Source organism: Delphinapterus leucas, chromosome 1 (genome assembly GCF_059928025.1).
Source record: "Delphinapterus leucas isolate spDelLeu-1000000601 "Yukka" chromosome 1, BTC_Dleu_Yukka2, whole genome shotgun sequence".
In the NCBI taxonomy this organism is placed as follows: domain Eukaryota; kingdom Metazoa; phylum Chordata; class Mammalia; order Artiodactyla; family Monodontidae; genus Delphinapterus; species Delphinapterus leucas.
This window is the reverse complement of record NC_143129.1, coordinates 25719053-25790758: the sequence shown is the minus strand read 5'-3', so window position 1 is coordinate 25790758 and position 71706 is coordinate 25719053. Positions and strand designations below refer to the sequence as shown.

General features: G+C 42.9%; 2 protein-coding genes across 6 annotated transcripts; one reads left to right on the top strand and one right to left on the bottom strand.

Annotated features, from left to right (window-relative positions):
• Window positions 1-15004: 15004 nt before the first annotated feature.
• LOC149750421 (uncharacterized) lies at window positions 15005-18817 on the bottom strand. Of its 2 annotated transcripts, XM_089907049.1 has the most exons (3): window positions 16820-18817; window positions 16619-16724; window positions 15005-15434 (listed from the first exon to the last, which is right to left on the bottom strand). In XM_089907049.1, the coding sequence occupies exon 1, from the start codon at window positions 18177-18179 to the stop codon at window positions 17763-17765; it is 417 nt and encodes a 138-aa protein (XP_089763175.1). In that variant the 5' UTR covers window positions 18180-18817; the 3' UTR covers window positions 15005-15434; window positions 16619-16724; window positions 16820-17762. The 2 variants fall into 2 exon arrangements, with proteins under 2 accessions (XP_089763175.1, XP_089763180.1); XM_089907054.1 differs by lacking the exon at window positions 16619-16724.
• DUSP10 (dual specificity phosphatase 10) lies at window positions 17701-58384 on the top strand. Of its 4 annotated transcripts, none has more exons than XM_089907031.1 (4): window positions 17701-17776; window positions 21280-22133; window positions 53199-53570; window positions 57122-58384. In XM_089907031.1, exons 2-4 carry the CDS (start codon window positions 21323-21325, stop codon window positions 57385-57387), a joined length of 1449 nt encoding a protein of 482 aa, XP_089763157.1. In that variant the 5' UTR covers window positions 17701-17776; window positions 21280-21322; the 3' UTR covers window positions 57388-58384. The 4 variants fall into 4 exon arrangements, with proteins under 4 accessions (XP_089763157.1, XP_089763165.1, XP_022434972.1 ...); XM_089907039.1 differs by lacking the exon at window positions 17701-17776 and adding an exon at window positions 18249-18544; XM_022579264.3 differs by lacking the exon at window positions 17701-17776 and adding an exon at window positions 18962-19114.
• The last annotated feature ends 13322 nt before the right edge of the window (window positions 58385-71706 follow it).

Sequence of the window (71706 nt, the reverse complement as noted above, 5' to 3'; positions counted from 1 at the left end):
TGTTAACCCTTCTCCCTGTGGGACCCAACTTTATCAACTAGAGTACGGTACTTATGTACAGTTTCTTTGGCCTTGAGTCTTACAGATTCTACTCATTTCTAGTACTTAGGTCGGCACTCCTCCTGCACCCCCATCCCTTTCAGTAAGGGTGTTTCACAAATTAGTGATACAGTTAGAATATTCTGTCATATTCTGCATTCCATCCTAAGATCTCCTGACCTCTTCAATGATTTTTTAAAATTTGTTCACATTAAAGTTCATTCTTCTTTTTTTTTTTTTTAAGTGAGAGCTTTCCTTATCTGCTGGTGCCTGACTTACGTCCTCCCCTATGTGACAGAGGATGTCACAAGCCTTCATCTGACATTAATTAATTTATTTATTTTTGCTGTGTTCGGTCTTCGTTTCTGTGCGAGGGCTTTCTCTAGTTGTGGCAAGCGGGAGCCACTTACTATCATGGCCTTTCTTGTTGCACAGCACAGGTTCCAGACGCGCAGGCTCAGTAGTTGTGGCTCACGGGCCTAGTTGCTCTGCGGCATGTGGAATCCTCCCAGACCAGGGCTCAAACCCGTGTCCCCTGCATTGGCAGGCAGATTCTCAACCACTGCGCCGCCAGGGAAGCCCCTAAAGTTCATTCTTAATGAATACTCCACATCTTCAGTGAATTACCAGTTGCCTACCCTTATATAGTGCTTGTTATGTGCCAGGCCCATAACAAACTTATGGTTACCAGGGGATAAGGAGGGCGAGGGATAAATTGGGAGATTGGGGCTGACATATACACACTACTATATGTAAAATAGATAACTAATAAGGACCAGCTGTATAGCACAGGGAATTCTACTCAGTACTTTGTAATGGCTTATATGAGAAAACACTTAAAAAAAAAAAAAAGAAGAGTGTCTATATGTATATGTATAACTGATCCACTTTGCTGTACACCTGAAACTAACACAACATTGTAAATCAACTATACTCCAATAAAATTTTTTTAAATAAAGTTCACTCTTTGTGCTGCAAAATGCCTAGTGTCTGGGATCCATAATCGCAGGAAATTTGCTTTTTCCTAATGATAGTTTAGAGAAGTTTCTTTCAGGTGTGTTACTTATTCTTAGCAATGTCAAATGCATTTTTAGGATTGTTATCAGAGTTGGAAAAACTCTACTGAAGTTTCATGAACGAGCTGTAAGTTTTGGAAGAACTTTCCATAGACTACTGTCTGATGCTGGGCAGGTAAAGCCTTGTTTCTCCTCCACATTCACATACTTCTGATGCCATAGCCATGCGCCTTTGTGCCGCAACATCAAGTGAACCCTCCCAGGGGACGGTGGAAGTATTCCTGGAAACCAGTCTTGCTTTGGAATAGCCAGTAGTGACTTAACTATACATGGAAATATAGTTAAGTATGCTGACTTAACTATACATGGAATTAAACACCCCTACAGATCAAATATCTTATTTTTGCAAATTTTTCAAAAATATACAACCATGTGGACACAAGCCTATGTCTGCTAGAAAATGAGGGCCCATGAGGATTAAATTTATTGGCTTTGTGGTAAATCTGCCTCTGAGTCAGACCATTCATTCATTCATTCATTCAACAAACATTTATTGAACACCTAGTACGTAAAGGGTTGTGTGTTCAATGAAAAATGAGACAAAGACCCTGACCTCATGCCCTCATCAAAAACCCTTTCAGTAGAAAGAAACAGTACAGATTATTGACAAGTAAACAAGTAAGTTCAAAGTTTTATTTGCCTTGAAGGAAATAAACAGGGTGCTATGATACAGAATAAGAGGAAGACATGATTTTTAAAAAATCGCAAGTGAGTTGATATTTAAGCTCAGGCTAGAAGGAAGAAAAGGAGTTAGGTATACAAAGAGCTGGGGAAGAGCCTTCTGGGAATGAAACGGCACGCTGACATATGCTCAGGCTGGAAAGAGGTCAGCCTCCTCCAGGATCTGATGGGCTGGAGTTTGGTGAGAGAAGGAAAAAGGGATTGATTGAGGCTGCACAGTGAGGTGGAGGCTGGATCCTACAGGGCCTTCCCCGCAGACCCAGGAAAGAAGGAGTTTTATTCCAAAGGCAGAGAAAGCACTATTTTTAACAAGGGAGTGACTGATGGAGACTTTCCTCTTTCAAAGAAGACTTCTTCTGTAAGGGGAATAGATTGGGAGGGGATGTAATAAAAGCAGCTGGGAGACCAGTTATCTGGGTGGAGAGCTGGTTTTGCCCTTTCCAGACTGGGTGGCCTTGGGTAAGTTATGTAAGCTCTCTTAGCCTCAGCTAAGAATTGGGGGTGGGGAGAGAAGCTGGACCCTGGGCCTGCCCTTGGTCAGCCCATGGAGTGCCCTGCTGAGACACAGACCGCCTATAAGGCAGAAGAGTGGTGGAAATTTCTGGAACGCTTGAGGGTCTGTCTCGGCCCTGACTAGTGTCATCGAGGAAGGCACAGTATTGAGTGGACAAACGAACAGGAGGCTACCACTGGAAGTGAACTGAAGTTAAGGAGAATAAATTGAACTTTCATTCATTTTGTTGTTCTTGTGTTCATGGCAAGAGTAGCAAGAAAAGGGATTAACTCCTTGAACCTCTTCAATAATCATTTTTAAGTCAGTCATTTGAACCTCAAGCTTTGTGAGAAGGTAGGAAGAGCCCCAGGCTGCATTATATCTGGCAGGTATCTGCCCGGATATGGGTGGGTGGGAGATTCTGCCAGACCTGGGGGATCCACCAATCAGAGCTGCTCCTGTCACTGGTAGAAAATGATAAAATTACAAAATAAGAGGAAGGCTGTACGTTTTCACAGTCTAGGGGCCATACCTTTGTCTGGGGATGAAGAGAGCTGGTCAGGAAATTTGCTTAAAACATCCAGACTCTTCCCCCAAACTCTCTTTCCTGGGAAGTCTAGAATATTAGAACATGCCTCCTCTTACTCTTGCATCATCTCCTCCTCTTTCTTCACTTCTTCATTGTCCCGCCCTCCAAACCTGCTCCAACTCTCCCTGTCTTCCCTTGGCCTAATCTCCTCTAGTCCAACCCTCTCCTTCATCTTTCCCCAGAGCTTCTTTGCTTCTCCCATGGCATATCTCACTCTCTCGCGACTTCTCCAATTTGCATCACCATCCTCTGAAAATAGCTCATCATCTATTTTTTTCCACTCTCATACACATAAAAATTTAGTGAGCATTTAGAATATGTACCACGCATTGAGCAACTTTTCACATTTAAGTTTCACTTCTACCCTACGAGCTAGGTTCTGGTATTTTCCGGATTTTACAAATAAGAAAACGGAAGGGTAGGGAAATTAAGTAACTTGCCCAAGGTTACACAGGAAGTAGAAGTTGCCAGACTTGACCATGGGTCGGTTGATTCCCAAGGCCATGCTCTTAACTATTATGCCATCTTGTCACCAAGTGATAGCGAAACACCCTGTAACCTCTGGATGACCTTCACACAAGGAGAGAGGCATGTCCAAGGTAACAGGGGTCACAGGAAACTGAGCTACTACTCCGCATAAAGAGGGCAGTTCTGTTCCCTGGAGGGTGGGACAGGGCCAGCGGGACTGCCATCCACTGTGGAAGTGGCACTTGGACTCAGCATTGGATGGAAATGTTCTCCCCAAGATGAGGGATAGAGAGAGCTCCCCCATCCATTAGGACTGGCCTAAGCAGGGTGGCTTACAGGCAGGAAGAAGAAAACACTCCAAGGAGACCTGGAAGATGGTCTCAGGAGCTGGTATGGAACATAGAAGGCAGGGATCAGACCCACTGGGCTGGTGGGCTGGTGGCAGCATCCAGGAGAAGGAAGTGGCAAAGCCAGGCTGTCTTAGGTGCCAGGGGGGCAGGAACACAGCCTCAGACAGGAGGGACATCTGAAAGTAGACATCATGACAGAGGTGAGCCAAGGATTTCCCTTTTGAAAATAGATTCATTTATTTAGTCATCAAATACTTGGTGTGCACCTCTTGTGTTCCCGGCCCAAGTCTCAGGACTGGGCACTCAGGACTGAACAAAATTGACCAGCACCTCTGCCCCGTGGATGTTTAATTTGTGCAAGTCTTGTAGCAACGTGGCCAAAATGCACCAGATGATGATGGTGATATGAGTATGCCAGACCTGAAGATACAAAGAGTTAGAGCTGTCAGAAGAATGAGTCACCCAGGATGCGGGGTGCGGTGAGGGTGGGTGAGGACATGGACAACTGTTGGGCAGCTACAGGGGGTGCTGGGAACCCCTAGAAGTTCCGCAAAGAATTTGCGGCTGACTGAGGGAATGAGCTTCTTCTATTGAGCTGGGCTCAGGACAAGCTTTGACAGGGATGGTGCAGCCTCTTCAGCTTATGAATATCTGGGGCTGTGCCCCAGGTCAAGGTCAATGATCCCTTTTCCTTGGGCCTCCAAGCTAGTGGGGTAGCCTGGCCAAAGGGCCAGGGACTCTGCCTCAGGAGTCTTGGAGTTGAGGGCTGGAGAGAGGGCTGCAGTTCTTGCCCAGGGGAATTAAAGGCCAGGAGCTCCAGTGGATTTTTAAATTTTTATTGAAAACAAAAAGAATTAATCAGGCAGCAAATATTTACTGTCACAAGCTTCTTTGCTTCACAGAAAAAGTTTACTCTGGCGCCCTTTCAAGTATATGCCAGAGAGAGATCCCTGAATATATACAAAATGGAATCTGAATAATCAAAAGTGTATTTACGCCCAACTGTTCAGAAATTCACCTCAGATAGAGAACAGGATGTCCTAGTGAGCAGTTACTAATAAGGTGGCCTAATTTCTGTGTCTGACACTACAATACCAGGTGGAGTTACTTAGTTCCACAAGTCGTGTGATAGTAAAGCTGTTCCAAACACTGAAATGAACAAATGCTTAGTAGCAACAACCAAAAAATTAGAGTCTCTAATATTAATTGTGTAACTAACCTCTCTTGTGACCTTGAACAAGTCATTTCACTTTTGTAAATTTCATGCTCTTTTCCTGGAAAAAGAGAGAGTGCCTTAAACCATTCCTAAGTTCCCTTCCTATTCTGACATGGTATTTCTGCAAGGTTCCATGAAGGTAATCTTTCCAGGGGATTAGTATGAATGGAACATGGCTAAGATGCATGCCAGATGCAGAAGAGAAGACATCAAATCAGCCAGAGAGTCCCAGCTCTGAGAGCCTGGATCTAGGCATCCTCTTATATCAGGAGCACTGGACAAATGATGATACAGACTGTAGGCATCGCTCACTTGGGAGGTATTTTGTTTCCCTCCCTGTGGCTTAAAGACGTGTTGTTGTGACTATGTTTATAAAGACTTGAGGTGCTTTAAGAGTAGCAGCATTTGTAGGTGGCTCCTTGGAGAATGAGATGCTCTGTATGAGTGAATTCCCAAAAAACCCCGAGCTTATTTCTGTGGGCATCAACCCTTCTTTCACTAGGTCTAACCTACTTATCTCAGGGTGAGGAACACCCACTATTGTTCTGTGCTATGGTGATAGGATGCAGCTACTCTTTATCTTTAAAGGTTTTGTTTGTTTGCTTCCTCGCTCTTTGTTTGTTTCTGTTCTTGCCTCTGCAATCCACACTCTCATTGCCCTAGCTTTTTTTGTTTTGATTTGCAGTTGTTTGTTTCACACACAACTGCCTAGCAGAGGGCCTGAGGGGGACGGGATGATTCCCCTGTGTATCTTGCCTGAGGTTCCTGACATCTCCTTTCTCAGAATGAGGCTTTTGTAACTTTCTATTGGGATGACAGAGCTACAAGTCTGATCTTCATTAGTTACCTGGGTATGAAAACCTGTCTTTAGAAATCAAGAATTAATTCATGAAATAAACAATTATTTGCTTTCATTAATCTCCTGTTTTAAATAGGGAGGGTATGGGCATTGTGGAAAAATCAGATGCTGTTCAGTCAGGACAGGGTTTTGCTCTATGAAATGCGAAAGACCACTTCCTGCTGAACTTCATGCTCTCTTATTTGCAAAATGAGAATAGGCACAACACGCGCCGCAGAGCTCTTGTGAAGTTCAAATGTGATAAAGTGTATGAAAAGGACAGCGTGTTGTAAAGGACAACGTGGAATACAGTGGTAACAATTATTTGGACACAGCATTGCACTGTAGTTATTTGTGGGCCTATCTTATCCTCTAAACTGTAAGCTATTTTAGGACAGAACGTTTGCCTTTTATCCAAGGGTGACATTCAAAATATTTAACAACTGGCAGGGCATCAGCCAATCAGGTTGGACACTGGCCTAATCAAAGAAGATGCTGCCTATAAACAGCCAGAATGCTTAAGCCAGCTCTCAGGTCAGCCCTGCTGACACTCATGGGAATCTCCCAAAGGAACTAGTACAGTGCCTTGCACACAAGGGATGCTCAGCAATTGCGTTGAAAACATTATCTGCTTTGTAAAACCTTACTCACAAAATTTTTAGAGGAAATTTCAGTGTAAATAAATGAACTCCATCTCTCTCTTTTTACTTCCCCAGGATGTCTTAGGGGCATGTGATCTATCCCTGCCCTACTTGACTTCCCCACAGAATATCTTTTTCCAAGTTCAGTTCTAGGTACTAATCCCTGAACACCTCAAGCCTCTTTTCTTTTACCTGAGTTATGGAGTCATTAACCCAGACTTTTTAGAAATGTTATTATTAGAACTTTAATCACCCATGTCCTCCTTTTAAGTTCTTTCTAAAATTACTTTCTGGCAATAATAATTATGTCAACCAGGGGCCAGCCAAATAGAACTGTGGCCCTTGAGCCAAACCAAGGCGGGAGTTTCCAGCCATAATCTATTATTTGGCTCCAAAGGGTTGTGCTAGTTTTCCTCTACCCCCAGCCCACCCCCAAACTTCCTTCTCTGTCCTACCTGTCATTCTTTGGCATAAAGTGACAACGTAGCAAATGGACTCCTAAAGACCAGGGTAGAATGTCAGAATTGGGTCTGTCTTACCATCTATTGCTATGTTGGAGTCTGGGGCCAGACTCTGCAAGTCATATCTTAAAGGAATGTGAAGGCAAAAATGAGATGGTAAGTAGTAAGGTCTAAGTCAAGGGCAGAAGCCAAAACAGTAGTGGTGCTGGCAGGGGGATTGTTGGGAGAATAATGATATTCAGTTGAAAGAGAGACAAACCAGGGACGTCTAGACATGAAGAGTAGCTGACAAAGTGCACAAGTGGTAGAACTCTCATTTTGAAAGGTGATCTCAGCCACGGCTGCTTTTGATGTGATCCAGGAGAGCTGTTGCCAATGTACCAGATGCAGAGAGAGAAGCCACAGCCAGTGGAAACATGTCAGCAGTGGCCCACCTGACTTCTAGCCTCTAGAGCCTTCCACATCTGTGGCTAGAGTTCTGTGCAGTCCAGTCTCCGAGAACACCTTAGCCATAGTCAGGCAGCATTTCATGACCATTTCATCACTTCTGCTCAGTATGAGGTCAACTAAGTTATCCCTTTCGGTCTTGACTTCAAATGATTGATCAAGGAAGATGCAAGAGGTGTAGGATAAACTGCCCTTCCCCATGTTTCTGGCTTGGAAACCTGGTGGGTAGAGGAAGCAACTCCCTGAGGAAGACAATACAGAGCAGGACTTGGTTTAGGAGGTGAGGTGATGAGTTCAGTTTGGTGAGAGAAGTCTATGGGGTGATTGAGGCAGAACTGTCAGTAGGAGATGGTACGTATCAGTGTTACCCAAAAGTACCTGCTCTGTAAGCCGTGATGAGAAAGGGAGCCTGGCCAGAAGGTTAATGAATACTCTGCTACTTTCAAAGAGGAGGAAAAAATTCAGCTGCACTGAACAGTGTGCTTAGTAATTTTTTTGTGCTTTCTGACACAAGCTGCTTCTCTGAATTTAAACCAGCAACAAGCAGCACGTGGTCCCGCACTGGTCCACGGACCACACTGAGAAGGCTGGGTCGGGAGGGTCTGGGCTGGACGCACAGGTAGAACGTCAGCATGTGATGCCCTCCTCACTCCCTAGATTGCCCTGCCTCTTTGTTCACTTCTTAAACTGTCCTGGTCTCCCCTCAATGCTTAACTGAATGTTTACTCACATTTCCTTTTCATATCCAAAGGGAAGTTTCCCCCTGGCTAACAACTGTCTCTGTCCTGCTGACCCATTCATCTATCCTCCCTCCTCCGGGGCTTCTTGCTGACAACTGCCCTCTTCCTCTGTTGGACCTTCTGCCTCTCATGTCAACCAGCAACTCAACTCAGCCTGCAAGCACCCAGATCCTCCTTTCTGAAACAACGTCCCCTGGGGCTTCCCCTTCCTCCATCCAGCTTTTGAACTCCTACCCTTCCTTAATCACAGCACTTCCTGAAAGGGTGTCCTTGACACTGTCACCTCCACTGTCACCTGGCTCCCACCTCCCTGCCTCTTTGCAGCCTGGTGCCAATTGTCATGCCCAAGTGTCTTCTCTGACCTCAACCTATTAAAATTCCCTACAACATCAGACACTTTGAAATCCTCTTTTCTTGAAATTCCTTTCTAAGCTCCTCTGTCCCCTGGTCTTCCCTCATTTCTCTGACTGCTTTTTCACAAATTCTTTTCCTTCCACAAATGCCTAGCAGATAGGACCAGTGTATTCTTTTCTGGAACTATTATTGAAAGTGTATTCCTGGCTAAGTCACTTCCATGCTGGCTACTACTTTTTTCTGCAAATGAGGAGCGTTGTACCAGGACACTTGCAATGTCCATTTCAGGTATAGTTTGATTCAAAAAACATTTATTGAATACTTCTTATGTGCAAAGAATCAATTTGGGAAATGTACTCAGGAAGTTTGAGTGGCATCAGGAGTCAAAGTTCGCTTACAATCTGCAGTGTGACAATGGCCTAACCAGCTACTGCAAACAGTTTGTGGAATGAGGCAGGGTTAGTCAGGGTTCTCCAGAAAAACAGAACCAACAGGATGTGTATAGATATATATATAAGAGGAGATCTGTTATTTGAATTGGCTCATGCAGTTATGGAGGCCCCAAAGCTCTACAGACTGCAAACTAGAGAACCAGGAGAGCCAGTAATTCAGTCTGAGTCCAAAGGCCTGGGAACCAGAGGAGCTGATGTTGTAACTCCTGGTTCAAGGCCAAAGTTCTAAGGCATAAGTCCCAGAGTCTGAAGCCCAGAGAACTAGGAACTTCTATGTCCAAAGGGCAGGAGAGGAGAAAGAGAATTTTCCCTGCTTTCACCTTTTTGTTCTTTTGGGCCTTCAAGGGATTGGGTCATGGTCACTCCCATGCACATTTGTGAGGTTGTCTTCCTCACTGTGATGATTCAGATGCTAATCTCACCAGAAACACCCTCATAGACCTCACCCAGAAATAATGCTTTACCAGCTGTTTCCTTAACACAGAAACAGGCAGCATAGAAATAAGCAAACAAATAAATATGATCAGCTCACTTTTATTTAGCCAGCCAGCAACTGTTCATTGAGCACCTACTCTGTGCCAGACATTATGCTAGCTATATAAATACAATCACTATTTCTAACCCTCACAAAGCCTTGGAAGCAGTGTTATTGCTCCCATTCCAAAAATTAAACTGAGGCTCAGAAAGGGAAAGGAATATTCGCAGAAGTAAAAAAAAGAGAAGTTGGAATGGTATTTTGTAATCTGTTTCTTTGTGCCGTTTCTGGTTTAATGTGTATTTTCTCTTCTAAACTGTAAGTTCTTTAGGGCAGAGAATGTGTTAATTTTGTTCACCCCTGAATCCCTGGCATCTAAAAGAGAGGCACAGAGTAGGCTCTTGGATTAACTAATAAACTGATCAAATTAAACTCCAGGGTCTCTTGATTCTAAAACCCATGCCCTTTTTGCTAAGAGACTTGGTCCTTTATGAATGTTACGTAAGTGTCACAAACTTTTTTGGGAACACCAAAGAGAGCCCCATTAATGAATTTTTGGAGGGTTTCCATGTCATTTTTGGCTAGGGCTTGCTAGAGAGCATACACTCTGACAGACAGGATCTAAGATGGCCAAGCAGTGCTGGGGGTGACTTTAGAATGGGTGGGCAGGGGGTGAGAAAAAGTTCTAAGGAGCCAAGGAGATGGATTCGGTGCCTGGCGAGAAGTGGTTAAAGGAACAGGAAATTCACTCTCTCTTGCAAATGCCTCTAGGGCCAGCTCTGTTGATCTGGAACAGCATTATCCAATAGAAATATAAGCAAGTCACACATGCAAACAATAGATGTAATTTTAAATTTTCTAGTAACTCCATATAAAAATGTAACAAACACGTGGAAGACTTTGTAATATGTTTTATTTAATCACATATTTCTAAAATGCTATTCCAACATGTAATCTATGTGAAATTATTAATGAGATGTTTTGTCTTTTTTTCTATGGAATCTTCTAAATCTGACATGAATTTTGTACTTACAGTAGAGGTTTATTCAGACTAGCCATAATTCAAGTGCTCAGATAGCCATGTGTGGCTAGCGGCTGCCGTATTAGACGGTGTGGGTCTAGATAGGCAAAGTGTGGTTTCTGGACCAGCTGCAACAGTCTCCAGAAAGCATGTTAGGCAATGAAGAGTCTCCAGTCCCACCCCTGACCTAATGAATCAGAATCAACATTTTAACAATATACCCTGGGGGTTTGTGTATACTTGGAGCTAGAGAAGCTCTGGTTTAGAGAAGGGGCAGGGAACTTCCAGTCTGCTAGAAACCAGGGAGGATGAAGCAGGCAGTTGTATATTCATGGTCAAGCACTTCACACATTCCTGATAAAGAGCCAGGGAAACCGAAAACATTAGGCAGCTGCAAAAATACAGTACATTTTTGTGTCCAATGTGGTTTTGTGAACTGTGACCTCTTCATTTTGCCAAATCCACTCCTTAGGCCCTTATGCTGAGATCTTATAATAATTCAACTGTAGGTCAATTAACTTGGGAAAGCAAAACAAGGAATAAATAACTGCAACAAGATGTCAACCTTAATTCTGGGATTTAAAATGGCTTTCTTAATACATGATAGAAAACTGGGAAAGCAATCTGTACCAAATGTGGAAGCTCCTGGTGGGCTCAAAATTCAAGATGTTTAGATAAATATTAAATATGCATTTGGGGGAAAAGCAATAATATTCATCTTTCTTCCTTCAGGCTAGATGGACACAAATGAGAGGCTCAGAAACTTAGGTTAATTTTATCTTTCCAATCTCTAGATTGCTTTAGAATTCTAAAGCCGGAAGCCTCACTGCATTTTTCTACTTTCTCCTAATAAATTATAGTGGGGGTAGGGAGGGGGACTTTGTTTTCCTTCTTTATCAATAATCATTGCTTATATTTTTTAATTAATTTTTTTCTATCCTAGATTTATTAAATGTGTAGTCATCACCCTTTCAGAGTGGTTTTAAACTCTTGGAAATGAAGGCACTCAAAGATGAAGATGCAGTCAATTCAGCATGTCTTTAGTTAATGCAGGACAGAAATGGAGCTGTGTTGACACTTGATACAGTGCACATCTCCCAGGCTTGGCTTTGCTCTGTCCACAAAGGGGAAGAAGGATGTACTAGTGTATTAGTCAGGGTTCTCCAGAGAAAAAGAACCAATAGGATGTATACATATACTAGGAAAGAGAGTGAGAGAGAGAGAGATTTTTTAAAGAAAATTGCTCATGGGATTATAGAGGCTGGCAAGTCCAAAACCTGTAGGATGGGATGGCAGGCTGGAGACCTAAGAAGAGCTAATGTTGCAGTTGAAGTTCAAAGGCCATCTGTTGGTAGAATTCTTTCTTGTTTGGGGGAGATTAGTCTTTGTTCTACCGAGGCCTTCAATGATTGGATGAGGACATCCAAGCAGATTATGGAGGACAATCTGCTTTATGCAAAGTCCACTGATTTAAACATCGGTTTCACCCTCACAGAAACATCCAGAATCATGTTTGATCAACTCTCTGGGCACCGTGGCCCAGCCAAGTTGACACATGAAATTACCCATCACAGATGAAGATCACAGCAGCTTAAAAACACAGGAGGAGAGCTCTGCATCCTCACGAGAGAACGAGGCACAATCTGTTCCTCATACTATGGGATCAGAGAAACTTGTCTTTGGGGTTCTAGGCTTGAACAGAGTGTCTCTGGGCATGCATTTGAACTCACCTAGCTTCCCCAAGGGCTGGTACTAGCTTTTTTCATACTTAAAGCCCCCTGGCCTGGCATAAAAACAGTCAGATGGTGTCTGGGTCAGAGCTGCCCCTCACAGAGATGCACCAAGATGAGCAGCCTGACTGCTTCCCTCCCATCCCAGGAGTGCAGGTCCAGCATCTACTGGGGACAGCCATACTGAGCCTCAGTACTACCTCATTTTTTGACTGCAAAGATTTCGACAACTCCGTTCTGTGGCCAGATTCTGTTCTAGTCTCTTTAGCTCATGAAAACAAAATGTCTGGAATTGGCAACATTTCCTCTACTTGACCAGTCCTTGCCCACTCTCTGCCCAAACATACCTTTCCCAGCCCTGTAATCAAAACTTCAAGGAAATAATTTATGAACAAAATGAAATTACTCCTGGGATATATCCAGAGAAAATGCTAATTTGAAAAGATACATGTACCCCAATGTTCATTGCAGCATAATTTACAATAGCCAAGACATGAAAGTAACCTAAAAGTCTATTGACAGATGATCGGATAAAGAATGGATTGGATGCAATGTAATGCAATGGATTACTACTCAGCCATAAATAAGAATGAAATAATGCCAGTTGCAGCAACACGGATGGGCCTAGAGATTATCATACTTAGTGAAGTAAGTCAAACAGAGAAAGGCAATCATATGGTATCACTTATATGTGGAATCTCAAAAAATGATACAAATGAACTTATTTACAAAACAGAAATGACTCACAGACATAGAAAACAAACTTATGGTTACCAAAGGGGAGAGTGGGGGGGACTCCAACTCTAAATTGGAGTTACACTCTAAGTATGCTAACAAACAAGTGATGTGTAAACAGTGGGAGTCCCCAGAGACAGACACTTAACATGTGCATAAACAATTCAGAAGACAATTGAATTTAGGGACTTCAGAGGAGACCAAATCAGTAGCTAGAAAAGCATCAGATGAACCAGGGTATGCATCTAAAAAAATCCAGCAATTCAAGGGCACATATAAGAAAAATGTTATTCATTCATTCATTCATTCACTGACTCATTCATTCATTCAACAGAACCTACTGAGCTCACACTGTGTGCTAGCTCCTGTTAGGGAGGGGACAGCAACACGACAAGGCGTGGTTGGCAAAAGAGATGTCATAGGCCCTTCATTGAATCTGTAAGTTGAGCCTGCAGTAAAATCAAAACATTGACAAAGTTTAGAGCGCTATTTGGGAGAATTCTGGAAACCAAGTGGAAGATTGATGCGGTCCCAAACATGGAGGATGCAGTAGTGAGAGAGACCACACGAAGACATAATGGACTCAGAAGTTCGGGAGAAAGTAGAGAAAAAACAGCAAATTCTTACAAGGAGACAATTAAAAATATCCTGGCAGTCTGGAGGCTGAAGGGGATATGATAAAAGTTTATACAATCACAGAGACCATGAATTAAATAACACAGAATGGTTAAAAGCAGATGTTCTTGTGCCAGATTGTCAGGGTTCAAATGTTACCTCTGCTGCTTTCCAGCTGTGTGACTTGGGGCAGATTACTTAATCCGTCTGTACTTCTGTTTCCTCATCTTTAAATTAAGGCTAATAAAAGTACCTACTTACAGCATCCATGTAGATGTGAAGATTGAAATGAGTTAATGCCTGTGGATCTCTTTCAACTGTGCTTGGCACAAAGCAAAACACTAAGAAATGTTACCTGTTTTTTGTTTTTTTTTTCCAAATGCCAAATCTTTAGAATCAGTTCAGTCAATGTTTAATTGTAAAGGAAATGAGGATCATTATGACACACTCAGTAATCTAAAGGGAACTTGTAATATCCGGAAGCGGTACCATCTTAACTTGCTAAGAGATGCTGAGAAGGTTAGATTAATTCCTTCATGTTAGACCTGCAACAAGTCCTAAGGGGGTTTAGGAATGCTAAGGATGCGTGTTTATCTTCTATCTTTGCATCCCACAACACACAACACAATCTGACACAGCCTCCTGAGGCTGGGAGACTCTGGATCTGATGGCATTTCCTAGTGAGAAAATGATTGCTCAGCTTGGCAAAGGGGAAAATGTTAAGTCTTTGATGTAGCAACATGTAATAATAATAGGCCATCCACTGCAGAGCAATGCATTGCCAGAAACCAAGGGCCAGTGAGTTAGTTTTTGTTTTTCTTCCAAGGAAATAAGTTGGTGTCAATGATCCACACACTTGGGTTTATCCAGAATTCTCTTGACAAAGAGCAGTAGGCATTTGTGAGGTCACAAATGGCAGGTGAGTGGAAGGGGAGGAAAAACTAACTGCCTGGAAAGGGGATTTCTCAATGCAGTTGAGACAGAGAGCTTCTTAACTCCCCCAAGCCAACTGGTCAGTCACCAACTCTACTGTCAGGCTGGACTTTGAAATGAGGGCTGAGGTCAAGTCCTGAGGTCAAGCATGGTGTTGGGCCATGCCCTCTCCATTCTCTGGGTCTCAGATCGGCTTCATGGTAAAACAGTGGACCAGGATTAAAAAAAAAAAAAAAAAGAACACATAAAAGTACCAGAATCTTTCCTTCAAATGAAATCTTACTTTGGAGTTTCAGGAATAATATATTCATATACATCTCAAGTGTGGAGAAGTGGCGGGGTGGGACGTGGCCTCAGAGCCCCACCAGCTCACTGCTGCATGGATTCACTCATCCCCACTTGCATTGCATCCCTTCTCCCTCTGGCTCATCCTAACACAGTTTGAAAGCCACTGGCCTAGATAAGCTCTAAAGTCCCCTCCAGGTCTAGCATTCTGTGGTTCTGGTGCCTTCGGCACCAAAGTGACCTCAAATCGAAGGAGCAATTACGGTTCTAGAACAGCACTGGCCAACAGAAATATGTAAACTGCATAAGTCGGTAGAAATTTTTTAATAGTCATTGTCTAAGAAGTAAAAACGAAACAGGTAAAATTCATTTTATTAACATATTTTATTTAACTCAAAGTATCCAAACTATAAACAATTCAATATGTAATGAATTTAAAAGTAATGGAGATCTTTTACATTTTTTATATGACGTTTTCAAAATCCGGTGTGCATTTTAAACTTACAGCACATCTCAAATCAGACGTATCACATTTCAAGCATTAAACAGTCACATGTGGCAAGTGGCTACCTCACCAAACACAAAGATAAAGAACCTTAAATGCCTCAGAGCCTTTTCCTGAGTCCCAAGTGCACTTTACCCATGAATGTAAAGGGAAAGATCTGTATAGGCCTCCTGTGTTCAAACTCATGGACAGTGAGACAGGCAGATGGGTCCACTTCTGTTTCCTTCACCCACAGGTACTGCAGTGGTCTCCTCTTGCAGGGGATCCTTCTCCTCAACCTTCCTCTAGGCCTAGAAATGTCATAGGATATTTCAACAGACTGGTCTCAGTGACCTCAACTGCTTGCCCCCTCACTTTTCTATCCCTCAGCTCATTCCCCACTTCTTGCTGATTTAATATCACCTTTATCCTGCAATTTCTTCTTGCTAAATTTTCTCTAAGCCTTTCTCTGCCTTAATTCTAGTACCTCCAGGAATCCACTTTGACCTTGAGTATTATTTTGAAAACTTGGCTCTCACCCAGTCCTGACCTGCTGCCATTATTTCCCACATACTTAACCATTTGCGTGAACATAAAGGCAGTCATTTAATTAATACATTTGTTCGACATTATCCATATTATGTCTTATATGCTGGCTTAAGTTAGCTTCATCTTTTTGCTTTAACACATGGTGTTTTGCCCTGAAAATAACAATAAATATTTTTCTCATGATGTTTGTTTGTAGGAACAAAGAAATGGCTCAGTACAATCATGTTAGAACACTCAAATGCAGAGAAGATGCTTCACTGTTTCTTTGGGACTAAAACTGAACACTAAGGCTTTGCCAGTTATTTGTACACAGATCAGGTTCATAGACATTGGCTGGTTGGTATTACAAATTTAAATCTAAGGGTAGTACTTCAGATACTATTTCCACATTTATGACTCAAAACATGGAACAAAATCACCTCTTTTTGTAGAAAAGAAGCTTAGAAGAGTAGTGACTAAAAAAAATCCATCTGTAATCTGTTTTTTTTTCTACCACTGCAATTTGAGTATGAACTATACACTTAGAGATGCTTAACTTAAAAAATAATTACATCTTTGTATATGTTTATTTCATGTTTCAGGCTTGATAAATGATGAGGAATTTTGCCATCTTTCCCAATTTTTCATCCTGGATGGCTAGATTCTTAGCCAACTAAATTATAATAATCCACCAGTTTGAAACTCTAATAAAATAATCATCTCATTCAGTGAATTACATTTCTTTTTAAAGTTACTTTCCCCTTCTGGGCCTTGTAGAAAGACTTTTAAGAACTATTCTGCAATTGTATAAATTCCTACTTTGTTTGGACTTAGATACTGATAGATACTGAGATATTAGCATTGAATTCATAACTTACAGATCATAAGTACTTTTAAATAGAGGGACCCTATTTGCTAAAGCAAACACAATGCTTTTTTCTTTTTTTTTTTACTGAATGTCCTTTACCTGCAGACGATCCTTTTTTTCCCCCCTGAGTGCTTGCACCAGAACTTTTTCCTTTTTCTTCTAAGCTGGGGTCTTGCTATTTTACAGATAAATAAATACAGTGACTCTGGATGAACAGATACAAGAGAAGTGAGTCAGAATCAGGACTTATAACCAGAACTCTCCAACCTTGAGTTAGTGAATATTTTTTTCAATACTTACCTATGGATAGGAAAAGGCAAGCTATTAAAGTTCCAAATAGATCCAGGGTTAGAGTCTCTGGGAAGTTCTTTTCTGATTTCTGTGGAAATTATCCAGAACCCACCTTTCTTGGCCAGGACCTGCTGATCCCCAAAGGTGTAAGGATCAAATGGTGTACCCTAACCACTCATTAGTTATCATTAAGGGGTACTGTCTATGTGTGTTGGTGTGTGAGTTGTGGGGCGTGGGGCAACAAAAATGCTTTCCTGTTTAAGATGACTGCGTGCATTTACTTCAGTCTGAAACACTGTCGTGAAACCCGGACTGTGTGTCTATGCATATATGGGAATATGAGAATATATATTTCCCCAGAGGTACTCAAAGGGATCTCTCAGCTCATTGAGCATAGCTGGTCAGCCGGCCAAGGTTTGGCATCGTCAGATTTCAGATCTGCACTTAAAGCCAATGACATGAATATGTCGCTGCCACTTAGCTTGCTTATTAGGCTTGGATCCTGAAGTATGTCTCCAAACACCTTCAATCTGGTAAGAAGAAATCATAGTCAAATATTCTCTAGCGCTCTCTGAGACAGGAGAGGGGGGAAAAGGAAAAAACTCTATTTCTTTAGGATTCCTTGATGCAAACTCTCTGCAGTTCATCTCCTCATCTCCACTTCTTTTCGTACCTCAAGACTTTCCCGCAGTTTCCCTGATATTTTCCTGATGATGCACAGGCAGGCTCGCCATCCTCCCACCCCCTCTCCCCCCAATCCAATCCCCTCTTCTGCCGCGCGCCTCAGCCGGCGACCACTCCGGCGACAGTCGCGAGAACCAAGAGGGGAGCGCCGCCTTCACGACGCTCCGCCGGCCACACTCAGTCGGTTATTTACTCAGCTCCGGCTCCTTTCCGCCAGCCGCTGCTGTTCCAGAAGCTCCGGGCAGGCGGTCCTCGGCTCGCTGGGGCCCTACGCGGTGGCCGGTAACTGCCGAGGCGCGCGGGGAAGTCGGGCTGCGGGTCGGTCGCGCGCGGCTCTGAGGAGCGGGGCGCGAGGACCCTGCGGGCGGGGTGGGAGAGGGGGCGCGGGCGGGCAGAGGGCCAGGCCTGGCTGGCGAGGCAGACGCACTCCAGGCCCCGGGACGCCCGGCCTAGGGGGTGGCGCCTGTGCCGCCCCTCGGGGCGCGCCCCCTGTAGCTTCTGGCCCGGGTCCAGGCCGCCGCCTCCGAGCAGCCCTCCGCAGCGCTGCCTTCGTGCTACGGATGGAGCCCCGGTAGGCAGGCGGGGAAAGCGGGGGCGTGACAGGGGCGCAGATATAGGCGAGCCAGAGGGCGCCGCGCCACCTCCGCGCTGGGTAGCAGTAGGGCAGCCGGAGGGGCAGCGACATCTGCGGGCGGGCAGCCGACGCTTCCTGGCGGCGCGGGGCCGAGGGGGTGGCCCGGAGGAATCGGGCCGCGGCGAGGCTGGAGGGCCTCACTGCCCGTGGGCAGACGGCCGGGTCACCAGACGCCCCAGAGCCCAGGTCCCCAGCGCGTGGCCCCAAGCCGCGGACTGGAGAAGAGGCGACGCCCCTGGCGGCGTGCTCACATGCATCACCCCGCGCGGGTGGCTCGGCGACGTCTGTGAATCTTGGGTTTATCAAGTCACGTCGGGCGACTCGGAGAACCTGTTTTTCCCGCTGGGGAGAGTGATCATTCTCGTTGCCACTTGCCTGTAGAAAGTTACTCCAACACGTTTGATCATCCGTCCAGAGTAAGAAGGGAAAAGAAATAGCGTGGTCTGTCCGGGGGTGAGGGGACTTAGGAGGATCCCGCCAAGTGGGCAGAGCCAGTTTTAGCTGGAGCGGCGAGTCCAGCCCATTGACAATCCAGCTCCGGAAAGGGTTAACTGCGTCCTGCAGGTTCGGTTTACATGTAAATAGAGAGCAGCTGCTCAGCGCGGGCCCCAGTTGGCCCTTTTAAGTTTTTGATTGGTTGCCAATGACATCACCGCCCGTGTTATAACACTGTGGACCCAAAGCGGCGTCGGATAAACCCTCCTTAAGGAGGCAAGGCCACGCCCTGGCTCCGCCCTCTCCAGCCACCCATTGGCCGCGGGCTGCTGCGAGGTAGCGGTTAGCTTTCTCTGGATTTCTATTGGTCCAACGCGCCGTCGGTCGGCAGCCGGCCCGCCCCCTCAGAACCTTACATTTACAGTGTAGCAAAAGAGAAAGTAACTATGTTGCTGCTGGAGATCAATGAAGCCAAGTGAATGAGGGCTGAATGCGCGAATCCACAGCCGAAGCGGAGCGCCAGATAGTGGAGGGTTACACTTATTTATGAAGTAAGTGGAAGTCACCGTGGCTACTCCCGAGAGCCCGGGAGTGTAAGGCGGTGTGAGTGTGAGTATGTGCGTGTGTGTGTGTGTGTGTTGCGATGGTCACGGAAGAGCCACAGCAGGTGAGGTTAAAGGGTTCCGGCTGTTGCCTCACGCTGCCCTGTGCGTTTACTCTCTCTGCAGTCTACTTGGATTGGGGGCGAGGAAAAAATGAGGTTTGTTGGGACGCTTTGCGGCAGTTTTAAATGCCAGGGACTTGTTAGTGCGCTGTGTTGCGAAGGGGGATGTTAAGTGCCCCAGGAGTGGGGAAGGAGCATTCTCTGACCACTTCATTTTCTTTCCAGCCTCTGACTAGAGGTGGAAGGACGACTAGCGAGGGAGAGGGGATAGCTCAGTATTTCTCTGGGAGGTTTCCTAGGCTAGTCTGGATGGTTTCACGGGCAATATATATTTACGCCCGACCCTCTGCTGCAGGGGTGCAGATCTCTTTATACACTCCGCGCGTGTGTGTGAGAGAGAGTGTGTGTGCGCCGCGCACTCCGTGTGGAGGTGGGGGTCCCAGCTTGTGTCTCCGTGAACACGCTCATGCGTCCCTTTCAAGGGAAGTGGACTGTTGATCCTGGGAGGTACCCTACCAGGTAACACAATAGCAAAGACTTTCACTGCTTGGTCCAGCTGGGAAACAGTTATAGCTTCTGGAATAGTACTTGCTCTTCAAAAAATACTACGCAAGGGAGGGAGGGAAGGAGGGAGGGAGGGAGGGAGGGAGGGCAAGGGAGGAAAGAAGGGAGGGAAGAAAAGAGGAAGGGGGGGAGAAAAGGGGTTGGGTCCTTCTTGCCCATCCAAAGGTGGTGAGAGAAAGCTGAGTCGGTGGCGATCTGTGGATGTGATACGTGCGTGCCCCTGTGTGTGTGAATGTGTGGATTCTGCCTGTGACATTTTGGCTCTGTGTCAGAGAGTGGTGACAGTCCTGTGTAGAGGGATGTTCGATGACATTTTTCCAGACATCTCTTAAAGTTCGTTTAGGTGAGCTACTCTTGCATGGGGTTTGGGTTCTTTTCTGTGTGTATGTCTAATAGGAGAGGAGCCATCAGGGCCCGGGTGTGGAGTGCCCCTGTGCCTACAGGGAGGAAGGAACTGTCCCTTTGCACGCGCCCTCTCATGAGACAGGAGGTAGACCCCTGAGCAGCTCTTTACTTCCCACAAGGACGGGCTCATTGGGAAGTCTTCTTAATGAATCCATCCTCTTGAAGAGGGGGGATATCTGTGTGGGATTGAAAGATTATGCATAGCGGCTGCCTCCCATTGAGAAGATCTCTAGGATGTGCCTGTGGGGAAAGAAGGAGGGAGGAGAGTTGAAGTGGTCCTTTCCTTAAAGGCAGCAAGGGAGCAATCCAAGGGATGGATCTGCCAGAGTTGGGGTTTCCAGACCTGGCTCCTTGGCTTGAGGCTTCATTCTAGGAGACTAGTTTGTAATGAAAGAGGAAATGCAGATTAATTTATAAGAGGCTAATTGGAAACATGGGAGGTTTTAATATGACTTTGTTGTGCTTTTCAAAGGACTCAGTAGAATGGAAAGTAAGAATAGCTGGCAGTTAAAGAGATTCACTTAGGGGGATGCTTTCATTTTGATGTGCAGAAAGTTGACATCCGCCCCTGATGTATATTTAGCTGCCATATATTCCCGTGAGCCATGCCAGCACTCTTGATCATTCCTTTACCTTTGCAGTGGGTGAAGGAATTCCATGGAAAGTATGCACGGGTGGACGCATGGGTCTTTCTCAGACGGTTGCATTATACTTCTGCCCAGGAGATGAGGCCCAGAAGAGATGCCTCTTAAGAGCCTTCCCTTCTGTCTTCAGCTTTTCTAATTCTTTGTGCTTTTACCTTTTCTCAGGCTGAACTTTGATGTGGGTCGGTGGAAGGTTGTTCATCAACATTTGCATAGACTTTACATCTAACCTTAGACTTAGCAAGAACTGGGGGGTTCTCAGGTTTGCATCCTCTTTGAATCCATAGCAATGAGCTTCAGGCTTTGAGAGTGACAGGGTAAAGGGCACTTAGGACAACTTCGCTCAGAGGGATGCAAAGCCCCTTCCTAGGGATTGGATTCGACTGCCTTTTGTGTCACATGACTTTATTCTTTCTTTCCCCCCTCCCCTTCTTTACAGACTGTCTTGAGTTCTTCTTGAATTGCCAGTTTTCAGCCTCCTCATGCCTCCGTCTCCTTTAGACGACAGGGTAGTGGTGGCACTGTCTAGGCCTGTACGACCTCAGGATCTCAACCTTTGTTTAGACTCTAGCTACCTTGGCTCTGCCACCCCTGGCAGTACCAGCCACCCTCCTGTCATCGCCACCACCGTTGTGTCCCTAAAGGCTGCGAATCTGACGTATATGCCCTCATCCAGCGGCTCTGCCCGCTCCCTGAATTGTGGATGCAGCAGTGCCAGCTGCTGCACTGTGGCAACCTACGACAAGGACAATCAGGCCCCAACCCAAGCCGTTGCCGCCGGCACCACCACCACCACCATTGGAAGCTCTACCACCTGCCCGGCCAACCAGATGGTCAACAACAGTGAGAACGCAGGCTCTCTAAGTCCATCAGGTGGGGTGGGCATCCCTGTGTCAGGGACCCCCAAGCAGCTAGCCAGCATCAAAATAATCTACCCCAATGACTTGGCAAAGAAGATGACCAAATGCAGCAAGAGTCACCTGCCGAGCCAGGGCCCTGTCATCATTGACTGCCGGCCCTTCATGGAGTACAACAAGAGTCACATCCAAGGAGCTGTCCACATTAACTGTGCCGATAAGATCAGCCGGCGGAGACTACAGCAGGGCAAGATCACGGTCTTAGACTTGATTTCCTGTAGGGAAGGCAAAGACTCTTTCAAGAGGATCTTTTCCAAAGAAATTATAGTTTATGATGAGAATACCAATGAGCCGAGCCGAGTGATGCCCTCCCAGCCACTGCACGTAGTTCTCGAGTCCCTGAAGAGAGAAGGCAAAGAACCTCTGGTGTTGAAAGGTAATGCCCCCACCCCCTCCCCGAGCACAGTCCTGGTAAGCCTGGGGTCACTCTGGGTTTTCTCTTAGAAGTAACAGCATCCTCCTGCAAAAAAAAAAAAAACAGAATTGCCTTTCTTCTTCTTGTCTTCCCTTCCGTGCCCTCTCAATTATTTTGGGGTTGGGAGAGAAACCCAGCAGCCTTGAACTGAAAGCCAGAAGATTTGGGCTCTAGTCTTCATTCACCTTCTCATTTGCATTGTGCAAGTCATTTCCCCTCTTGGAGACCGTTTTCTCATCTTTCTATAAAGGGGCTTTATGACACCAGATGGCATCTCCAGTCATGCCTGGTCTGGTACTTCTAGTCCAGTCAAACTAGCTGGAAAGTTCTTGTCTCTCAGACTTAATCAAAGTTGATGGAACAGAGGAAACCGCAACTGGGGTGAACTACAAGTAAACCTCCAGGTACCAGTTTTTGGTGGGAAATTCTTCCTCTTTCTCACCTCTCTGAAAGTGACCTTCAGGAAGGGCAGAGAGCTGTATTCTAAGGTCCCTCACAAAGTATAAGTTCACCCCAAACATCCGTTCCTCTGCCAAAGCTTCAATGGACAGAGTCATTTTTATGAAATACTCCCCAGCCCCCCCCTAGTTCCTTCTGGCATCACCTGACAACCGTTGGCATCATGGCTCTTCCTAAGATGGGGTGGTGGGTCACTTGCCCCACTGAGCACAGAATAACTGGCAGGTCAATGTTGCTGAGCCCTGGCAACAGGAATTAATTGCTCCCTGATCTCTGGGCTCCTTCCACACAGCATTGCCTAACCTAGTAGTGGAGCCCGTGTCTCGTATCCAGCCCAGGTGTGCCTCTTTGCTCTCGAATGCCATTCTTTGGGGCACTGCACACCACGCTTCATCTTTGGTGTCTTCTGTCAGGGGGTAGTGGTGGTAGTGAGAGACAGGCATCTTATTTCTTCTCTTCCCAAGTGTGTTGAGTCAAGGCATACAGTCTGGGCCACATCACCAGCCAGTCTCGTGCGGTGTGTAGACCAAAGACGTTGCTGGGTTCCTTTGAACACCTTGCATATTTAAATTGCAACAGACCATTGGGCTGAGCAAGTTAGGAGTTTTGCCTTTGTGGGCCAGCTCTGCCATTCTTCTTCTTGTCTTCCCAATGGTGCATTCTGCTTTTTGTTAAGCAGTGTTCTTAGAAATACAGTTCTGAATGTCTTTGACATCATCCCCTCTGCCCACCCTTACTGCCCTCAAACCTGCTCTTGTTGGGCTCAGCCAGCACAAAAGTATGGCTTTCCTTGAGCTGGTGGGCCCTCAGGAGAAGGAGAACGTCATGGAAGTTGCATCCAGAGAGTTCCCAGCAGCTCCCAGGTATGTTTTTTGTTGCTGATGGGTTTTCTTGGGGTTACAGATATGCTCAGATTTCCTCTGTGTACCCCTGTATTTTATTGTTTTGTATTCTTGTTTGGCTGACTTTGAGTGATTCCCAGTAGGTTTACCCAGCTAGCCTTCTGTTCCCATGATCTTGGCTTCTCTCATCTTTTTTGGATGAGAAAATACAGTCTTCCCATTTGTAATAGTTTGTCTTGGGGAGCCAAGAAGGGGAGAACCAATGCAATGATCTTGAGGGTGGTCTGTTGCTCATGTAGAGTAGATGTCATTGAGGGAAAGCAGACCTTTTGTGTCTGTATGATCTGAGGACAGGCATCAAATAATCCACATGAAGATGACCCTGGACATGAACATAGGGTGATTAGGAAGAGGTGGAGATTCTACCCTCTTCTTTGCAGTGGGCATTGTTGTGTATGAGTGTGGCTTGTCAATCGCTGGGCAATGAATCTCCTAGGTGTTACTGATCAAAGTGGGGCTCCTTTCCCCCTTTCCGGTGGATGCAGCTGAGAGCCTGGGCAGCCTGCGCTTGTTCCTCAGTGTCAGTGAGGAAGATTGCCTCAATGGGGCGGGGCCGGACATGCTGCTGACCTCACCACTGGGTGCCTGGGAGGCCGCTGTGAGGGCTCATCATTTTCGGGTTGGTGAGACACAGCGGCGGTTGACCTGGAAGACGCACTGGTGGTAGAGGTTGGATTATTTGTAGTTTGGGGGGCTCTTTCTTCAAATATCTGGGAATTTGGTTGAATATATGTAGTTCAGGAGCAAAAGGGTCAGTAATCTACTTTATTATTTTTGTCATTATTACTTTGGTCTCTTTTGGGGGAATGGCCTAAAATTGGGACCACGATGGGAAGGCAGGGAAAGAGATTGGTATTCGAATGCCCCTAGCTACCCTTTCATCTGGGTAAACCAAAGGTTAATACCATAGCACCACTGAGGTGAAAAGTGGAGTGGGCATCTCTCAGAAGGCATAGCCAGCAACTTCTCCTAGGTTCTTGAGTGGGTCAAGCAGACCATTCTGCTCTGGCTTCTCTGCTGAGGTTTATTTTAGCAACCCCCTCCATTAGTGATGTAAGATTTTATTTTAGCGAGAGTGGTGGTGGTACCATTTTGGAATGAGTGACTTTTGTAGGGTAGATATGGGGTGGGGGTAGTTAGAATCTAAGGTCGAAACTTCTAAGGCTTCATTAGCTTATTTTCAGAGATTTCAGTATAATCTCGGGTAATTTATGGCTGACCCATCTGATTCTCTGGTTTATGTTTGTAAACACCGGTTGCTACCCTCCCTGTCCAAGTTTTATGTCCCCCTCTTTCAATGCCATGTTCTCCATTTTTGGTGCTGCCTGTCAAGTAGAGCGGCTGCTCAGATACCATTTTAGTAATGCTGTGTCAGGTTGGGAAGAAACTGATCAGAGGCGCAGAAGCCCCTGGGATTAAGTTACTCTTCTAATTTACAGTCCCGTCCCCGTTGTGACCTATGTCTGAATCTGCATTTTATTCTCATCTTCTGAAGAATAAATGGCATCAGACCTGTGCTTCTATTCAACCTGGCAAAAAATGATCCAAATGAATAAATATTTAGAGACCTGCAAAGTCTTTGAAAGAATTGCAAGTTGTTTTACACAAAGTTGAGGTTTAATGTGATTTCTCACCCAACTCAATAAGGAGACTAGACAGTTCTGGGTTTTTCAGAATGAGAGCTACCATCTTTGCCTTGATGTTTATAAGGCTCCCTTTCTTTTTAGCAAGGCTGTGTTCAGGGAAATAATTTGTCACTTACCTATGTAGGAAAGGTTAGTCTACTATCACTTCCTCTTTAAAGACAGTCTATGCCTTTAACATTTTTATTATGAAATATTTCAAATATAGAGAAACATAGAAAAGAGTATCATGGGTACCCATCTACCTAGTACCCAGATTAAACAATTATTAACACTTTCCCTATTTGCTATCTCTTCTTTTCTTGGTTGTTGAAAGATTTTAGAGTATAGACAATATTTGAATGTATTTCAATATGTTTCATGTTTAAACTTAATATTTTCAAATTAAGAAGGCTGGGAATATTGTATAGTATAGTATGGACAACATTTTCACTCCTAAACACTGGTGTCATGTGCCCATTGTTGAGAGATTTTCGAGCTTGAAATTCCACTCTGACTAACTGGCTATCAGGTCTATGGAGAAGCATCCCCCCCGCCTCAGAGTGGGAGGTTTCCAGGCACCTCATTGGGGGTCTATAGTGCTCCCCTAACACGAGGGTCTGTCAGGGCCCTTGCCTGTACTTGCTCTGTGCTGTCACAAAACAAAGAGTGACTGATTGCTTCATCCTCCAACAGGCCTGCCTCTGTATCAGAGACATTTATTGGGGGGAGGGAGGGGGAAGAGTGAGCATCAATTCAGGAGGCTGATGCGTAGGGACAATTCCATGACAGAGAGAATTCGTTTCTTACGCTAGAAAACTCCTTCGCAACTCCTGAGATGAGCGACATAGGTGGCGCATTTTCCCATAGTCAAAAAGGGCTCTAAGTAAACACTTGTAGGCAGTGCTGAGTCTGATGACAAAGTGAAGGTCTATGTGCAGAAATCAGAGACCCTGGGGAAATACTCTTTCTCTTTCCTGCTTTGTTTTGTGAGGGGAACAAAAGTCTTCCTCTTGCCTGTCAGGGATGTTAGGAGGATTTTTTCTTTTTTTTAAACAGGTGACATAAGGGCATAATATATACCCACAAATGTGTTATTCTGAGCTTCTGTTGAATATCCAAACATGCTGAATATTAGCCTTATAGCAAATAGTGGAGAGATCCAGGCAGGACTGAGGATCCAGCCTGTCTGGGCTCTAGTCTTGGCTCGCCCCTTACTAGCTCTGTGCCCTTTACTGATGGCTACTTCGCTTACTTCCTTGCTTTCCTCATTTACCAAAAAGGCTATAACAGTAGCTGTCTCATGGTGGTAGTTTAGATATTAAATGAATTAATGGGTACAAAGTGTCTAGAACAGTTCCTCATACAGGGTGAACACTCAGTTCATGTAGCTTAATATTATTACTGTTGGTCGAACAGAAATGATGGTATCAGTGAAAGTGCAATTTTAGCTCCTCTTCCAAAGGAGTGCAGATAACAAGCTAGGTATAGCAGTGAGTGTGTGTGTGTGTGTGTGTGTGTTGCTAGGGCTTAAAAATAACTTGGTGGCTGTTACCTAATTTAAGTAGCATACAGTTGGACTGCCAAGTAATTACAAAGACATGTTGGGTCAGGAGGCCAGAGTAATTTGCGCATATCCTAGAATTACTTATTTGTAGGGGAGTTTGTAAAAACGTGATGATAAATCTGTCCAACGAATGTCCCATAACTAAATAATGGAAAGTATAAAACAATTAAGCTTTGCTTTTTCTGGCCTCTCATCAGGCTGATTTATTTTTGGAATAAGGATTGTAGTCTGACTATAAAAGGGGAGGTGGAAGGAGGGGCAGTGTGCTTCATCTTGAAAAGTTCTGGAAGCTTTGAGTTGTGATGAGATGGAAGGTGGAGGGAAAAGGAGGAAATTCATTGAAAGACCCTCTCATGTCGTTAAGCGAGTCTTGAACCCTCCCCTGAATTGGTTCTTATTTGCCTACACCCTCTCTAAGCTTTTGGATGTACTATTCTGCTTCCTAATTGAAAGTGAAAAGCTGTTCCCTGTTCACTGTGTGTTCAGCAGAGTGGCGTTTAGCTCACTTACACCTGAGCTCCAATAGAGGCTTTTCTGCTGACCAGCTAGAGGTGTCCTTAGGCAACTCAGGTTACCCCTCTGAGCCCATTTCTCTTCATTGTACAACAGGGATAATTCCAACATTAAGGATGAACTCAGACAATGTAAATAGAGTGTCTGGAACGTAGATCGCTCTCAGTAAATCAGGTCCCTGGGCTCTGCTCCCCTACCCCCCCATGGCCTTTCAGAACCTCTTCCATAAGACTGGGGGGGGCGGGAGGGGAATGAGCCCTTGTTCTGAGCACAGCATTAGGGCGCATGTTAAGTAGGAACCACTTGTCCTCAACCATTCAGATCAGTTAAGTTAACCATCTGGCTTCTCAAGGACAAGTTCAAGAAACTCCTCCTAGCAGTGGTAGATAATGCTTTTAGATGAGAAAAAGCAGGGTAGAGGAAGGGAGATTTGGCAAAATCACAGGAGCAGAAACGCTCTCTACCACGCAGCCTTGTGGTGCCTGTGCTCTCAGGAGCTGGCGTGCGCCCCTGACCAGGAGCTGCCCCTGCTTCCTTCATTCCAGTGTTAGCGGCAGCCAGACTCTCCCTGGCTCAGCATTGCTGGGGAGGGCATAGAAATGTGTTGCTTTGTAGTCCCTAGGCAACTGTTTTTTAAAAGATTTTTTTTTGATGTGGACCACTTTTAAAGTCTTTATTGAATTTGTCACAGTGTTGTTTCTGTTTTATGTTTTGGTTTTTTGGCCACAAGGCATGTGGGACCTTAGCTCCCCAACCAGGGATTGAACCTGCACCCCCTGCATCAGAGGTGAAGTCTTAACCACTGGACCACTAGGGAAGTCCCGTCCCTAGGCAATTTAATTCTAGTAGGTAGATAAAGGTACACGAGGGCTTCCCTGGTGGTGCAGTGGTTGAGAGTCCGCCTGCCGATGCAGGGGACACGGGTTCGTGCCCCGGTCCGGGAAGATCCCACATGCCGTGGAGCGGCTGGGCCCGTGAGCCATGGCCGATGAGCCTGCGTGTCTGGAGCCTGTGCCCCGCAACGGGAGAGGCCACAACAGTGAGAGGCCCGCGTACCGCAAAAAAAAAAAAAAAAAAAAGGTACATGACACACAAGGGGCAGAAATTCTAATCCCAGGAGAGGTCATGTCACCTCTTCTGAACTCAAGTACCTCAGGTTTTAGAATAGAAAGGGGCCTTAGAGGTCACCTAGTCCAAGAGTCTTCACTGAAGGCTGTTCCTTGGAATCACCTGGGGCAATTTAAAACCTGGGATGCTCAGTTCCCACTTCCAGAGATTCTCATTAAACTGGTCTGGGGTCCAGCTGGAACATCAAGACTTTTAAAAGCTCCCAGGTGGTTCTAACGTGCAGCAAACTTTGGGAACCATCCATCTCGTCCGGTCTTCTCATTATGCAGTTACAGAATTGGGGCCTAGAGAGGTTTATTGCTCATCCAGGGTCACATGCATGATTAATTTCAGAGCCTTAGTGCAAAAAAATAGGTCTTGCCAGGTTGATATGTTGATTATGTGTGTGTATTATTATCTAATGATAACAGTATCTATTGTATAGCATACAAATATAAAGTAAGATAATATATTTAATCAATCATTTTGAGTATCGCTACCTTTTTTCTTGAATTTTGAGATTTCAGTCCAGAAGTATAAGGACCTAAGTCTTTTGAAACCAGCAGACTCATGGTCCTGATATTTACCTGGATCATAGACCATAGACGTATGAGACAAATGTTAATGATGTCAATCCCATCTTCTGGGGAATTTAATGGTTTCAGGAAGAGCTGGAAAACATTTATCAAAATGCGCCCCTGTACCCAAGTGTTTCAGGTTTCTAGGGACTTTTGGGTCTGTTGGGTTCCACGGATGTACAGCCTTGTGGGTACAGGAGATTCACTCATTTTTTTCAACAAATATTACTGAATGCCTTCTATGTGCTAGGCACTGGTCTTCAGGCTGAGGCATCTGCCATCGTAACTCTGATACTCTAAATGTTAGGATGAGAGCATATATATGGACCGGGCTAGTATTCCGAACTCTTTCCACCTTGAAGATCATGTACCTGTTCGGATTCTTCATCCTCTACTGCTACACAATCTTGTTTAGGGAGCAGTTTATCTTTAGGAAATATCGTTCTCCTGGGAAGTACATGCTGGTGTGGCCTTTGGCTTTTTTCTCCTTTCTTTTTCCCTTTCAAGATAGAGTCTGGCCTTTTCTAAGCACATCGTTGTGGGCCAACAGATTTTCTTTCCGAAGTCTTGATCCGAACAGAATTTTTTTCTTTATTTGTCGTTTTTCTTAATGGAAAAGGAAGCATACATTCTCTCTCTGCCTCAAGAAGCTCAGGGCGGACAGGCCTCCTCTGTGCATTGGAGTGGAACTTTGTAATCTGAACCTCACTAATTTGGGACATGTTGCTGATAGGGACAAGACCTCTGTTTATTTTTTCCTGCATGCTCTCTATGAAAAGAAGACATGCTAAGCAAACAAACACTGTAAATGGTATTTCAAAGACAAGGTTTTGGCTTGCTTAGGAAAAAAAAAAGAGTTTGCGAGTACAGTTAAAAACCACTCTAAGGGACAGGGCTGGAATGAAAACACAAGTGTCTGTCATTTCGAAGCCTGTGCTATTTCCCCTAAACCATGTGGGCTCCCCTTGGGCAAATTTTCTGTGGCTGTGTATCCATGTACTATATACTCTATATTAATATCATATAACTTTACTAATTCAGAAAAATGGGAGGGAAGAGAAAAGAATAAGGATGAACCACAGCCTGAATTTTATTGTAGAACATTTCAAAATATCCATTTTACATTCATGTTGATGTAGTGTCCTTTCTAATTATGAAGTCTCTGACTCTAGATGTTTTCATCCATAAGCTAAGAGGAAGGTCTTAGCATCCTTTTTTTCTCAGCCTATTGTCTGTATCATCTATTATTACTTAAAAGTTGGGGGGAATATATATATATATATATACCACTCCCCCCCACCAGCAAGACCCATATTTTATGGAACTTAAAGGAAAAGGAAACTTGAGCCTATGCTTTTGGATAAAGAAATGAGCTGTGCAGCTTGGTATTTTCATATAAGATAAAGGTTATTACCCCATGCTCTGCCTCTGGCAAAGGGCAAAATCACTATCGGGAAGAAAAGGTTTGCAGATTCATCACATTATCCGTCTCGGCTTAATGTTTCATTTGTGGTGAGGGTCTACTCATCGTGTGTTTTGCCCCCGTAAGACTGGAATTTCACGGAAAGCAAAACAAAGCCAAACTCTTCCCAAGTGCTTCGACAGAGGGTTTGGTTTTCTCTGTCTTCCCACCCGGTGGACCCCCGTCAGGCATCTGTTGCCCAATTCTCAATCAGGTAAATAGACGAAGCTGCCTGATCCAGGGGGCAGCGTCAGGCTGTCCTCCCCTCGAGGTGCGTAAGCTTCTCCCGTTATGATGTGAGCTCAAGTGATTTCATTTTGTGTCCCTGGGTAAGGAGGCTGTCACCACTCTGTGGCAGAACATTACTGTCCAGTGCTTTACTACTTGATGCTTATTCTATGGGAGAAATAATCCCACATTCTTTGCATCGTGGCCCCGGGTTCCACTACTGCTGGGCTAAATATCACCAGCTGTTGCTGCTGGCAAGTGGGAAGGAAAAACAGAATGGGGGGAGAGGAAGTAGGAACAGGGGTATAGAGGGAGCAGAGCGGTGTGAGGGCAGAGGGTCCTCTCAGAGTCAGAGACAGCACCTTCCTGCTCTTGGACTGAGGTCCCAGGTTCCAGTTTTCAAGACTGTGAATTACTGTCATTAGTTATTACAGCATGTCTGCGTCCCTCTTAAAATAATAAGATGAGACAGCCTTCTAAGGGGAGCTTCCTTGAAGGGGTAGAGAACATTTTCTTGGGTCTTGTATTTCTAGTCTTACTAAATAGCATATTTTTATGATAAGATTTATAAGAACGCTCTGATGGTTCTCATGAAGTGAAATTTTACTCTGACCGTGGAACACCATTTAATCACATATAACTACTCTGGGTCTGACCAACCTATCATCCTCAAAATTAGAAAATTATTTTCCAGATAGTTTGGGGAAAAAATATAAAAGCGATTGACTGCTTTCTATGTGCTGGGCATTGGGCTGTCACATACATGTCTTACTTAGCTCTCAGCACAACTTGTTGAGAGAGGTTTTAGATTCCCAGTTTTACAGAAGAGGAATCGGAGGAGGAGATTCAATATTTCTCCCCCCAGATTATTAACCAGTGAGTTGCAGAACAAGTATTAAAACCCAGTTCTAAGGATCTCAAAGGCCAAGTTCTTTCCAGGCTGGCCACATGTTTATTTACAAGTGCACTGTATATCTCATTCCTTAGGGTCACTTTGTGCTTTATCTATGAAGTGTCCTTGGTTACGATACTTCCCCCACTGCCCATTTTCTTGTATCTCCTCAACTGAAAACTCCAGTGCTAAGAGTGGCTGACTGTGTCCTCACCGAAGAGCTGGCTTTCCAATGACCTCACCCTGAATTATATCGCGGCTTTTGGAAACTTCAAATTTTGGTCATGGCAGAGACTTTTAACTAGAGCAACCAATCAATGAAACAAATGTTTGAAACCCGCAACGATTATTTCTAGCATTTATGAAATGCTTGCTGTCTTAGCGGACTCTGTGCTCAGAGCATTATGTCTCATGATAACATTCCAGTCTACATATGACTGACTGAGACTCAGAGAGGTCCAGGCACTTGTCAAGGTCACTCAGCTGGTACCTGGTAGCCACTGGGCATAGTGCTCTGAGGCTTCTGCTCCATGTATTTTCAATGTGGAGAACTTTAGAATGCTTTCTCCTAGTAGCCTGTGGATATGAGAATGATGCTTTCTTCTTTTGTCCATATTAATGTACTTCCTTTCTGGAGTGGGAAGTAGCTAAGTGAGAAGGAAGACAGGTATGAAATTATATTTAGTGAATAAGAAGGAATGTTTGGTGGGTATGTATGACTACATCCCAAGACTCTAAGATCCAATGGTATTTGATTGCTTATGTTTTATAATCATTATCTGTTCTATTAGTGTGGATAATATATTAACTATGGGGTTTCTTTTCCCCCTCAAGTGTGTGAAGAAAGAATTTCTACTTGGTTATCATTACCTTTGGGAAAGTGAATTCTCTGGGATAAGTGAAAAAGAATGTTATCAGACTATTTACTAACTGTTGCTTTCGTCTTCTGCTTTCCTCTCCTTATCTTTCTTTTTCCTCTCTATAGTCTAAGCCTCCAAATATAGCTCAGGTAATCTGGGAGTGTGGCAGGGACAGACCGTAGAGAAAGCATGATTAACACCCTTGAAGGATAGCAGGATGGACCCCTGGGAACTCTGTGCTTGAAGTAGTATTCATTCAGACAGATTATTGAGTATTTGTTTCAACTGTCCCATTTTACAGATATAGAAACTGCTTACTTACCCAAGAGCACATAAGTAGCTGGTAGCAGAACTGGCATAGAATCCATGTTTCCTAACTCTCTGTACAGTAATTATCCTTTAAATCCCAGTGGGAGTATAATCCTTTGGTTTGAATTTGAGTTGTTATTAAATAAGCAAATCTTGTGGGTCCAAGTGTTTGGCCAGGTTGCTTCATGTTTTCTTTCCCTTCCCCTTTGTAACGAGGTGATTAAGTGACTTCTCAATGAATCGGTCTGCCGATTTGCATTTGTATTCAGCTTTCCTATTAGAAATTTGTATCTTTTCTAGCAGAGGGAATATAGTAAATTAACAGCACAGATTCTAGAACCAGACTGCTGAGTTTGAATCCTAACTTCATCACTTACTAACAGCAGAAAGTTGAGCGAAATAAGTTTGGTGTGCCTTAGTTTTCCTATGCATAAAATAGGGAGGGCAATGACAATTTTCTCATGGGATTGAGGATTAAATTAGATAATTCGTATACAATGCCAGGCACATAATAGCTAACATATATTACAAATGTACCATAATTATATCATATATCTGCAATAAAAATTCATCACCATATATTTATCTCCAAGGAATAAATGAGTAATAGATACAGTCACATGAATTGACATCACCACTGGTGCAATGTCAAGTAGAAACAACTCTTTGATGCTTGGTAGATTATTTTTTGTTTAAAGGTTTGGAAAAACCCAGTGTTTCTAGTGGGGTGGATAGATAACTACATAAGGACTTTTTTCTGAATCAGCACCATACTGGAAAATAATACTATTTCTGTGTAAGGAAATCTTATAAAATTAAGTGTTAGCAAAGACTCAATTATATACCCATTGTTGGACTATTAAGAAAATTTTAGAAAGAAAAATTACACGACACACTAATCTCCCTGACTGGCTTAGTTTCACTTTTACATATCCTCTGCATTCTTTACCCATATTTGTGCATATTTTGCAGAGTTTTTCATACAGAAACTGAAATTCATTTTCACTTTATATTGCAAGTACTTTTGCTTCCTGTATAGCCATCATAGTTTCGCTCTGAATGTTATAACGTGTCTTATTTTATGGGATGTATCACATTTTACTTAACACATTTGCCTATTCATGAAGTTAAGATTGTTTCCAAGCTTTTGATATTGTTAAGAGAAACCTCTGGAGGGAATCCCTTGTTTGGGAGCTTTTCTACTTTTCCACTGAGGAATGGAAGCTCAGGGCCAGCCACCTTGGGTTTATTTTCCCCCCCTAATCCCCCTTCATGTTTTCATTCCTGCTTTTCACTTGAGAAAACAAGCTCCAGCTCCCTACTAAAGTTATTGGTTTGTACGAAAGTCTTTATCTTTCATCACAGATCTTTGCACAAATTCCGATTGTGTGTGCAACACATATGCCCTAAGGCTTGTGCTGTAAATCTCCTGCTTCTGCATTGGTGGGCAGGGTAAGGAAGTGTGGAGGCCCCATTCAGCACTATTAAAAACCAGAAGCTATAGTGGAAGTGAACGATCTGGCAGGGCCAATGCCACCTTGTTTCATAAATCTGAGTCACTCCCAGTTTGATGCTGTTGATAAGATGCTTTGAAAGGGACATCCTTGTGAATAACAACAGAGAGTTAGATTTTGTGAGGTGTTAATAGGTGTTTGTGCCCCTACCCCTTTCCCCCCTTTTTTTAAACCCTGGGGTTTTAGTGCAGTGCTGAAGTCTTCTGAGTGCTTAAGCAGTCAAAAGAATACATCAGGATGGAGAGACTATTCCCATTAGTTCTTTTGGCCAAATTAAGGTAAAATGCCCTTTAAATAGGAGCTAATTCTCTGACAGATAATTAGCTTGTCTTTCTTGATGAAATATGTGAATTGGGTTGAGTTTATTATAATTAATCTTGCATATTATGTAAAAATGCATTTGTCTGGCCTTATTAGGTGAATCTCTTCATTCCTACCTTAAGGGTGGCTTGGAACCTTCACCCTCGCTCCATTGAGAATTGACTGAATTAGATGAATGGCAGGGTGATGGGCAGCTCTTGGTTATAAAGGTTGGGAGAAGCTGAAGGTGGGGCACCAGTATTCGAAGAGACAGAGCTTGCCTATTAATATCTGCACCTTTAAAAAAGAAAAGACACTTTGATTATGTTTGGGGTCCTGAGAATCAGATGCTACAAAGCTACCTAAGTAATTACCTTGAAATCAATCTCCTGCTCATGACATTCTTCTGGATTTACAATGTGGAGCATTTCCCAGGACGTGAAGAGTTGGGTGATTGGCAGGTACACTTGCTGGTGTCTGGGCAGTGATGCTGGGAGGTGGCCTGAGGGGGAGCAGAGGGGCTACTCGGTGACTTCATGAGTCAAAGCTCCTCCCTACAGTTCTTCCTCCCCACTCCCCAGCCATTCAGAGTTCCTTGAGACTCCCCATCTGGCTGCTTTCAGGACTTCTTTTCCCATTGAAAGCTATTGTCCATGGTTACTTGATTTTGCCAGTATCAAAATGTGCGTTGGGGAGATGTAATTTGGGAATGAAAGAGCACACTGTGGATAATTCATCTAAGAGCCTCTCTCCTCCAAGTTGAAGTGTTTCTTTTCCGGAGAAGAGAATGGCTATTTGCTGTTCTGTGGGAGCTGCCTGACACACAGCTTAGAGCACCTTAGCGTTTAGGCCTTGGTCACGGCCTCTACACGTGTGTGCGCATGTGCACGCACACACATTTTAGGGAACATTTGTAAAATGGGCACTGAGCATTAACTCATTTAATGAAGATAACAGTAGTCACCTCTATCTGCAGCCGCTACCCAGTATAGTAGCCATGAGTCAACATGGGGCTTGAAATGAGATGAGCCCAAACTGAGGTGTGCTATATGTGTAAGATACATACTGGATTTCAAAGACTTTGTACAAAGAAGAATGTAAGATATTGCATTGATAATTGTTTTACTATTGATTACATATTGGAATGATGCTATTTTAGACAGGTTGAGCTAAGTAAAATATAAAAATAATGTTAATTCTACCAGTTTCTTTTTCCTTTTTAAAGTGCAGCTATGAGAAAAAGATTTGTTTCGTCGTAACCGGCATCATACTTCTCTTGAACGGTGCTGATCTCTGTATACTAATAACAGTATTATTATCTCTACTTTTTAGATGAGGAAACTGAGGCTCAGAGAGGTTAAGTAAATTCCCAAAGTCACACAGCAGAAAGTCAAACTCAGACCAGTCTCACTGAAGAGCCGATGTTCTCCCCCAGGACAGAACTGTTGTGTGATGCAGAATTTGTCTGGCTTTTGCCCTTGGTGGTTCCTGGGAGGTAACCTCTAGTTACACCTGAGCTTATGCTACTGTGAGATGATTTAGAACAGGGGTAGGTCATCAGAAAGACCGACAATGTGATTAGAGGGAGGGGGCTTTGTATTAGTCTGAGCTCCTCCTGGGAAGAAAGGGGGGCTGGAGATTGAGTTCATTCATGTGACCAGTGGCTCAATCAATCATATCTACGTAATGAAGCTGCAATAAAAACTCAACACTAGGACTTCCTTAGTGGCGCAGTGGTTAAGAATCTGCCTGCCAATGCAGGGGACACAGGTTCGAGCCCTGGTCCAGGAAGAGCCCACATTCCGTGGACCAACTAAGCCCATGCACCACAACTACTGATTCTGGGCCACGAGCCACAACTAGTGAAGTCCACGTGCTGCAACTACTGAAGCCCATGCACCTAGAGCCCGTGCTCCGCAACAAGAGAAGCCACCGCAATGAGAAGCCCACGCACCGCAATGAAGAGTAGCCCCCACTCGCCACAACTAGAGAAAGCCCACGCTTAGCAACAGACCCAACGCAGCCAAAAATAAATAAATTAATAAATTAATTAAAAACAAACAAACAAACAAAAAACACCAGGGCTGGGTTTAGCTTTTTGATTAATGAACACAACCGTGAGCTGAAAGGGTGATGAGTCCATAGGACACAGAAGCTCCTGGTTCAGGACCCTCCCAGATCTTGCTCTGTGTGTCTCTTCATTTGCCTGGTCCCGATTTGTATCCTTTATAATAAAACCGTAATAGCAAGGAGAGCTCTGCAAGTCATTCTAGTGAACTAGCCAACCTGAGGGGGGTGTGGGAATCCCAGAATTTTCAGCCAATTGGTCAGAAGTGCGGGTCGCCTTGGAACCCCTGGACTTGTGGCTGGCGTCAGAAGTGAGGACAGTCTTGCTGGAGACCATGCCCTTAACTTGTGGAGTCTGTGCTGACTCTGTGTTTTTATGGTCAGAGTTGCACTGCAGTTTTGCAAGAATAGACTGCCTTCCATCGAGATGTTTGTTTTAGGGGCACGGTGTTTGGGAAAGCAAAGTACTGTATGTAGCTTAACTTGCTTGTTTCTCTACCCCCACATCCTGGGTGACAATGGCCAGTTATGCTCTAGACTTGTAAAGTGACTCAGTCTTCCAGCAACTGCTTTTGCCCACTAGGCTTAGCCCGGAGACAGGGTAGCCTCTGACACCATCACGCCCAGAACCTTCCAGCCTGCAACTCTTGGGGTCCTCTCTGCTTCTTCATCTCCCAGACGACACCACATGAGAGGTGGTGACATACATATGTTACATACCACTTTGGTACCAGAGATTCTTAAATATTGGTGTTGGGATTAAGTTCCTTAGAGGAAACTGTTGTAGGGTGATAAGATGGGTAAGGAGTGGTTGTTTTTTTTTTGTTTTTTGTTTTTGTTTTTGTGGTACACGGGCCTCTCACTGTTGTGGCCTCTCCCGTTGTGGAGCACAGGCTCCGGACGCGCAGGCTCAGCGGCCATGGCTCACGGGCCCAGCTGCTCCACGGCATGTGGGGTCCTCCCGGACCGGGGCACGAACCCGTGTCCCCTGCATCGGCAGGCGGACTCTCAACCACTGTGCCACCAGGGAAGCCCCAGGAGTGGTTGTTTTTTTAAGTAGTTTGCAATGTCTAGAATCACACTTTTGTCGTACATGTCCTATTACATCTGCTAAACACTGTGTTCAGATCAACTGTTGTTTTTCTTCCAGGGCTTTTGTTTGGATTTTTAAACCATCACCCCATGTGTTTTTCTTTTTTGGTTTGTTTTCTCCTTCCCACTTAAAATAGACACTCTGTCTTCCCTGTGGTCCAGTAGCCATTACCGTTCTGTTCCTGCTCCGGCCTGGCTCTTTTCCTGCCAGGCCCTGTTAGGTCACCAGCTCCTAGAAAGTGGACTCCTACGAGGGCATCCTGGGGCTGCCCAGGAAGGCACATTTCTAAGAAGAGACAAACTTAAGCGGTGTAGTTATGGCAAAGGGAGATTCCTTTACCGATGAAAACCAGGAATGAAACAAAAAGCGTTCTAGAGTTGGAAAAGAAGTCTTTTGAAATGCCCAGGATGACTTGATCTCTACCTACTTGGGCCACAGCTCTGGGCACTTTGCATACTGCCATTGTGCCAGGCTTGCTCTTGTCCACTAAAAAATTTTTCACAACCTAAAAGTTGAGAGTTATGTTTTATTCGGTGGGAATTTTTAGGACTTCGAGCCCGGGAGGCAGCATCTCAAGTAACCCTGAGAGAACTGCTCCTAGGAAGTGTGTGTGGGCAACGTTGTGGGGGCGGGGAGCCAAGTTATGTAGAAGTTTTGCAACAAAGGGCCGGTAGTCCAAACGTCAAAAGATTATTGTTAGTTAAGGAAAACCAGCTATCCCAAGTTAAGGAATTTAGCGCCTTTCTGTGTATGGGAAGGTGCAAGAGTCTGGGCTCACTGAAATCATTCCTTTCGTATGCACCTCAGCTCTCTGGGGCCAGGATCCTGTGTTTTCACATCCTGAGTTCCCTCAGGGCTCACCGGCTCACGTTGGAGGGCTGCAATCACTGATGACTGTGACATCCTTTGTTTACTGACATGGCAGGCAATATTCCATTTCTCACTCTCCAGAACTGTTTGGCTTTAAGGTTGGGGACAGTTACCTCTTAGGTAACTGCCACTCTCAGTAACTGTGGGAGGTAAGTCCCAGTTTCTAAGAAGGATAGAATGGGTTTATCAGAACCAACCAAAGAGGGACAGAAAACTAGGCATTCTCTTCTGACGCTGTGTCTCTGAGCATCTCACCTTCCGGAGGACCAGAGGCTCTGATGCCCCTTGTCTGTCTTTCAAGAACACCCATAATGTTACCCCTGTGGGAGAGCAAGGGCTGTAACCATCTTTTTTAGAGAAGAGGGAAACTCCTGTGTCTGAAGAAAAAGTTCTTAAGATACAATTGTGTTTTAAAATGGACTCTGAGTTAAGTAACTTGCCCGAAGGTGCAGGGTTAGAGGGAGGGATGGGAGGACCCCAGAATTCTTGATTTTAGAACCAGCCTTGTGTCCCTTCAACAGGAGGCAGAAGAAATGGACCTGGGAGTGGTGAATTCACACTGTGTGAATCATCTATCTGTTACCGCTCACCTTGTCTCAGTGGGCCGGCCAGCTAGCTGGGAGGGGGCCCAACCAGATCTTGCATTTTGTACTCTCGGTACTGTCACCCCAGCCCACATTTAATGCTTAATAAATCTGTGTGGAAATGGACTGGGGGTCCCTCCCACTGTTCCCTGACATCTCTCAGACTGATTTCTCCCTACTAAGCCCCCTTTTCTTGTTCATGGCTCTTTCCATCCATTCATCGCTTATATAGAATGTCCAAGGAGGAGGCATGGAGAGGGGAGAAAAGGTTAAAAGCCCACCAGGAAAAAAAAAAAAGAGCCCACCAGGTATGAATTGTCTTAGACCCCAACCATCCTCGGGCACGGCTATTTGTCAGTCCTGCAGGCTGCCTCTTCTCCATGAGCCTTTCCGGCCCTCCTCCCCAGCCTTGGGAGTGACAGGATTTCTGTGTCCTCACGCTAAACTCACCTGGCTGGCCCTGCACCTGTCCTACACAAGTCACAGTGGGATGGCATCATTTCAGGTATTCTATTTTTTTTTAAATTTATTTTATTCAAGTATAGTTGATTCACAATGTGTTAATTTCTGTACGGGAAAATGATTCCGTTATACATATACATACATTCCTTTTCATATTCTTTTCCATTATGGTTTATCACAGGATATTCAGGGATTCCTAAAATGTGTCTTCTGCCAGGCCTTTTGCTAACTTTCCTCTATTGTATCTCTCCTTCTTTCTCCCATTTGATTTATCTTCAGAAACTATATATTATTTAAAAAAATTTTAATCTTCCAAATTCCTGGCATTATGCTGAGCAACACATAATACATGCTTTACAAGGAACCGGCCCTTTCTCTTCTCATTCCAAAGCTCATTTAATCTAGAAACATTTAATGAGGCCTACTATACAAATCAGGTACAGCTGTAGGTCTAAACAGTAGTGAATCCTTACAATTTCTATTAATAGCTACCAGTATTAGCTTATTAAATCCTTGCAATGACTCTTATTATTGCCTGTTGGTACTATTATTAGCTGTACTTTGCAAATGAGGAAGCTTGGGTGCAAGAAGGCAAGGAACTTTGCCGAGATTATACTGCTGGAAAAGTGTGGAGGCTGCCTGAGCCACAGGGCAGTGGTGCTGTGTTTCGTCCAAGACAGACAACAGCTCGGCTTTCTTGGGATCCACCTTTTAATAATAGCAATAAACAAGCGAAGAAATTAACAAGTGATTTCAGATAAGTGATCAGTGAAGACCACAAAACTTTAAAACTTCATGGTATAATGATAGAGATCTATGGGAGGGTAGATAAAGGGAAGACCTTTATAAAGCGATCCTGTTTGATCTGAGGTCTGAATCACCTACTTGAGGACTTAGGGGAAGGGAGTTCCAGGAAGAGGGAACAGCACGTGCAAAGGCCCTGAGGTGGGAGGCAGGCCCTCCCGGCCTCACATATCCTACAATGGCTGCTCTCATTCTTGCCATTGTTCATCAATGTCCAGTTTATCCACACTGTGCTGAAGTTATAGAATGCTGGAATTGGGAGAAACTTAGACGAACCAAACATCTGATTTTCTAGAAGTGGCAAGAGGGGTCGCTAGCACCCAGTATAACTTCAGTGTGGAAAGAAGGGCTGTGTTCCAAGTCCTTACTGTCAGGACTTCTGTCCGCCTGAGCAATATTAGTCATGGCTTCAATGGGATGTGGCTGGGAAGTCTGATGGTGCCAGATGTGGGGTGCATACCAGGTCACCACTCTGTTTCACATGTCCCAGGTTGAACCGACCATTACTTGGCTGGCCTTCCACTTAGCCTTAAGTCTACGTTGACATCATTTCAGGTATTCTATATTTTTGACAGTATATATTCTATTCTATTTTGACAGTATATAATCCCAGCTCACCTTCTCAGCGATGTACTGGCTTCCTGGTTGTTTTATCTTCTCCTTCATCCCAGAAGGTGGTCCACTACATGGGGACACACTAGCTTTTGACCTGATGCAAACTGGTGTATCTCTCAGCACACAGAGGCCTAACCTGGCTTCAGGCTGACCTTTCCCAGCTCAGCCCTCATGCAGGGGTTGGACCATCGGGCATTAATGTCTGGGTGAACCCCTGAGCTGGGAGAGCTCACGCCTGCTCTTTCTGGCAGTTTATCCTTAATGCTCAGACTTGCTTAGTATTCTTGCCAAATATAGAATTCAGCTCAGTGACTTGAGGAAGTTGTTGCTATGCCTTTTGTGAACTGAAAACACTGGTTCAGGAAAACAACTCACAGTTTGATGTTGACACTTGATCCTTTCCCCTACCACTTCCTGAATTCCCTACGCCACAGCCCTTTGACCTCCAGATCATATGAAAACACATGGTCGTAAAAGATGTTTGTTTGGACATGGGGGTTTCATTCACAGCGAGTGGAGATGCACACACCATTTTTGGCTAGGCATTTCCATACGCCATAGGGATGGAACCCACCCGGACTTCACTTGTGTGACCTTGCCTTGCTTCCTGCCTTGCTTCCCCTCCTCTTGTCATAGACATTGGTAGATGACCTTTTACGAATGTAACTTCCAATGGGAATGTTTCACAGTAGAAATATGCTCTCTCTTGAGGCTTGTTCTTGATATTTCTAGAGATTTATTTAATTGGACTCTACTTAAATCCCATTGGGAAGCATACTTTTGCTGTGAAGTTGTAATGCGTTTAATTTGGGGTCTAAGATAAATGTTGGTCCTCAGGGGAGGTGGATTGTTAAGCAACGGTTTTCCTTTTGTACAGTGGGCTTGTTTAATGAATAGCTTTAATGGGCTTTCTTCTGTTTGTTTGTTTAGCAATGCTTCATTACTTAAACTCCTGCACTGCAAAGCAAAGAATGTTTTCCCTCTCTTCAGAGAATTAAACAATAATGGGGACTTGAGCTCTTGGGGAAAATATGGCTTTGTGTTTTATAGCTCTCTCCTCCTGTTAACATTCTTCCCTCTCTAACCTTCCAGTATGATCTCATGGATTTTTTCCCCTTCCCTTAATCCGCCTTGATGGATTAACCAGTATTGAGCTATTTAGTGAACAGAGGAGGTGAAGCCCTAACATGGTATCGAGTGGCCTCCCAAATACACAGAAGGTCTCCAGCTAAACTGTTTTTCAACCCAGAGAGATGGCTGTAGGAAGGGCATAGGTCAATGCTGATCCATAAGGAGAGTATAAGTAATGAGGAGGCATGTGTCTTTGGGAGGAAGAAGTGGGTCCCTCTGCTTGCAGCTGGCTTGTGGAATGAAGGTTCTGGAAGATTCCATGGGCTTGCTTCTTATGAGCATTCTGTCCCTTAGGCAGCATCCCCATCTTGACCTTGGACGACTTCTGGCTTGACTTTGAGATATGGTACCCACTTGGGTTGGCTCCCAGGGGCCAGGTTCTCAGGCAGTCCACAGCGTTGGGTGTGGTTCTTCAAAAGTAAGAATTATAATTTATCTTTTTAAAAAGTGAGCTATACTGGGAGTTAAAAGTAGTACTGTGTTAGTCTGCTTGGGCTGCCATGACCAAATGCCATAGACTGGGTAGCTTCAACAACAGACATTTATTTTCTCACAGTTCTGGAGGCTGGAAGTCCAAGATCAGGATGCTAGGATGGTCAGGTTCTGGTGAGGTCTTCCTGGCTTGCAGATGGGTACCTTCTTGCTGTGTCCTCAATGGGAGAGAAAGAGAGAGACAGGCAGACAGACACAGAGAGAGAGACAGAGAGAGAGAGAGAGAGCAAGCTCTCTGGTGTCTCTTCTTATAAGGGCACTAACCCCTATTAAGAGGACCCCACCCTCATGACCTCATTGAAACCTAATTATCTCTCAAAGGCCCCATCTCCAAATGCCATCACGTTAGGGGTTAGGGCTTCAGCATGTGAATTTGGGTGGGGGAGACACAATTCAATCCATAGCAGGTACAAAACATGTATTCTTAGAAAGAAAGGGTATGGATTTTGCCCAGCTTTTGGACTATAGGTAAATTGCACCATCTGCTAGATTAACGTTTTTCTGGCTCTCACTTTCTCTTTTCCTTTCAACTCATATTGATCATGTATTATGGACTTCTGAACATTCAGGAGCTTCCCACTGAACTTAGAATAAAATCCCAACTGCTTAATGGCCCTAAGAGGCCCTCTGCAGACTCTTTTGCCCTCCTCTGGTCACTTCCTCCCCCTCATTCTGCTTCACCACATTCTGTCCCTTTGAGTCATCGCAGGCCTCACGAGTGTCCTGCCTTTGCCCCTAGTGTGATTCTCTCTGCTTCCACTGTTCTCCTGGACCCCCTCTCCTCCACCCCTTTTCCAAACTAGTCAACCCCTTCTTATCCCCAGAGAGGCTGGCCCTAAACCCTGATCTAATCACTCCCTCTCACAGCACCCAGGAACTGGAGGGCACCTCATGGCCCTTATCATCCTTAATCATTACCTTTTTATTTGTGTGTTTGTATGTTGATCATCCATCTCGTCCCATTGGACCCTGACCAGTGGGGAGAGAGGGACAGGGGAGAGGGAAGGGACATCTTCAGCCTGTCACTCGAGTCTCACAATGTCTGGGAGGGCTTGCTCTCTGATAAAAGAGATTTTAAAAGTGAAGCTTGTATTCCTATAACTGGTGTGTCTCTTAATAAAACCCAGAGACCTGAGCTACGTGTTTAGGATCTGCCTTTCTCCCTGGGAGCTTGTTGGCGTGGGCTGACATAGGTAAAGTTTAGACATGGAGCGACCAGAAGGAAATCTGAACCTGCAGATTTTCAGGAACCTGAGGCTCGAACTTGGCTGTCTTTCTATCAGCCCCTCTTTTCCCTCCATATATATCATATCATATTGCCCGTGATTTGATAGGCACACTTCTTAGTGGAAAGCCATAAATTTGCTCTCTTTAAGTGGTGGTTTTGTGAGTGGAAGTGAAGCTCAGTCTCAGGGCCGATGAAGTCCCAGTGAATATGAGGCTCCACAAGGCGGACTGGGAGGATGAAGGGGGCAGCTGGACCCCCAACAATGTCCACGCTGACCAGTCCAGGCTCAGCCTAAGGGAGTGTGGAAGGCTTCTTCAGCCCCTCAGGCTGAGGGAGTGACTTGGAGAAGTCATTTATGCCCACCCGCTGCTTTCCAGGTGGTGCCTCCTGAAACCTTTTAGAGACAGAATGGGGAGGGTGGGTGTGAAGATGGGGTTTTCTGCACCAAGGGGGGCTCACAGTGTGTGTGGGAGGGCAGGGGGGAGGCTTGACCCCTTTTCCCACCCACACCATCAACTCTTTAAAAATAGGTTTAAAAATATTCTGTGGATTCATTGGACATTTAAGCATCAAATCAAATATATTCCAGGTAGAATCTCCCTCTTGTTTTCTTACCCAAGTGTTTTGGTTTTGTTTTTTTTTTTCGGTACACGGGCCTCTCACTGTTATGGCCTCTCCCGTTGCGGGGCACAGGCTCCGGACGCGCGGGCTCAGCAGCCATGGCTCACGGGCCCAGCCGCTCCGCAGCATGTGGGATCTTCCCGGACCGGGGCACGAACCCGCGTCCCCTGCACCGGACTCTCAACGACTGTGCCACCAGGGAAGCCCTCCCCAAGTGTTTTTGAGAGAGGGAGGGGGAGGCCGGGAGGGAGGGCGGAAGAGGAGCAAACACAGGCCGGTTGGCTGTAGAGGACAGGGGCCCAGAGGGTGCTTTTCCTTGAAGTCACAGTGACTTCTGCAGAACCTGAGGGGTTCCTTCCTGGCCGTGGGAACTCTGCCATCTTAAGTTTGAAGCCTGCTCTCAGAGAAGTCATCTGCTCATTAAAAGAACACAAAGCTCTTTAATTGTTGTCTTTGTGGAAAATTACATGACTGTCATCAGCTGTTGCTTCTGGCAGCGCTTCCTGTTCTAATGTAAATAAATGAGGTAACAGATTTAAAGAAACAGGCTGTATTTACATACGTGCGAAGTATCCTCTCAAACAATCTGCCTGTGTTATTCAAATACACACAAATTAAACTGGCGGTATCCTAAACACTGGTAACCCTTTAAAGCCTTAAAGTAGGAATGGTAAGAAGGCGGCAACACAAGTGCACCCCCCTTCAAGGGTAGTAACAAGAATTTGCCTTTTTTGTGTGCAATTGAGAGCTACTTCAGCAGGCTGAAATTTAATCCCCAGACCTTTTCTCCACCAATTCGGTAGTGAGGGGACTTATGTGTACTGCAGGCAACTTTGCTTTCTTAAATTGATTTCGTTGAAGTGTACTTGATTTACAATGTTGTGTTAATTTCTGCTGTACAGCAAAGTGATTCAGTTATACATATATATACATTCTTTTTCATATTCTATTCCATTATGGTTTATCACAGGATATTGAATTTAGTTCCCTGTGCTATGCAGTAGGACCTTGTTGTTTATTTATTCTTTGTTTAATAGTTTGCATAAGCTAATCCCAAACTCCCAATTCATTCCTTCCTCAACTTCTTTTTCTGTTTGTTTGTTTCTTTGCTTCTGTTTTGCTTTTAAAGTAGCTTTATTGAGCTATCATCTACATACCATAAAATTAGCTCATTTTATGTTTTATTGAATTATAATTGACATACAATATTACATTAGTTTCAGGTGTACAACATAGTGATTCAATATTTTTGTACACTACAAAATGATCACTGTGCTAAGTCTAGTTACCATCTATCATCATACAGAGTTATTTCAATAATATTGACTATATTCCCTATGCTGTGCATTTCATCCCCATGACTTATACATTTAAGAGTTGGAAGTTTGTACCTCTTCATCCCCTTCACCTCTTTTGCCTGTCCCCCAACAGAACAAATGAACAAACAAAACAAAACTGAAGCAGACTCATTAGATACAGAGAACAAGGTGGGGGTTGCCCGAGTGGAGGGAGCAGAGGCAACTTCTGAGCAGAGGGTGGGGTGGCAGGGACACAAGCAGAATCTTTTAAACTTTGACAAAAACGTGCCAGGGTCAGCGTTTCTTGGAAGGCATACAATTAAAGCTTCATTTTCAATTTTTGTAAATCACAGTTCCTAAGTCATTGGATCTTTCTGATTCGGTTTGCTTTCTTGAGGTGAATATTTAGGCAGGAGTTAAAAAAAAAAATTGTTTCCACCTAGGGTATTACAAAGATTCTAACAGTCAAAGAAGGAAGCAATATATTTTAAGACAGAAGAAATCAGAGCCCCCAAACAAGTTAATAATTGAAAATGGTTGTAGAAGTATGCAGAACCAAAAATTTAGCTGAAAGCATATTGTAAATTATACAAAGATTAGGGAGGAGCAAAAATTATTGTTTTTAATTCTTGGTACATATGATAGTCAAGTATTAGCTTATTTCCAGAATGGCAGATTTTACAGTCTACCGAACTGTTGGGGTGGAAGGGATGGCATGTAATCTGAGGGAAACAAAAATAAGATACCTGAGTTACAATGATGATACAAATGATGTCTATTTCAGGTAAGCATCAATAGTCTAAATTATGATTTTTGTCCAGCCGAAAATCCAGTGAAAGGGCTGTATTATTAACTCAAAATTTGAGAATATTCTGGTATAAACTTTTGAGGAATTTTCTTTTTTTCCTCTCTCAAAACATCACTAAAGACAACTTTGTTATATTACTATTAAGTATAAGGACAGGAGTAATCTTTAGTCTATTTTGGAAGGACAGTTTTGGGAGGGGCATTCTTGAAGTAATTTCCACCTATGGTTTGTCACTAGGCCAAACAGATACCAGAGAGGTCCTTTAACTTATCTTTTAATTTTTATAAATTATTTCCAAAAGTAGATTGATCACCCATCCATGACCACGCGATTGATATCTTCCCTACAGCTATTGGTATCAAACATATCAACAAATCGCCTATCTTCCTGTGACATATAGCGAAGTCCTGTGTACAAAGGGATTTAAATAAGGTTATTCCTGCACTCTTTCCCTGCTGCCTTCTATATAATAAACTGCCTTCTGTAGTTGGCTTTCAAAGTATATCTGTAGAGAATTTGTATCTCCTAAGAGAGAACAGACAGTAAAAAAAAAGAAATCCATGAAGTAAGGGACTAACATATGAGCAGATATATCCTCCTGGAACACTTAACAATATTTGCGCAGATAATCAAAATGTGCTCAATTGAATTCAATATCCTAATTTATTTTTAAAGAGTTTTAAGCTCTATGGTAACTTGTCTATGTTTTTACACACATTGGACTTCTCACATGTAAGCAATGAAATGATGTGATTTTAGGGATCACAGGGGTACCCCTCTCTGACTCACGGTCCCCACCAGCAACACTGTTGGACTCAGCCTCCTAAGTCTCTCTCTTCCCCGGTGACAAAGTTGTTTCTTTATCCCTTTTTTTCTTACCTTACACCTGGTGACACAGCACTTTTGACTCATTCTCCCTCTTTGGTACAGCCTCCCTTCATTCCCCTTAGGAAAGAATACATGTTCCCTGGGGACACGATCATAGGACAGTTTAGGTGATACCGTCTGGTATTAAACTTGAAATCATTCCTACTATAAAATCCCTAGTCGTGTCAGTGACCTATGAAGACAATTTCATAGAAAATAAGAGTTAGAAGTAATCTTCGTGGTTCTAGTTTGTATCTCTAATATTTCTCCTGTTAAGGTGGATAATTTTCTTCCCTGAAAAGTATGAAACAACTCTGACCGCCTCCATCTTTGGGAGTTTTGACTCTGGAAGCCTGATGTCAGCTCCAGTTTATTCAGGCTTTGTTTCTTCCACAAGGATCCTTGTGAGAATAGAATCTTGGGAGTCTGCTTAGATGGACTCCAGTTTCCATGGAGGGCCCACGAAATAGTATCCATCAGGACCCCTTTTATACCAATATCTTTCCCATTTATAGTGATAATATCTAACTCATGCAGCATTTTATCCATATTAAGGGCCCTGTGAGATAAATACTACTGTTAACTCCACATTATAGGTGTGGAGATTTGAGGAGCAGAGATGTTAACTAACTTACCAAGGTAACACAGCTAGTTAGTGATGGAAGCCAAGATTCTCAACTCAAGCAGTCTGGCTCCAGAGTCTACATTCTTAACCACTATCATCAAGTACCATTTTACTTTAAAAAGCTAATCACCCAATAAGAGACTCTAAACAACAAAAAGGGGCAATGAATATGCTCACAGCAAGCTTGTAGAAAAGTTCAACTTGAGTTCCCTTCCACTTTTCTTTGGGTGTTAATGTCATTTGCTGACCTTCAGTGAGAGTTTTCCTTAGATTTCTGAAAAATGCTCACTTTTCAACTTAGCATGAAGCCAAAAAGCTGGTGTGCCAAAGTGCTGGCCGTCTTTGGACGATGGAAATCTCTTGCTTATAGATTCTGCATTTGGATGTCGTTCCTTTAATTTGCCATCCAGAGCACTGCTTCTGAATCACATTACAGAGGTCTCTTGTGTTTCTAGGGCTGCAATAGCCAACACAGCTACAGGAGGTGAAATACATCTACAAAGAGAGGTTTCCCACTACAACTAGAATCCGTTGCTTCAGTGGGACTGTCACCTCAGTGACCTCCCGTTGGAGGAAGCTCACCGGTTGCATTTCTGCGTATTTTGCAGGGGTGCTGGGTATTCTTTGTTGTTGCCATTCAGAATCCACATGCTGATCATACTTATTTTGGCAGAGAACCTGGTTTTGAGATAAGGTCTGAAATGTTTGCCCCCAGCACTGTTGCTCATGCCTGGGAAATATTTGCACTGATATCTGGGAGCAGTTGTGTGTCTACAGAGATCACTCAGCCTGGTGGGGACTTGGGGACACAGGGGAGAGGAGGGGAGGGAGGAGAGAAGAGTGATTTTATTGAAAACACTCAATTCTCCTCTGGCAAACCCAGGAATCCAAAGACGTACAGGCTTTCTTGGGAAAGCTAGGACAAAGAAAAAATGAAATCAGATGGGTTTGTTTAAGAAGGATAGGGAGCTGTTGCTTTCTTTATGATAAAAGTATATTATTTAAACTTTAAAACTGCTCAGATACCTTGGTACCTAGTTCTTTTTCAATAAGCTTTTACAAATAAAAACTCTGGAAACACTAGCCTATTATCATTGAGAGTCTTTATATTAAGCAGAATTTATTTTTTCTGGATGATAACCTCATATCTCGAAGCTCTTTTATTCATTCAATTTGTACCTTATTTTTCCCTCCTTTTCTGCCTTCTTTTGAATTTTTATTTTTGAGATATGTTGTGTTAATTACTGATGTACAGCAAAGTGATTCCGTTATACATATATATATTCTTTTTTATATTCTTTTCCATTATGGTTTATCACAGGATACTGAATATAGTTCCCAGTGTGATACAGTAGGACCTTGTTGTTTATCCATTCTGTTTATAATCGCTTACATCTGCTAATCCCAACCTCCCACTCCATCCCTCCCTCAACCCCCTCCCCCTTGGCAACCACAAGTCTGTCCTCTATGTCCGTTTCTGTTTCATAGATGGGTTCCTTTGTGTCATATTTTAGATTCCACATATAGGTGATATCATATGGTGTTTGCCTTAGAATTCTTTTTAGGTCTTTAAAATGGCAGTTTTCCACAGTAATGAAAAAAAGTGCTTCATATGTGCTAGATATCATTTCAAAGTACTTTATTTTTATGAATCAGTTTAATCCTCAAGACTGTAGCGTGAGGTAGGTGTTCCTGTTTTATATGTGGGGAAACGGAGAAGCCAAGAGGTAAGGACCTTGTGCAGGGTCTCAGAGCCAGTATTTGGCAGTGTTGGGATTCAGGCCTGAGCAGCCTGGCCTCAGAATCACTTGCACTGCATTTAGGGTTCTCACGAACTTCAGAGTCAGCGGATCAGCTGGAGGTGAGGACAATAACAGTGATGACATTGGGGTAATAAGATGTTATTTATCAAATGCCTGATTATATGTTTACATAGGCTTCCTGTACCACAATTCTATGGGTAGGTGATATTAAGTCCACTTTACAGATCAGTAAACTGAGGCTTAATGAGGAAAAGGGATTTATACCAGGTCTTACAAACTCTCACGAGACAGAATCACAGTTGCAACCCGGGTCTGCCTGCCTCTAACCCCTCTCTTAACCACCATGCTACACTGCTTCCACTTCAATTGTTAGTTATCATCTTGTAATGTTCCTATGTAGTAATAACAAATATGAAATAATCAAAACTCCTCATTAAGTGATCAGCCCGTTCGGCTTCTATGATACGTGATGGGGTAGGGTGGAGGGAAAGTAGTTGGAAGGGAGAGCCATATTAGCCATCATCTTCCCTTCATCCCTCCCTGGCTTCCAATTCCAAACCTCTAAGGGAAGAAAACAATCCTCCCTACAGACATCTCTCTCAAAACCACCACTGTGAGATTCTACCGGTTCATTTGGCTGTAAGCGCCATCCCCAGAGAGAGTTCTTTAACTGCAGTATCTAGCTGTGCACAGCCCTTAATGAGAACTGATGCCGACACTGGTCAGCAGACTGGCAACTGAACAGACTGTTTGTTCATATCCCTCAATGAGGGTTTCCTCGTCTAGTTAATATGTGTGAATTACAATATTTCCTTTTCTATCCACTCTGCCTCCAAAGATTCGATGAACAGAGTTCCCACGTGGCTTAAACATACAATATACATATAATTTTGCACGTGGGCACCCCCTGGGATTCGGAGTATTTTGTGTCTGTCTGTCTCCAATTCCTTCCCCTCCCCTCCCCTCCCCCATGGGTTTTTTCCCCCCATTAGGCAAATGGAAGGCCCATGCCACCTGTTAGCATTACATCATTGGCTCCCCAGAACACAGTTGCACCAAAGGCCTTAAACAAAGTAGTTCTTCTTGTATTGTTTGCACTCAAAGAGCTGATATCATGCCAACTGATGTCATTGTATGTCTTTGTGTAACTGCTATGGCAACTGGGCAGGTGGGGAGCCTCCAGCTGATGTCATTGGGAAAGGAGGTGTAGAGACAGAATTTTAAAAAGCTGTATGCTGCTTTTTTCTGTGTGTGTGGTTTTCTGGCATGCATTTTTTAAAAACTAGCTGCTTTTAAGACAAATTACAGCTTGAGTACACTAAATAAGAACAGAGAGAAGTTCCCCCCCTCCAATCCACCACGTTAAAGACTCCTTTTGAATCTGTTTTGTTGTTCTGTCCTCTCATCTTATACAGAAAAGTGTAACAACTGTCTTTTTATTAAAAAAACAAAAAGTGAATTAGGTTCCCATTACAGAACCACTGTGGAACTGTTTACTTGGATTTTATGGAGCCAAAGCTGAGCAGATTTTAAAATAACTCTTTAGTCTCTTTCGTGGAGCTTGTGATGGTGACAGCGGGCAATTTCAAATTTTTGTTTAGGTATTCACTAATGAAGTTTTTCTGGTGGTTTCCATTTCTTCTATCTACTTGAAAAATGATCTCTTTGGGTCCAGACAAACTTTTTATTTTAATCAATGTTTCATAGCAGAATAATAAGATGTAAGGGCAGAAGTTAATTCTAGAAATCAATTAAAATGAATTTATAGCTGTTGTTTTTCTTTTCCAAAAGCAAAGACAGGTTTTGATACTCACAGGTGGTCATAATATTACCCCCTTTGAATGATCTTTGAGTCATGACGGATCTTAATGAAAATATGACTTCCCAAGTTTATACGACTAGTGTGCATTGGCTGTGAACAGCCCTGAGGCTTGGTCTGGGTTACAGCCTGGAGCTTCCTGCTGTGGCTGCCAAAGATGAAGCTTGAAACGGAGAAGGACATAGGTTCAGAAACTGGTAGACAGATAGACTTCCTGTATTTATTTCAACACAACCATATCCTGTTCACCCATTATGTTTCCTCCTTTATCTCTTGAAACTATCAAGACAGAAGCAAGGCATCTATCTGGGGGAGGGGGAGGTGGGTCAATGTTGGGTTCTGGTGGCTTTCAGCTTCTAGGAGATCTCCAACTTCCCCCTCTGTTCAAAGGGAAGGCCAGAGTGTATCTAGTTGGTAAGAATTAGAGCTCATTTGGTAGTTAATAATGTCAACTCTGATTTCATAGCCCTTACACGTATATTGTATAATTTGACCTCTGTAATAATCCTTTGGGCTTATCCACAAACGTATCTGACAAATATTAAAGGAAAAGTTTAAACGATAAACTATGATCTATAAATTTCCTGACTTCAGTGTTCTTTTTTGCATGTTTTTTCAACTTTTGATCACATGTAAGGTGAATGTTTTTAAACTGGCTTTTTTCATTTAATATTAAACAGAAACACTGTTTTCATATTCCTTTCACAACTTTTAATGGCTACATAATATTCCATTGGGTGCACATGTCAACTTTTCCCTTTTAAAAAAATGTTTTTGACCTTTCTAGAAAACTGCTGTAGCGAACATCTTTATGCATCTAGCTGGCTATCTTTGGTCTGATGATTTCCTTAAGATACATTCTCATAAGTGACACTGCATTTGATGAGGGGGAGGTTTGCATACTTTATGTAGGTTTCCATTCATTCCAGACTCCCAATCACACCAAGAGGTATATGCCATTACCCTCATTTTACAGACGGGGAAATTGAGGCCCAGAGAGGGAAATTAATTTATCCAGGTCACAGATGCAGGAAGTGGTGGAACTGGGATTATAGCCAAGATAACCTGGTTCTTCCAGTGTCCCTGCTTGTAACCACGCTGCTGTATTGGGAGCAAACTTGGCCTTCTGGGTAAGGTGAGCTTACCAAGAGTGCAAGGCACACACACCTACACTGCCCAGGTACAGGCAGAAATTCTACACCCAAGGAAGTCATCTGTGCCTTCCTGGGCTCCCAAAGTGCAAGGTTCTATATAGGCCACTGAGCATATGGCTCTTTGGGGCAGAACAAATTTGCTGCTAATGAAATTGCCTGATGCTTCGTGGAACTCTTTCCAGGGGAACATGCCCCAGTTTGTATAAAAAGCACATTTCCAAAGTACTGCATGCAGTGATATCCTCCAAAGTTTGTCCTCCATCTCCAAATGGACTTTCATTTGTATTTTGATTTTATTTTAAAAAATGTAATAAGCAACTAAGCACACTCATTCCTAAGGGGAAAGTGATATCTTCTGCCAGCTCTGAAGTCCTAGGGGCAGTCATTCTCACTTTGTGTGTTTTTGTTCCAGGTGGACTTAGCAGTTTTAAGCAGAACCATGAAAACCTCTGTGACAACTCCCTCCAGCTCCAAGAGTGCCGGGAAGTGGGGAGCGGCGCGTCCGCGGCCTCGAGCATGCTACCTCAGTCCATCCCCAGCACCCCCGACATCGAGAATGCAGAGCTGACGCCCATCTTGCCCTTCCTGTTCCTCGGCAACGAACAGGATGCCCAGGACCTGGATGCGATGCAGCGGCTGAACATTGGCTACGTCATCAACGTCACCACTCACCTACCCCTGTACCACTACGAGAAAGGCCTGTTCAACTACAAGCGGCTGCCGGCGACCGACAGCAACAAGCAGAACCTGAGGCAGTACTTTGAAGAGGCTTTTGAGTTCATTGGTAACTATCTCCTACGGGGAAGTCTCATCTTCCGCCTTCCTTTCCTCTCTGGCTTGGGCTTTGATATCAAGTCCAAGATTTATGCCTGTGTTGCAAAAAAAGCTCCACCGAGGTGTTTTTGGGCTCTGCCACCTGGTGCAGCCAAAGTATTCTTCTAAGTCGTAACCCATCAAGTGTATTGGAACCATGGTTATAAAAGAACAATAAGTCAACTGGGTTGGGATCGGTTCAGCTAGACCTCCACATCCCTCAAGTTCTCAATGAAAAAGTGGCAGGGGTTAGCACTGAGACGTTCTATAGCACCATCTCAAAAGAACTGGCAGAAAGTAAGAAATTGGTGGCCAGAGCAGGCACCGTGGGTATGTAGTCTACTGGCGTCCCTAGGCACTTTGCAGGGAGTAAAATACAGCCGGCCCTCTGTATCCGCGGGTTCCACATCTGCGGATTCAACCAACCACGGATCGAACTCGCGGATACAGAGGGCTGACTTTTCTATGCCATTTTATATAAGGGACTCGAACATCTGTGAATTTTATCCAGGAACTAATCCCCCGCGGGTACCCGGGGCCAGCTGTATTGTGAATATGACATCTCCCTTACTTTGAGTTAAATTTCTTTGCCACTGCTTGAGGCAAAGGTAGTGTTTGCTGAAGGATTGTTTCTGAAGGATCTTTTTCAGAAACATAATGCTGTAGTGAACATCTTTACACATTACTCAGCACAGAGGAGAGAAAGAACGGGAGTGGAGGGGTGAGGGGGTGTGGGGGAGTAGTTTTTCCCTTCTGTTTGCTTTGCCTCAGTTTTTAAACAATGGGTAGCAAAAAGGCTTGAAGTTGAGTGCTCATGAGATGGTACTAGATTCCCTTAGTTTACCCCAGACTCATTGAAGTAGGAAAGATTGAATTGTATAGCCCATGTAGTTACCAAGAAAGGAAATTCTAGCAACAGCAGGCTTTAATCTCTAGAAGGAAGCAACGGCCAGCCTAACCCTAATCTTAAACTTTAACTTTCGCTGCTTCTAAGCCTCAAACTGTTGCAAGACTCAAATTATCACTTGGGGAGTACCTGACACCCAGCAGGTACTCAACAATTTCTTTTTTATTTCCAAGTGATTCCAACCTTTCTTACCACAAAAGGGTGACCCAGTACTTTTCCTAAATATTGTAGCAGATTGTTACTGGCCTCTGTCCCAAAAAGAATGCACTCATGTTCAGTGCTCCTTTGTCAGAAAAAAAAGAAAAACAAAAAACAACAAGAAACCCCCCTTGGATTTAACAACCATTAGGGTTGGGTGGATTTGCTGTAGAATTGGCAGCTCTGGTCACTTAACCCAGTCATTTCCTTGCTAATTGTGCCTTTATTTATTGCAGGACCATAGAATGTTCAATCTGGAAGGAAATTCTGAGTGGTCACTAAAGGGACCAGAGCCTAATGCTCTTGACTGTGAGGCCAGGAGCCTTTTGGGAACACAGTGTTTACAAGGCTCTATTGGTTCTCAACGGGCAATGATTGTGGATGCAAAGATACCTTAGATTTTTTATTAGTGATATGTGAATCAAACCTTGAGTCCCAAGGAAGAAAAGTTTGTCACCAAGTAGATGAGGAACTTCTTGGTTGATATATGATGTTATGAGTGCAATTTTATCTGAGTTAATTCCAGTTGGGGGAAGTTAAGAAATTGTTTTTCGGGCTTCCCTGGTGGCGCAGTGGTTGACAGTCCGCCTGCCAATGCAGGGGACACGGGTTTGTGCCCTGGTCCGGGAAGATCCCACATGCCGCGGAGCGGCTGGGCCCGTGAGCCATGGCCGCTGAGCCTGCGCTTCCGGAGCCTGTGCTCCACAACGGGAGAGGCCACAACAGTGAGAGGCCTGCGTACCGCAAAAAAAAAAAAAAGAAATTGTTTTTCTTTTAATGGGTAGCATAAGATATGCTTAGGTTCTAAGAGGATTTTAGTCAAAGCACCTACATTCCTTATAGATTATTCAGGCTCACCTGGTGTTTTAGAAAGAAAACAAAACAAGTAATAAATAGCATTTAACCTCGAAAACAGTTCCACATCATACCCTGCACAGGCACAATATTTTATTCTCATTGTTATATATCATTGGATAAACTGAAATCTGATAGTCTTGCTTTAAGGAAAACACAGCTGGTTTTAGAAACATAATAGCATTCACAGAGAGTCTAATATAAACTAAGCAGAGTCTAGGTTTAGGGTTTAACTATGCCAGTTTAGTTATTCCTGAGTCAGGTGATATTATTCCTATATCTCCTGAGCCTGGTTAGTTACAATTATTCCCATTACTCAGATAGGAGGATTGAGGCTCTGGGGAGTTATGTGATTCACACAAGGTCCGCCACAAGGTGGAATCATGGTCAAACCTAGCCCTTTGTGGCTCATCTTCTTACCCCCATGCTTCCCCATCTTGAGGTGGAGGTCCTTAAATAGTGTGTGCTGAAGAGAAGAAATTGAAAACAGGAGATACTTTCCTAAAATACGGTTATCTATAGGAAGCAAGCTAAATTGCTGGGGTTTTAAGATGAAAATTTGCACAATGTTTCTTTTCTTAATCTACTAGTGGGTAGCCAGTAGAAGTAGTTTTTGTTAGAACGGGACTCTCCTTACCATCTCCTTTCCTACTCTTCATCTAATTGGTATATTTTCCAGGGATGCTTTCTTTGGGATGCCTTTTAGTTTAGAAGTGTCATTAAGAATCCATTCAGGCAGTGCCCAAGAGCTATTCTCCTGGGCTTTTAATATACCTGAAAACCTTTAAAGTATTGCCTTTTTCAATTGCTCTGGATTCTGAGCCATTGCTGTTAATTCCTTCATCTTCTGCATCATTGCCATGTTGGAAAGGCATGTGTAGATGCAGAGGGGGTTGGACAGTTCAGATGTAGGTGACACCCTATGCCTGAGAACTGCAAGTCTTTAGCTTTGCAACAATAGGGTTTGCTAGTGAGAAGCTGAACGTAGTAACTTTCTAGTTGAGTTTTGTTCCTTTAACCCTCTTCAGAGTTTCCTAAGACTGAAACTCTTATCCATTTAGTACCAGTTTCTGCACTGAGCATTTCTGTAGTATAAAACAAGAAATGCTTTTTCTCCATCACAGGTAGGAGAGACATTGTTAATAACACTAGTTTTGACAAGTGACACAACATGGCGATAGAAATTAACATCCTGAATCAGAGAGGTCTACTTAACCAGTAGCTTGTTTGACATTTAGGCTAATTGTGTTGTGGCTCCATCCTCAGTTGGCCACCATCACCTGTGAAGTCAGCTATTATTGTGAATGACTCCTTTACCTAGCCTTCTCTTTAAACGTAGAAATGTAGCTTCTTATTCATACTAATATTACTTTTAGCCAGTTCCGGAGGTTGTGACATAAACATACACGATTAACTAGTAAACTATACTTAGTTTCAAAGCCATTTTGATGTCTTCTCTCTCTACAGAATATGGCATTGTCAAGTCTAGATAAACGTTAACCTCTCTCCCTCCATCTCTCTTTCTCCTTCCCTGCACCTCTTGCCTTTCTCCCTTGTTCCAGAGGAAGCTCACCAGTGTGGGAAGGGGCTGCTCATCCACTGCCAGGCTGGGGTGTCCCGCTCTGCCACCATTGTCATCGCTTACTTGATGAAGCATACGCGGATGACCATGACTGATGCTTATAAATTTGTCAAAGGCAAACGACCAATTATTTCCCCAAACCTTAACTTCATGGGGCAGTTGCTGGAGTTTGAGGAAGACCTAAACAACGGTGTGACACCACGAATCCTTACACCAAAGCTGATGGGTGTGGAGACGGTTGTGTGACAATAGTCTGGCTGGAAAGGATGACTGTTCTCCATTAGGAGACGAAGAAGAAGGAGGATGGATTCTTTCTTTTCTTTTTTTCTGTCTTTTTTTTTTTTTTACATGGGGTAAAGTTTGTGAATGGAAACAAACTTGTTTAAAACTTTTTATTTTTAACAAGTGTGAGAAGAATTTAACTTTTGATGCCGTTGATATTTACTTCCCGCCAACTGACAAAGCAGGGAGGCTAAAGACGTAATTTTTTTAAGTCAACAATAAAAATATAACAAAATTTGTTTCTTCCCCTTTTCCTTTTAAGCTATTTGTAGAGTTTACGATTAACTAGTCTGTGCAGGTTCATAGACCGAAGATACTACACTTTAAACCAATTAAAAAGAACCCAAAGTACGTAGAAAAGACGTTGAATCATGAAGACCTAGGATCTGCCTGGGCTGTCCTTACGAAAACAAAAAACCCAACCAAACCAAGCCCTGCTGTGCTCACTGGTGCAAAGAGATGATCAGGGCAGCTTAAGTGGTCTAAGAACCCTCCACATTCTTTAAAGAGACAAAGGATACTGTTGATTTTGTGTGTTTCGTACTCTGGATTACTTTTTCCCCCTCTCTGGGTTTAAGAGATTTTTTGAAATAGCAAGGAACTGACCATTATACCATATGCCTTCACTGGCTTCTTGTGCAATAATATGGTGTTTTGAGTGTGCAAGTGAGTTAGAGCTGGCAGCTGAATGATAGACAAATAGTGCAAAGTTGCCAGCTTGGAGCTGGAAAGGAATTAAACAAAACCAATTACTTTCTTTCCCACCTTTTTCCTTTGTTTAACTTTTTTTTTTGATTTGATTCTGGTTACAGTGCCATAAACCTTGTTACATATGTATATCAGAATGTAAAAAAAAAAAGACAAAAATTTATTTAAAAATATTTTTCTCAAAAAAAACTTGGTGTGTTTCTGTTGATTGTGTAAAAATTTATTTTCATTATATAAATGAAACTCATTTGGAGATGTGTCTTTTTTCCTCCTCTTTTTCTCAGTTCAGGTTCAAGCATCTCATAGCTCCAGTAACTTGTACGTGTAACATAATTGGAAATAAACACACATTTTTATAAAGGGAAAGAGAGATGAGGGAGAGACAATAGTCTCTGGCCTTACTGCGAAGCAGAGAGAATTAGCAAGGGAGTAAAAAAAGCTCCAGTCTGCCTGGTCATGATCTCCTCTATTGCCACAGCCCTACCATCCACTTCTGCCAAAGTAATTCCTCTCACAAAGCGGAAGCTTCAGGTAACCTCCTTAAAGGCGTGAGAAGGTTCTATATCAATCAGCCTTTGAGCCTTGATTAGGTCACTGCCAGATAGATTGGTTAGAATTCTGTGATCTCCCTAGTGGCTCTTTGATAAGTATTTATGACAATCTGACAGCTAGGGGTATTGACACCTCCCTCCCCCACTGTCATTTGCTCACTCAACATCTTTGGTAACATTAACCACATAGTGTACACTGCAACACGTTGCTACTTCCTACTTTTTTGCTAGCAAACTGAGCTCAGATTCCTAAGTTCAGCTTCCCCATCACGCTTGGCTAATACACAGCTACTGTTCCATGGGCTCCCAGTCCACAGCAGAGTAAGAGTGGGGTAGGGGAAGAACATGATTCAAACGTTTTCTATGTTTTATTAAAATAGATGCCTCCAGGGATTTGGCCATAGGGAAGATTCACAGCAAATTAAGATTTGCCTGAGGTGAGAAAGTAGAATTCTGGCATTTTCAATTCTACGTGACTACATATGGACCTACTATTCTTGTGAATATTTGCTGATAAGTGTTATAATGAAATATTTTTGACATTTTAAAAATAGCTTTTCTATTAGAAGTGATTTAACTTTTTCTTTTATTAGAAAAGTAGAGACTGACGTTAATAGGAATTAACTGAGAGTTGTCTTGAATGATTTTGGTTTACTACAAAGTGTTAGGATGAAAAGTAAATTTCTCTTATGGTGCTTTCTACTCTGCAAACTAACAATTTTCTTGGTGCTAGAACATATTTAAGGAGAGGGGTTGATATATAATTAGTGATTTAAAATACATAATGATTTACTACATATTTCTTATTCTTTATTCTAAATCCAAATGTTAAAGTTCTAATAGTGTAAGTTTTATTCCCTTTCTTTTCTTTCTTTTTTTTTCATTTTTTTTTTTTAACAAACAAGATGAACAGTGAATATAGTTTCCCTCCTTTAGCTACATGGAAATAATTTATGTGTTTTGAACTTTATGATTTTGAGAACAAGACTGTCCTGGGGCAGATAGAAATCCTGCCAACCAGCATACCAAGAATTCTGAGAGAGACTCAGGTCTTTTTTGCTAATCTGTTTTGAGTCATTTAGCCTCTCTTTCTTCATGAGGAATGTTAATCATTTCATGAAAACTACATGGATTAACCAAGCCATTGCTCTAGAAACCAGACTCCCCAGGTTTTGTTACTGAACCAAACTTGCATCTGCTCACCCTCAAGCAGTAAAGTCAATCTATTGACAGCGGGTTGCGGTGAAAGAAAGTGCAGCGTTTATTGCAGGGCACCAAGCAAGGAGTCCAGGGCAGCTGTTGCTCAAGACACCCCAACTCCCTGATGGGTTTCAGCAAAGCATTTTTAAAGGTAAGGTGAGGGAGGTTTGTCCCAGGGTATGTGATCAGCTTGGGCACGATTCTCTGATTGGCTGATGGTGAGGTAACAGGGCAGTGTCACAGGGCTTAACATTATCAGTGCTTAGGTGCCAGTAGGTCTGGGGGCTATGTGCTCGTGGTCATCAAGTAGTTAATTTCTTCCACTTGATGGGGGTTTTATTTTATTTTATTTATTTATTTTTTTATAAATCTATTTATTTATTTTTGGCTGTGTTGGGTCTTCATTGCTGTGCACAGGCTTTCTCTAGTTGTGGAGAGTGGGGGCTACACTTTGTCATAGTACGTGGGCTTCTCATTGTGGTGGCTTCTCTTGCTGCGGAGCACAGGCTCTAGGGGCGAGGGCTTCAGTAGTTGTGGCACATGGGCTCAGTAGTTGTGGCTCGCGGGCTCTAGAGTGTAGGCTCAGTAGTTGTGGTGCACAGGCTTAGTTGCTCTGCGGCATGTGGGATCTTCCTGGACCAGGACTCTAACCCGTGTCCCCTGCGTTGGCAGGCGGATTCTCGACCACTGCGCCACCAGGGAAGCCCTGGGGGTTTTAGCATCTGTAAAAACAACTCAGGAAATGTGCTTTAGATACTATTATCTAGGTACTTCAAAGAAGAGCTAGAGCTGAGGATATGAGGGAGTGGTCTGCCCAGGGTCCTGCTCCTATTTCATTACAGCACCTGGGCCTCACTTGGTACCTGGGAGCTTTGGGGCTGAGCTGGGAACTTCATTGTTATCTTCTTGAGAAGCAGTCTCTGACTGACAGATGCACATATCATTCTCAGAGTCCAACAAGTGTTGTTGCATACTGGATGAACTTAACAATTTAATAGAATGAATCTGTAACATATCTAATGAAAAAAAAAGAAACAGATACAACAGGCACTGTTACTTTACATTAAACAGAATAGCAGCTTCAGCTCCTCTATAAACATTTTTTTCCACACAATACATTTCCAATCAATGGATATTAACCAAGGTGTAGAGTCCACATTTCATGGAAGAGCTTGTGTCTTCAACTTTTGGAAAAGGACAGGTAAGGCAGGATGTGAGGCAGGGAAGCTAACAAATGGAGGACATGTACAAGGGGAGATATGAAAGAAGAAGTGTACATAACCCCCAAATCACCTGTTGATTGTAAATGAGGAAAGACGACCTTCCAAAAGGGTGATAAAATATGAGGAACAGGAGAAAATGGGAGTTTATAGTAAAACAAACAAACAAAAACTATATCAGAGTATAGAACTAAGAAAACTGAATTACACTTCAGAAGTTGATTAAGATAGAATGCTAATAAATTGCTCCAACCAGTTCTTCTGGAAGATAAGAAGTCTGGCAAGCCAAACTGAATAGAGATGATGTGGTTGTCACCTTGTTTGTGAGTAAGATCTTGTAAATAAGCCACAACACATATTTATGTTTTATTCCCCAAGCCTGTAACATCCAGTCCCAGGAAATATGGGTTGATGTTTGGTTTTATGCTCTAGTTGGAGAGAATCATAATATATGGATGTGGGTGGAAGAGAGGTCAAAAATGACTAGCAAGTTCTGGCCTCCAGAAGGATGGGCAACAAGAAGGTAGTTAGAAATAATTGTCCAAAATTAAACCTATCTGTAGAAGATTTTCTGACTTTATGAAGGTGGTAGACTATGACTGCCAGTTCTTTCCATCATTCCTGATTTCCTCCTGTGTGACAACTTTTGCCAGTGTTTGGTGGAAGATACATGGGGTTAGACAACCGTGGGATCTAGTGAAGAAGTCAGTGGGAGTCTGTTGCCTCCGTGTCCGATGATGGGCTGAAGTCTCTGTGCGTCAGCAGAGCTACCAGCAAGAAAAGGTAAGATGAAGTAAAGGAGAACAAGGAAGAACTGGAATTAGGAGGAAAACCTAGAACGCACATTTGCCTTTTACCAACTTCCATGATGTAGGTGACTTTGGAGAAGGATCTGGTGCCCTTTCCCATGTTGCTGACCATGTACCTGGTGCAGGACTTGTGAAGCAAAAGAGATCTGGAGAGAGCTTCAGGAGCTGCGATCACAGCTGTGGCCCTAAGTCAAGGTGAGATTCCAGGTCGGTGAAAATGTGCGCTGCTGGCAATAGTGCCTGTTGCCCTCTTCATAGTATGATGGCCACTGCTCCACTTCTGCCTTCCAAGTCTCATGCAGAGTTCTTTTAAGGCAAACCTTAACCTAGCATTAAACAGGAAAAGGAATTCTGGGAAATGCAGCTTCTGATTCAGCTAAGTTGAAATTGTACAAAGCCACCCCAGTCTATCCCTTGCCAACTTGCCATCCATTTACACTTCTTTTAACCATACATATAACTTCCAAACAAAGACATTAGAAAATGATGTTTCTACCTAAGAAGATGCAACTATCTCTTCCACAGTTGAAAAGATACCAATCCTCTCTCAAAATGAAAGTGCATAGTCTCATGTGTTACTTTATCCATTTTGGGGGTGATATTCATTCCTCTTATACTTGAGATCCACTCTCCCTTTGAAATTCTGAAATTTAAATACTGAGATATAAGGATATTACAGATTGAATTGTGTTTGCCAAAAAGATGTTTTTGAAGTTTAAATCCCAGACCTTGTAAATGTGATCTTATTTGGAAATAGCATAGTTGCAGATGTAATCAAGTTTTAAAAAGGTCATATTGGATTAAGATGGGAGCTAATACAATTGCTGGTGTAATTGGACCAATCCCTCTTATAAAGAGGGAAATTTGGACACACACAAAGGAACCAATGGCATATAACTAGGTAGGTGGAAATTGGAGTGATTCATCTAAGAGGCAAGGAACACCAAAGATTGCTGGATATCACCAGAAAGTAGGAGAGAGACATGAGACAGATTCTCAGAGCCTCCAAAAGAACTAACTCTGACGACACCTTGATTTTGGACTCCTAGCCTCCAGATTGTAGGGGAATAAATTTCTATTGTTTTAAGTCACCCAGTTTTTGGGACTCTGTTATGACAGCCCAAGGAGACTAATACAACGGATAACTACATTTACCACATTGAATATTAGATGGTAGATAGAGGAGAAAGAAAGAGTTGGTTAATATATAAACAAATATATTTATATCAAAGTAAGGAATATTTATAACTCTTACTGTCCTAATTTCTACGAATGCTCGTGTAGTCACAGCTGATGTTTATAACTTCCTTCTTTTACTACCCATTCCATTTACCCTTTGTCCTCAGCAAGCCTCTCACCTGGTCACGGTTCCTTGCCTGCTACGGTAACCTAAATCTTCATTTTTTAAGGATCTGAGCCTTTGGCAGTCCTGTCTGCACTGGATCCTTTTGCTACAGGACATGAGAGTGTAGGAGGTGCCCTTAGTCTAGACGTAGTTCTTCCTACTCCCATAGTCCTGTAGTAATCCAATTTCCCCTTGGTAGTTGCAAGTCATCCCAGCAATACAGTAACCTCTTTCTTTGCCTGTTGTTTCTTTAGCAGGAGGGGACCAAAGTAGCCAGCAGATAGTATCAACTTCCAGTTTAATGGAGCCATTGCTGCATCTCCTAGCAGAGGCATCTATCCCTTGGGAACTAAGACTTCTAGACCAGTAGAGCCAAAAGTTGCAGAGTAGGTAAAACAAATTTTGCAAGTAGATCACCTGGAGTAACAGCAAGAGGTGTTTTTTCATTTACAGCTCTTTCTGGACCTGTGAGTTTTGGATAGGGGAGAAACAGCAACATATATTGGTTGACAAGTTAGACAATTTACTGAATCTTGCAGGACATTACCCTAGCCCTGAAAAGTTTTCCATTCATCTAGCTCAGTAACTGAATTGTTAAAAGAACTATTTTACTGCATCAGAGTGATGGACAACATAGTAAAACTAGTAAATTCCATGAGTGTGATCCTGTTGCCACACTTCACGTGCTGCAAAATAAGTTCCTTGGTCAGAAGCAAAGCATTGTGGAATACCATCACAGTGAATTAGACATTAGAGTTCTATAAGCCCACAGACACTAATTTTGGCAAAAGTATTGCAAGCAGAGAAGGCAAATTCATATGAAGGGTAGGTTTCTGTGGAGTGAGAACAGAACACTGTCCCTTCCACAACAGAAGAGGTCCAATATAATTAACCTGCTATCAGATAGCTGGCTGATTACTCTAGGAATGGTTCTATTTCAGGGGCTTGGTATTAGTCTCTGCTTTGGGTGGGTTGAATTTGGATCCTCAGCAGTTTCTGTAGCCAGGGTAGCCATGGTGAGTGGAAATTCATGTTGCTGAGCTCAAGCATAAACTCCATCTCTGCCATCATGGTTATTTTGTTCATGAGCCCATTGTCAATGATAGGTGTGACTAGAGAAAGGGACTTGAAAGAAGTTCACAGAATGTGTCATCTTGACCATTATTAAGATCCTTCTATGCTGAGGTTGAGCTTTTTTGAACATTAACATGGTACATTCTGTGCCCGTTCAGGGAGTTCTATCCATTGACTTCTTTCCCAGACTTTTCTGTCACCAATTTTCCAATCATGTTTTTTCTAAGTCCCTGATTATCCATGTAAAGCATTAGCTACTGCCCATGAAGCAATGTAGATCTATATCTCTGACTATCTCTCAGACAAAATGAACAACCATGTACACCGCTGCAAATTCTGCCCACAGGGCAATTTCTCCTTCACCACTATCATCCTTGGCCACCCCAAAGTGGGGCTGTAGTGATGTAGCCATTCATTTTAGGGTGATACTGAGATATCACACAAAACTCTGCAATCAAGGTCAAATATTTTTCTTTCAGTCCACTGGTCACAGAGAATGTCTCATGAAGCCATAGTGTGAGTTCAAGAATAGAGACCATGGATATTTGGGTCACTTGTTTACTCAACTTACTTGTATCTGATTTCACATATGCCAATTCCACTTGATAATGGAATAATATTATTCATGCCTAACTTAGAGGCTTATTGGGTCAATAACTCTTAATTCTTCATGAACAATTCATGTTGCATTATAACAAGATGGTCTATGAATAAACTTCCAGTTTCAAACTGTTACTCAGAAAAAGAGCTCTTCTTCTTCTCTTCTAAAGAAGCTGTCATAATTTTGTTCCAAAATCCTAAATGTCTGCTCCATGATTCACCTATCAGGTGAATGGGCTCATACAGGATCCCTACCTAATACAGACCCTTCTAGCACCATGGGATGTACTGGAGTTAGATGCAAGAGCAGCTTGCATGATAGCCTTGAAATATTGTAGAGACTTCTCTTGTTCTGGAGCTAAGTTTCTGCACCCAATTCCAATGTGTGGGGTTTTTTTTTTTCCCCGCCATACTAAGCTATTATTGGACACCAGATGGGTGTCCTACAATTCAACTCAACTCTGACACTATCTACCTGGAGATAGCACCAGATCCCACAGGTTAAGGGCTTAATCCTACAAGACTAACCACCCCCCTCCTCCACTCCAGACACCAATCAAAGTCCATGTTGTTACCAGTGTTTCTGACTGACCAGCTATAGATTGTGGGTTCCAATAACAACTCCTCCTTGGATTTGATTAATTTGATAGAGTGGCTAACAGGACTCTGAGAAACATTTTACTTACAAGTTTAACAGTTTATTATAAAAGCTTATTAGGAATAGCCAGATGGAAGAAATTCATAGAGCAAGATATGGGGAAAAGGCACAGAGCTTCAACGTCTTCTCAGAGAACACCACACTCCCCAAATCTCCATGTGTTCACCAACCCAGAAGCTCTCCAAATCCTGTCCTGTTGGATTTTTATAGAGGTTTCATTATGTAGGCACGATTGATTAAATCATCAGCCATTGGTGATTGAACTCAATGTCCAGCCTCTTTCCCCTCCCCAGAGGTCCTGGGTGGGGCTGAAAGTTCCAACCATTTAGTTACATGGTTGGTTTCCATGGCACCTAGCCACCATACTTAGGTACTTTCCAAAAGTTATTTCAGTAACGTAACAAAATACACCTTTATCACTCTCATCCATGGGAAATTCCAAGGGTTTTAGGAGCTCTCTGTCAGAAGTGGAAACAAAGATCAAATATATATTTCTTATTGTAAATCACAATATAACAGGACCCTACTTAAATTAATAACCTTTCATGTTACTTGGTAAATAGACTGGATTAATATGCCCAATGAGGTATATATTTTCTCCAAAATCCAATAAGGCCTGTTAGACATTGTGCCTCTTTCTCAGTAGTAGGAAGGGTCAGAATAACAATTTATCCTTTACCTTGAAGAGAATTCCCTAAAAGCCAATTGTCTTTGGTGCCAGGATAAAGTTGAAGTCTTTATCATGAGGCTACTGAGCCTTCTACAAACATATTTGATTATATAATACTTTTATGGCATGTTTAAATTATAATTATGTCCTTCTGAATCATTTCTTGAGTGAATAAACCTGGAGTTCAAAGGAGGAAGTAAGCACTTAAGTCAACTTTTTGTTTTTAGTTACAACTCTTTTCATCTTTGGGGATGAGTATGTTTTCTCCTCAGGACAAATGTCAACTGAAATGTCCTAGAACATCAAACACTACATACCATTCTTTTTCTTTTTTAATTTTTTCTTTATTTTTCTGGCTGCGTCAGGTCTTAGTTGTGGTGCGCAGGCTCTTCATTGCAGTGTGCAAGCTTTTCCCTAGTTCTGGTGGGTTTTCTCTCTCTAGTTGTGATGTGCGGGCTTCTCTCTAGCAGACTTCTATCTAGTTGTGGCTTGTGGGGTTTTTTCTCAATCTAGCTGTGGCGCATGGGCTCCAGGGCATGTGGACTCTGTAGTTTGTGGCATGTGGGCTTGCTCGTTGAAGTGCGTGAGCTTAGTAGTTGCGGCGTGTGGGCTTAGTTGCCCCGCAGCATGTGGGATCTTAGTTCCCTGATCAGGGATCAAACCCACGTTCCCTGCATTGGAAGGAGGATTCTTTACCACTGGATCACCAGGGAAGTCCCACTACATTCTATTCTTAAGGATTCCTCTTGTATAGTAAAAAAAAAATACTTAGGTCTAATGGCCTTGCCTACCAAAGGGCCCAGAACCCAGCTCCACCCACCAGTGGGCAGGCACCAGCTCCAGGAGGAACATGTTCCAGACAAAGGAGCAAAATAAAACTCCAGGAGAAGAATTAAGTGAAGTGGAGACTGGCAATCTATATGAGAAAGGAGTTCAGGGTAGTGACTATAAAGATGATCAAAGATCTCAGGAGAAGAATGCATGTGCAGAGCAAGAAGTTAGACGTTTTTAACAGAGAATTAGAAAATAGAAAGAACAACCAAACAGAGATGAAGAATACAATAACTGAAATAAAAATGTACTAGAAGGAATCAACAGTAGACTAAATAATATAGAGGAATGGATCAGCAAGCTAGAAGAAAGAGTACTGGGAATCAGTGATGCTGAACAGAAAATACAAAAATGAAAAGAAATGAGGACAGTTTAAGAGACCTTTGGGACAACATCAAGCACACTAACATTCACACTATAGGGTTCCCAGAAGGAGAAGAGAGAGAGAAAGGGATAGAGAACATATTTGAAGGCATAATAGCTGAAAACTTCCCTAACCTGGTAAAAGAAACAGACATCCAAGTCCAGAATGTACAGAGAGTCCCATACAGAATTAACCCAAAAAGGAACACACCAAGACACATTGAAATTAAAATGACAAAAATTAAAGGTAAAGAATATTAGCAACAAGGGAAAAGCAACAAATAAAACACAAGAGAACTCCCATATGACTATCAGCTGATTTTTCAGCTGCAGACCAGAAGGTAGTGGCATGATATATTTGAAGTAAAGAAAGGGAAAAACTTACAACCAAGAATACTCTACCCAGCGAGGCTCTCATCCAGATTTGATGGAGAGATCAAAAGCTTTGCAGACAAACAAAAGCTACAAGAGTTCAGCACCACCAAACCAGCTTTACAAGAAATGTTAAAGGGACTTCTCTAAGTGAAAAAGAAAGGCCACAAGTAAAACAATGAAAATTACAAAATGAAAAAGCTCACCAGTAAAGGCAAACATACAGTAAACGTAGGAAATCATCCACACACAAAGAGAGAAAGGTTAAAAATAAAAGTAGTCTGTATTCACAATAAGCAGTTAAGGGATACACAAAACAATTAGATGTAAAATATGTTGTCAAAACCAGTAATCTTGAGGGGAGGAGAGTATAAATGGAGGGTTGTTAAGATGCACTTGAAATTAAGAGACCAGCAACTTAAAACAATCATATATATATATATATATATATATATATATATATATATATATATATATTACTATATACAAACCTCATGGTAACCATAAATGCAAAATCTATAATAAATATACAAACAAAAAAAGCAAAAGGAATCCAAACATAGCACTAAAGACAGTCATCAAATCACAGGAGAAGAGAACAAAAGAAGAAGAAAGGAAAAAAAAAAAACGTACAAAAGCAACCCTAAAACAATTAACAAACTGGCAATAAGAACATACATATCAATAATCACCTTAAATGTAAATAGACTAAACTCTCCAATCAAAAGCCATAGATTGGCTTAATGTACAAAAATAAGACCTGCATATATGCTACCTACAAGAGACTCACTTTAGATCTAAAGTGAGGGGATGGAAAAATTTATTCCATGCAAATGGAAATCAAAGGAAAGCTGAGGTAGCAATACTTATATAAGACAAAATAGACTTTAAAATAAAGACAATTACAAGAGACAAAGAGGACACTACATAAGGATCAAGGGATCAATCCAAGAAGAAGATATAACAATTTTAAATATATATGCACCCAACATAGGAGCACCTAAATACATAAAGCAAATATTAATGGACATAAAGGTAGAAATCAACAGTAACACATTAATAGTAGGGTATTTAAACAACACACTTACATCAATGGGCAGATCAGCCAGACAGAAAATAAATAAGAGAATGGCCTTAAATAACACATTAGACCAGACAAACCTAACTGATATATAGAGAGAGCATTCCATCCGAAAGCAGCAGAATACACACTCTTTTCAAGAGCACATGGACTATTCTCCAGAATAGATCACATGCTAGGTCACAAAATAAGCATTAGTAAATTTGAGAAAAGTGAAATCATATCAAGCATATTTTCAGACCACAATGCCATGAGACTAGAAATCAACTCAAAAAAAAAAAAAAACAAAACAAAACCCAAACAAGTGGAGGCTAAATAATATGCTAATAAAAAAACCAGTGGATCACTGAAGAAATCAAAGAGGATGATGATCCAAAACCTATGGGACACAGCAAAATCAGTTCTAAGCGGGACGTTTATAGTGATACAAACATACCTCAGGAAACAAGAAAAATAGCAAATAAACAACCTAACCTTACATCTAAAGGAACTAGAGAAAGAAGAACAAACAAAACAGTAAGTTAGTAAAAGGAAAGAAATGGTAAAGATCCGAACTGACATAAATAAAATAGAGACTAAAAAAAAGCAATAGAAAATATCAATGAAACTAAAAGCTAATTCTTTGAAAAGATAAACAAGGCAATTCTCTGATGGTCCAGTGGTTAGGACTCTGTGCTCTCACTGCTGAGGGCTGGGGTTTGATCCCTGGTCAGGGAACTAAAATCCCACAAGCCACACGACCAAAAAGAAAACAAAAGATAGGGCTTCCCTGGTGGCGCAGTGGTTGAGTGTCCACCTGCCAATGCAGGGGACACAGGTTCATGCCCCGGTCTGGGAAGATCCCACATGCCATGGAGCGGCTGGGCCCGTAAACCATGGCTCCTGAGCCTGCGTGTCTGGAGCCTGTGCTCCACGACAGGAGAGGCTGCGACAGTGAGAGGCCTGCGTACCGCAAAAAAAAAAAAAAAAGAAAACAAAAGATAAACGAAATTGATAAACACTTAGATATACTCATCAAGAAAAAAAAGGGAGAGGGACCAAATCAATAAAATCAGAAATAAGAAAGGAGAAGTTACAATTGATACCACAGAAATACAAAAGATCATAAGAGATTACTATGAAAAACTATATGCCAATAAAATGGATGACTTAGAAGAAATGGAAAAATTCTTAGAAATGTACAATCTCCCAAGACTGAACCAGGAAGAAATAGAAAATATGAACAGACCAATTCCCAGTAATTAAATTTAATCAGTTATTTAAAAACTCTTAGCAAGGGGCTTCCCTGTTGGCGCAGTGGTTGAGAGTCCACCCGCCAATGCAGGGGACACGGGTTCGCGCCCCAATCCGGGAAGATCCCACATGCCGTGGAGCAGCTGGGCCCATAAGCCATGGCCACTGAGCCCGTGTGTCCAGAGCCTGTGCTCTGCAATGGGAGATGCCACAGCAGTGAGAGGCCCCCATACCGCAAAAACAAAAAAAAACTCTTAGCAAAACAAAAGTCCAGGATCAGATGGCTTCACAGGTAGATTCTATCAAACATTTAGAGAAGAGTTAACGCTTATCCTTCTCAAACTATTCCAAAAACTTGCAGATGAAGGACACTCCCGAACTCATTCAATGAGGCCAGCATCACCCTGATATCAAAGCAGACAAAGATATCACAAATAAAGAAAATTACAGGCCAATATCACTGATGAACACAGATACAAAAATCCTCAACAAAATATTAGCCAACCAAATCCAACAATACATTGCAAGTATCATACACCATGATCAAGTGAGATTTCTCTGAGGGATACAAGGATGATGGTTCAATGTCCACAAATCTATCAGTGTGACACACCACAGTAACAAATAAAAATCATATGATCTTCTCAATAGATGCAGAAAAATATTTTGACAAATTCAACATCCATTTATAATAAAAAAAACTCTCCAGAAAGTGGGCATAGAGGGAACATACCTCAACATAATAAAAGCCATATATAACTAACCCACAGCTAACATTTCACTCAATGGTGAAAAGCTGAAAATTTTCCCTCTTATATTAGGAATGAGACAAGGATGCCCACTCTTGTCATTTTTATTCAACATAGTATTGAAGGTACTAGGCACAGCAATGAGACAAGAAAAAGGAATGAAAGGAATCCAAATTGGAAAGAAAGAAGTGAAACTGTCACTGTTTGCAGATAACATGATACTATACATAGGAGATTCTAAAGACACCACCAGAAAGCTACTAGAGCTCATTAATGAATTTGGTAAAGTTTCAGGATACAAAATCAATATTCAGAAATCTATTGCATTTTTATACACTAACAACAAACTATCAAAAAGAGAAATTAAGGAAACAATCCCATTGCGATCACATCAAAAATAATCAGATACCAAAGAACAAACCTACCTAAGGAGGTAAAAGACCCATACTCAGGAAACTATAAGACATTGATGAAAGAAATTGAAGATGACCCAAGTAGATGGAAAAATATACCATGTTCTTGCATTGGAAGATTTAATATTGTTATAATTACCACACTACCCAAGGCAATCTACAGATTCAAAATACCAATGGCAGTTTTCAAAGAACTAAAACAAATAGTTTAAAAATTTGTATGGAAACACAAAATACCCCAAATAGCCAAAACAATCTTGAGAGAGAACAGAGCAGGAGGAATCAGGCTCCCTGACTTTAGACTATACTACAAAATTACAGTACTCAAAATAGTGCGGTACTGGCACAAAAACAGACACATAGATTAATGGAACAGAATAGAGAGCCCAGAAATAAACCCATACAC

Bases quoted from the DNA above. Each gene is read 5' to 3' on its own strand.
- LOC149750421 (XM_089907049.1), bottom strand. From the start codon at position 18,179: ATGTCGCTGCCCCTCCGGCTGCCCTACTGCTACCCAGCGCGGAGGTGG.
- DUSP10 (XM_089907031.1), top strand. From the start codon at position 21,323: ATGCCTCCGTCTCCTTTAGACGACAGGGTAGTGGTGGCACTGTCTAGG. The intron at 22,134-53,198 runs GTAATGCCCCCA...TTTTTGTTCCAG, and splicing joins AGAACCTCTGGTGTTGAAAG to GTGGACTTAGCAGTTTTAAG. The intron at 53,571-57,121 runs GTAACTATCTCC...CCCTTGTTCCAG, and splicing joins AGAGGCTTTTGAGTTCATTG to AGGAAGCTCACCAGTGTGGG.